Below are 72,089 nucleotides of genomic sequence, written 5' to 3' on the forward strand. Positions count from 1 at the left end.
GAGCGCAGCGCAGGCGCCGCGGACGCTTCCGGGCCCGCGAGTTCTGCCATCACTTTTTGTGGCGACCGTGGCGGGGCCTGTGACTGGAAACTTCTGGAAATGGTGGCGGCTATGAAGACTCTGTGTAGGGTATTCGTATTATTTTTGCCGGGCTGAGTGGACGAGTATAGGGGCTCGGACGGGGTAAAGAGATGCTCGACTGGGGGCAGAGGCCAGGGCGGCTGCCCCCCGCGGTCTCGGCGGCGGAGGGCCGGGCCCGAAGCCCTTGCTAGCGCCGCCGCGCGCCTGCGCGCCACGGTCGGGGCCGCACCTGCGCTGGAACTCGCCGGGGCGGCCGCGACGCGCGCGCTCGCTGCGCCAGGTGGGGCCCTGGGGCCCGTCCGAGCTGCACGTTCTCGGGCACCTGCCCCGGGGACCGCCCAGATTCCCTACTACGCTCGCTCCCATTTCTTTTTCTTTCACGCTTTGATTGTGCCTTTTTAAAAGATGAAAATTGTTACAACAACCGGGATTGAGGATTTTGGAGGTAACTGCTCAGGTGCTGAAGTGTGAGGAAAATTTGCTGTCTCGGCGTGCTAGCCGCGGGTGCTCCCATTTCCTTTAGAAGCTTTTTATTTACATCGAGGTTAATCTGAGACAATTTGTACAAGCCTTTAAGCAACGAAAGGGTTATATAATCTGAGGGAAACCATTTTATTCTAACCTCCTTCTGGGAGCCTTTTGTTTACATCGAGGTTAATGCTACTATTTATAAGAAGCTTTTGACCATTCCAGGGGTTATATAATTGGAGGGAAACCATCTCTCTCTTCGTTGGTTGTGGTCTCGAAATTCTTAAAGCACCCACGTGTGACTTAATGAGTGCAGTTACAAATTTGTCAACACAGAGACATTTCAGAAATGAAAGAAAACTAAATTCCAAGGTTACTATTTATAAAGCATAAAAGATCACTAGTTTTTCCTTTCCTTGGTCCCTGACTTTTCCCACCTGTAAACATGAGGTTCTGTGTTAATGAGAGCACTTTGTGGTTAGAGGTGGAATAGTGTTACATTTAATCTGGACATTTATAGCATGAAATACGGGGGGCGGGGGAACCCACTAAAAATTGAACCAGCTTTGACAGCTCCTTACAAGTCATTGAGTTGACTCTTTTAACTGTCACAGGAGTAGGTAAAATAGTATTGATGGCAATAACTATAGCACGAAGTGCCTCACTTCAACACTGAAAGTTAGCTAGTCTGCATTTGCTGAAATTTAGCCATAATTTATGACAGTACCTCCACTGAATACATGACTCGTTAGTTGTGATCGACACTACTGACTGCACTCAGTAGGACAACTGTAAAAGATAAGTTCATAAAACAAATTATAAAAAAATTTTAATGTTCGTAACATTATAAAACGTTATAAATCAGTCACAATTTGTTATCTGAAAGGTTCAGATGAAACTTAAGCAATTTTCATTAAAATTGAAAACAAAACACGGTATTAGATTCTTTGCCAGATCCATGAAGAAAAATGTGAAGGAAGAAAAAGGTCCCTTCCTTTCATTCTCTGACCTTGAATTGCCTGGTTAAAATGCCTTTTCAAAAAGCAGCTATATATAGATTCTTCACCAACTGAAAATGTGAGAAGTTGAATATTTTGTTGGCTTTTGCCATTAAGGAGCAATTAGATTTCCTCCTCCAAATATCCCTTATTTTTAAACAACAGAGTCAGGAACTGAGAAGAGGAAATGAAAGAATGAGAGATGGTTAAAAAAAAAAAAAAACAAACAAGCCCTCCTCTATCCCTACTTGTTTGAGAAATAGGCTGGAATATAGCTATCATCTCCAGCTCCCTATAACTGGGAAGAAAATTTTAATCACTGTGTTTATATACATTTTGAATCTTGGCAATGGAATTTCTCTACCAAAAATTTTTAAAAGCTAATGAGGAAACTCATTAAAACAAATTCTCTGTATAAAATTGATGATTTTAAAGGAAAATAGGCAAAAAAGATGAGTCAGGATGGATAATAAATTGTAGTACAACGTAATCTATGTCTGCGAACCACAGAATATGTATTGACAATGGTATAGCAATGTCTGTAATTATAACCTAAAATTTTCTAATTTTAAATATTAACTCTTTAAATTGATAACCAGTGTGTACCCTATATTTTTCACCCAGTATCTGAAATCTCCTCACTTTTTTAATGAAGAAAAAAAATTATCAAAGTGCAAGACATTCTTACAAAAGTCAAGAGTAGCATTAATTTAATGGAATACCTGTTTTTCCAGAACTTTAAATAAAGGCTTAACAGTTAATAAAGAGAAGATACTATTTTAACAAAGGGACAAAAGTAACTAGTCAAAGTAGTTGCCTATGGGGAAGAGGTCACTATTGTGGAATGGAGGCATTCTTATTGTTACCTTCTAGTGCCATTGACAAATTAGTTATTGTTTACCTACTCAAGTAAAAAATTTTTAAAAATATTCTTAAATAATGCCTTTAAGTATCATAATTACTAATGAATAGTCTGTCACAAAAGCAAGGCCAGTGACTTTGTAAATCCTACAAGTGGGTTAGTTTAGATTTATCCCTATATTAAAGTTGGCTATTAATTTTCAACTTTCAAAAATAATGTACTATAGTTTCTTGAACCAGTTATAATACATAAAAGGTTCTTTACTTCTAACCTGCAATATATATTCAGCTTAAGTGTTTGTATATCCCCTCACTGACCTTTCCAACAAGTGTACTTACTTTTTTTTGTTAAATCACTCATTAAAGGCACCACCTCAATTCCTTCCCCCTCCCAATTAATTTTTATATGCTTGCAGTGTGTCAGAATAGGCAAGGATAAAGTCAAAGTTTTTTTATCCTTAAAAGTGTTAAACAGTATACTTCTAGAGACAACTACCTTTTATCCTCCTTATACCTACAATCTGCTTGAGGTTTCACATACCAGATGGAAATACAGCAACAACTGTGTTCTGTAAATATAAAAACATTTAAAGGGAGCTTTATAGAAAGAGCATGTTAACTTAAGACTTGGCTATGGCTAAAATGAGAAAGCAAAATGTATTTGATAGAATTTGTCCTTTATAATAACCTAATATTACTGATAAAAGTGACCTAGTCTTGGAAATGGGTGACATTCAAGTAAATAGTTAACTTATTATGGAACAATGTCGTCATAGTAGAAGATAGCAAAAGACTTTAAAATGGAGCTTTGAAGAGTTAACATAGCACATACAGCTGCCAGTTACTAAGTTACCACTGTGTATAGAGAGCACAACAAACAAATAATTTAAAAGTTTATGTAGGTAGGTGATTCATATTTTATTTCTCCAATAATATATTTACAGTTGAATATAAATTAAAGGCCTGCTTGCACACCAAAGCCAGGTCCTTTGGGTGGTTCAGTCAAAGAGGTCAGACCCCCAGCTGGCTCACAAGAGAAGCGTCCACTCCTGAAAAGAAAAATTAGTAATATTGAATTGACTTAAAATCCGTACTTTTAAAAAATTACCATTTTTCACCTCACAACAGCCCAGTTAAGTAACTACTTTCCCCTCAAGAACTAGCACAATTTTCAATTCAAACATTTCAACTGCTGCAAGATAGTCTCTTCCTAATGTTAAATTTTATATTTTCATACATATAAAAACTCACCATAAATATAAAAGAAAAAAAAAAACACTAAGACTGGCTCCCATTTATTGAGAAGTGAGCACATGTTATTAGCTCATCTAATCTTTACAACAATGTCATAAGACAGGTAATTGGCGTTATTTTACAGATAGAGAACCCAAGGACTGAAGATTCAGCATCTGCATAAGTACCAGAGCTAAGAACTATGGCAAAAATAACCCAACACCAGAGAGCAGTTCTTAAAATTATGTTTTAGTAGTTAAACTAGTATACTACACATTTATTTCTTCTATATCTGACTTTTATTTAGATTAAGATCCCCTGTCACAGTGAACATAAAGGAATACAAACTTAAATGCTGTATTAGGATATAATACATAAATTGGATTCCCTGAGAAATCTGAAGATTTGGGAGGCTGTTCCTTAGAAGCAGTAAAGCAAAATCTATTTGTATTTATGTTCTAAAGGCTGTATTAGTAGTATTAATTTTTTAAAACACAAGTTCTGGACCAGGGTGACTGAGTATAGTAAAAAAGAAAACAAAGATAGTGATGTAGGAAAATACGAAGACAGGTACACACAGGTAGAACCCGTCTCTTTTATTCACCCCCACATATACCTCCCTCAGGTAATTGGTCAACCTCTGCCCTGTCTGAACTGTGCTGCTGGAGGTTAGCTCAGCACCTACTTCTATTTCATCCCTCTTATTCCTTGGCTTTGTTAATTTACCTTGTTCCGGCACCAGACTTTAGCCGAAGAATTTGTTCAGTTTCTTTTTACTCTCTCTGGCTTTACCCTTCATGTTTTTTCATAAAGGTATCTTAAATTGTGCAAAATTCTAGGGGGTGCAGATAATATCTGAGATGTAAACAATAAAGACAGGCTACAAAATATACAAAAAATATAGGCGGTTGCTGGAGGGCAACTATAGAGAATAAAGTCACTTTTTTTATAACTAAAAATTGGAGCAGTGGTGGATATATTTTAGCAATATTAAAATGATAAAGCACTAAACTTTGATAAAATAACTTTCTAAAACTAAGTATGAAGAATTCAAATTGGATTTAAAATTGTTTTAGTAATTCATATTAAAAATAACCTCTATTAGTAACTTGAAAGCAGGTTTAGAAGTTATTTTCAGTGCTTTAACTGAAAATAAGAACAATCTCAGCAGCACAAATACTTATTATCCAAATAAATAAAAAGTATCAGTCTTACCATCAGTTTAATGTTTTCTTCCTAGCTATTATTAAATTATTAAAATAATTTAAAAAGCAGTTTTGAACCACATAAAGATAGCAATCTTTTACTAATTTGGCCAGGATAGATTTGATAATGGTACTCAGAAGTTAGTTTCTAATAAACCAGTTTAATTTCTCTCATAACTCAGACTAACTTCTTTCAACTATGTGAGCAGAGAGCTTTATAGAAGTACTAAAAAAGAATTAGCCAGATTTGGTCATTTTAAGAATAGCTATAACTGCATTTTGGTTATTACTGCTATCATTCTAGTTTCTCTAATTATCTTATATAGCCAAAAAATATTTATTTGGGGAAGGGAAAGTAGTTATTTCCATATGCCAGGAAGACATTCTAGAATTACCATGCCCAAATACAAAGCTTTATGTATTGGTGGACATTCTATACTTATTGAAAATAATCTCTGCTTTTTAAAGAGGTGATAAGTAGAAAATACAAATAGGTTCAGAAAGCTGAAACCTAGGACCCAGTAAAAAAAAAAATCCTAGTATTTACAATTACTGATAAACAACATTCCTATTAAATTAGTAATTGAAAATGCTTAATTATGGACTTTGTTCCTATTTATTAATGTTAAATTATAATGATCTGCTATATTAAAAACAGCAACAAACTCTAATTTCACCCCTGGTGGTCTCATCCAGACTTACAGATTGAAATACCCTCTATATAGTATCGGACAAATCCCCCCGAATTCATTCTTCCAGCCCTAATCTATGCCCTAAATTTCAGGCTCATATTTACCTTTCAGCCTTCTACCATCATGGATGTGTAAGAGGCACTTTGAACTTAGCATGTCCAAAACCAAGTCACCTTTTCTTCCCTAAACTTGCTCTACTTCTTATCTTCTCCATTTAGTTAAAAGTACTGAGATGTTCAGACCAAAAAAGAAATCACTCATGATTCCTCTACCCCCCCAACATCCACCAAATTTTAAACTAGTCCCCACACAGCAACTAAGACATTATTTTTAACTAGATCATTCATATCTCCCTACTGAAAACATTCCAGTAACAGTTTCCTACTAGATTTGGCATTTAACCCAAATTACTTATCTGGTCTCCTACCTTTGCATCTGGCTTTTTCTGACCACTTTTCTCCTCAATCAACTCACTGCAACAATACTGTAATCTTCTGTTTTTTCTCCAGCATCTTAATACATCCTCTTTACCCTCCCTGGAATAGTGTTCCTCAGGTTCTTTATGTGGGTCCTCAAGTCATGGCTCAATGTCACCACTTCAGAAAGAAGTCTCTCCCCATATACCTACAATCATTCTCTATCTTTAACCCGGCTTTCTCTTCATAGCATTTATCACTCAGATATTACTGTAACATCTGAGGACTTTGCCTTCTTTGCAATTACTTGTATAACTTGAAATAGTGCCAGCATACTACAGGCACCCCAGAAATACTTGTGAAATAAATAATGAGGGAACATAATAAAACAGACAAACTCTGATAGATTAATGCTGGATAAATATTGTGATTGATAGGTCACAATATTCACAAGAAAGGAAGCAGGAAGTTTCGTCAAACATTAAAATTATGACTATAGAATTTTAAGAAAGGGACATCTAAAGGAACCCAGTGGATTTCATGTGGAAATAGGCACTTGAGATATTAAAACAAGGATCCCCAAATTGAAAGAATATACAGATTCAGTACAAATACACGAGTAACAGTAACTTATTTTTAAACATCTGAGTTTTATAAATTAGTTGAAGCTTGTAGAAAATATTACGAACTTTGTTTTGCCCCTAAAAATTTAAGTGTGGTCCCAAGAAGTGAGGAACTAGGAAGAGAATGCTGTACACCTCCTTAGAAAAACTATTCAAGTGTTGAAAGAAGTACATGTTTCTTAGAAAGGAAAGTTATAGTCAGTAGAGGCTAGCTTGCCTTTATAAACTAAAGTTATCCTGAATTGACCTCATTTTCTTATTAGGTAGGGTTAGTGATCTGCCAGTACACTGGGTACTTTTAGAGCACGGATGACCCACTCATACCCTCCCACTTAGTAATTCAATGTTAGGGAATTGTCATTTATACAAAAGGTAAGAAAATATATTTTTAAATGTTTAAATATAAAAAAATTAAATTTTTTTTTACACACTAGAGTATGTCATGAAAACCTATAAATATGTTGAAAGTGAAATTTTATATAACATAAGCAAAAAATATATAAAGGGATACAACTATATAAAAGCATGCAAACCCTTGCTAGTGTTAGGAAAGAATTTCAAATGAAGTGAACACACAGATATGGAATAGGGGTTTGTTTAGCAACAAAAGTTCAAGTTCATAATTGAAAGAAAACTAATTGGCATAACACAATTAAAGGATGAGAGCAGCCTGGATAAACAGTATTTAGGTTTAAACAGATCTAGGCATTAATTCTAAGTGCAATTAATGGCATAATGTATGCTGAATGTGAGTTGATGTAATTAGAACATGATACTCCAAGTATAATGTCTTGAACAAAGGATACAGTCCTACAATGATTCACACTGTTCAGCACATACCCCAAATACTGTGATTAGTTTAAATAACATATTTAGTCAAATCTACTGAGCAAATGAGGCAAAAACTGTCATAGAAAAACAATGAAAGAAGTGTGCATTTAAATCTGAGAAAAAGATACAAGGAAATACACTAGCCATCACTTGGGAAAGGTATGGAAATTATCTTGTACTTTTTCAAAAGGAAGAATTGGATCTGTTGGACCTCCCTGGTGGCGCAAGGTGTTAAGACACAACCTTATTAATTATGGGGCAATCCCCAGCGCTGCAGCTCAAGTTTGATCCCTGGCCGGGAAGACGGCCCACATGGCATAGCAGACCTCTCCTGGCTCGTCCGCTGCTCCCCTCAGCAGTGTGTTTCAGTAGGTCTGCCTATTCTGCTCCCCACTCTCTCTGTTGAATCCTCTCATCCCCCCTACACACACACCTCTGGCCTGTACCCCAGTTCTTGAATGCATGAATAAATAAATCTTAAAAAAAAAAAAAAAAGAATAGGATCTTTAGAAATTACAGTGAAACTGTGAGTCACTTTTTTTTTTTTTAAATAGAGGCATGTTTTTATTTATTTATTTGTTTGTTTGTTTTGTTTATACATGCACTGGGTACAGTCAGAAGCGCGGGAGGGTGAGAGAATTCACCAGAGCGCGGAGCAGAGCAGGCAGAAGGACCGAAGTACACTGCTGAGGGGAGCAGCGGGCGGCAGGAGAGGTCTGCGCGCCATGTGGGACCCTCCTCCGGTGGCCGGGGAGCAGCCGGGGATCAAACTGGCGCCACCGAGGCCGCGGGCAGCTTCGCAACCCAGCGCTCAACCGCTGCGCCACCGGGGAGGCCCCCTGTGAGTCACTTTTTATTGGCATGAGTTTTTAAACAATGGAATAGATTTCCATTTGTCAGTAAATTTCCCTTCTCTATAAATATTCAATTAGATATCTGATGATTATCTGATAGGTTTTTACAGGAAAAAAAATTGTTTTAGATGACAAGTTAGTTTAGGTATTATCTAATGCTCCTGCCAACTCCCAGAATCTAAGACATATTTTTTTGAAGTTTACCTGAAAGACTAATTTAGGTTCAGCCATTAAATTTTATTATATAAAAATAAAAGCATACCTTGGTCCAGGTTTTGGATTTTTGCCAGCCTTGAGCTCATCAATAATTTCCTCAATATCCTTAGGTGTCAGATCCTCCTAGAGAGAAAAAAAATTTAATAGTTATACTAAAGTTACTTCAAATACTGTGTGATTTCACTTATATGTGCACAATTAAAAAAAAAAAGAAAAACTAAATTAAATAATTGAGGTTTTGGTGGTTACAGAAGCATGGGGTGGAGTGTAGGCAAAATGGAAAAGGAGGGTTAAAAAGTACAAACTCCCACCCATGAAATAATCAATCTATGGGGATAAAATGTACAGCAGGAGGACTATGGCTAATAATGTTATACTGTATATTTGAAATTGATACATAAACTATTTAAAAAATGTATGTGATATGAGAAGTCATAATATATGCAAATACCAAATCATTACACTGTACGTCTGAAAGTAAAATATTACATGTTGATTATGCCTAAAATTTTTTAAAAGCAATAAAATTACTTCAGACTGTTAAAATCTCAGATCTAAGTGACCTGAGCTCCCAAAGTTTGTTTCTTTATTTGTAAACCTACTTAGGAGCATTTCTGAGGATTAAATGACAAAATATCTAAAACAGAACAGTGCCACACACATACTCAACAAATGCTGGGTTCCTGAAGAAAAGAGGTGCAAATAATAACCACCAACGGTAGTCACAGTAACTGAAAAATAGATGCCTAATATCTGCCCCTAACTTAAAGATCTAACACTAATTCTGACAGTTTTTGTAATGGTCTTGCCTATCCAATCACCTTTTCAACCAAAACAAGCTTTATATTTAGTAAACTGTACACCTGCGTAGAATTTTCGCCTCAAGAAAGAACTCTGCAATTTAAAGTTAGAAATACAATTAAAAGAGATACTTGTGTGTACACCTAACTGAACTCTAGGTTTAATCAAAAGTCAGTAACAACAGAATGGGCAAGATTACACTCAAAGATGTCTAAATATTTTACCCTTTTCCCCCCTCCAAAACTGTAAAACATTTAAGTTTTGTAAGATTTTGGTTCTATATTAGAAAAATCATGATTCAATACTGTAGCTCCAGTATCTAGCCACACAGGTCTTTAGTATTTCCTGAATGACTAAGCATGTATAAAAATAAAAGGCTGCTTTTAAACTGCTAGAGGATAATTGGTTTATGGTTACAGATACTCAGAACCTCCTATCTAGAAGGAATCTTTAGTCATCTAATGATTTTGTTCCCCTTCCAACTCTTTATTATGAAAATGTGAAAACTACACATGAATAACCACATTCCTACCATCTGAATTCATCAATTTTAAATTTTGCAATATTTGAATTATGCCCTTTTTTCTGGCTGTATCATTAAACAAGTTGCAGACATCATGATAGTTCATCTCTAATAATTCAACAGGCATCTCTGAAGAATAAGAACATTTCCTTATACACCTTAATGCTATTACCACTCCCATATAACACTAATTCATTAATAAAATCAAATGTCAAGTCCATATTCAAATATAGCCAATGATCCTCAAAATGCATCTCATGACTGTTATTTTCCTACGCAGAAGCCAGCCAAAGATTATGTGACTATTCATTTTACCTACTGGTCAAATAAGACCCATAAAAGTTAACTGTCTGGGTGCCAACGAGAACTGCCCCAATGAGCTTTGGAGTAAGTTGCATGGCTGCCTCAGGGTAGCATGAGTCCTGTATACTACACTGACTGGAACCTGGCATGGATGAACTTCCATGGGGTGGGCTTCCAGTATCACCCCACATTCTGAGTTCCAGGTGCCATGGCAACCAACTGGAAAATGCCCAGAACAGTGGGAGAGGAAGACATACACCAACAAAAGCCCAAACTACAGCACAGCAAACCCAAAACAAACAACGGGGAGAAAGAAAAATAAAAACTGCTAAGCAAGTCCGCAGGAAAACAATTCAAATCTCCAAAACCAAGTCATAAATACATGGAAGACATTTTCTTTCCATAACATACAGAATTCAAAATTGCCATAGTTAAGAAAATCAAAGAATGGGAATGATGCAAAGACAACCCAGACAAATAGTTCAGAGATATGCAAGAAAAATCAGAAAAGCAATGATTGCTATGAGAAAACATCAATGAAAATAACATAGAAATTGAAACTTTAAAAAAATAATGGAATTGGAAGATGTGCAGAGGTCAATGGAGATGAAAAATTCTGGAGAAAATGAAAGAAGAATAAATCGAAAGTAAGATCAAACCAGTAAACCTAAATATTTGAACAAGCAAAGAATGAAAACAGAAAGAGATACAAAGGGGAAAAAATGAAGAAGCACTTTAAGAATTATCTGACACCACAAGAAGAGAAAGGGATCTGATAATTTATTTAAATAAATAATGGAAGAAAACTTCCCAAACTTGAAGAAGGAACAGAACATACAAATAAAGGAAGCTAAAAATACCAGACTTCTCTGAATGCTTTGGGCAAGAAGAAAATGGAGAAACATTTTAAATGCTCCAAGATAAAAATTGCCAACCAATTGGAAAAAAGGAGAACAAAAAAAATCCAAAGCAAACAGAAGGAAATAATAAAAATTAGAACATAAATAAATGAAATAGAAATCAAAAAGACAGTTCAAAAGATAAAAGTTGGTTCTTCGAAAAAATAAAATAGACAAATCTCTCCCTAGGCTTATGAAGAAAATGAGGGAGAAAAGGAAAGAGAAGTTACAACACTGCAGATATTCATAGGATAATAAGAGATTACTGAATATTTATATGCAAACAAGTTCAACAACCTAGAAGAGAGGGACAGAGTCTTATAATTATACAGTCATCTATGACTGAACAGGGAAAAAACAGAAACCCCAAACAAACCAATCACAAGGAAGGAAATGAAAACAGTAATCAAAACTCTCCCTAAAAATAAAAGTTCAGGACCAGAGGTTTCACAAATGAGTTCTACCACTTTGAAATCTATCACGCTCATATTCTTTGAAAAAACTTACAAAGGAGCACTTCCAAACACATTTTAAGAGGTCAACATTATGCTAACACCAAAACCAAACAAACATAACACAAAGAAACTACAGATTAACCTCTGTAATGAACACAGATGGAAAAATCCTCAATAAAATCTTAGCCATCCAAATTCAACAAATGCATTAAAAGGATTACACATCACAATCAGTGGGATTTATACCATAAATACAAGAATGGTTCAATAACCAAAAACGAATTGATATAATTTACCATATTAACAAAATGGAGAGTAAAAACTGGATGATCATATCAACAGATGTTGATTAGAGTCAACAAAGAATCTGATAAGATTAAGCATCAATATTAATGATGAAAACCCTTGGAAAAATTGGGGATAAATGAATTACATATCTTAACATAATGAGCTAAAAAAAGAATCTAAGAAGCCATCCCAGTTATTTTACAAAAAAAATAAAAAAGAAAAAAAAAAGGAAAAAGAAAAGAAATGGAAGGATATTACCTGCTGCTCATGATTTGGAAGAATCAACAGTGTCAAAGTAACAATCCCACCCCCACATCAATTTACTGATTCAAATGTTGGTGAGGATATGGTGAAAAAGGAACTCTCCTACATTGCTAGTGGGACTGCAAACTGGTCCAACCACTTTGGAAAGCTGTCCAGAGGTTCCTCAGTCTACTAAAAATGGAGCTAACATTTGACCCAGCAATTCCACAATTAGGGATCTACCCAAAGGACACAAAAACACTGATTCAAAAGAACACCTGTACCCCTATGTTTATTGCAGCACTATTTATAATAGGTAAAACCTGGAAACAACCCACATGTCCAAAAATAGATGACTGGATTCAGTCATCTATTTTGAAGATGTTTTATATAAACACACAATGGAATATTACTCAGCAATCAAAAAAGATAAACTCATGCCATTCGCAGCAACATGGATGGAGCTTGATGGAATTATGCTCAGTGAAATAAGTCAGAAGGAAAAAGAAAAATATCAGATGGTTTCACTTATAGGAGGAACATAGGGGAACCAAATAAGACATCAGTGTAAAAAAAAAAAAATACAAAACAAAAACAGACAATTATAAACCAGAGACATCCTGCAGGACAGGAAGAGAGAGAGGGAATAGGGGGGAGGGAGGAGCACAGGAGACTGGTGATGGTGCACGGGAACACTGGTAATGGAAATTCCATGGGGACAACACGGGTGGAGAAGGGGAGGAAAGCAAATATTTAAAAATGAACAATGATGTAAAAAAGAAATAATGTTTGGGCCTCCCCAGTGGCGCAGCGGTTGAGCGCTGGGTTGCAAAGCTGCCCGCAACCTCTGCAGCGCTGGTTCGATCCCCAACCGCCGGCAAGGGTCCCACATGGCGCGCAGACCTCTCCTGCCACCCGCTGCTCCCCTCAGCAGTGTACTTCGTCAGTCTGCCTGTTCTGTTCCCCACTCTGGCTCTGGTGAATTCTCTCACCCTCCCGTGCTTCTGACTATACCCAGTGCTTATAGAAATAAGTCTTTTTTTAAAAAAAAATTTTTTAAAATTAAAAAAATAAAATTGTACATTTCCACTTCAGGCATCATGGCAGGCCAACTATCCTGACTGAAATTCCTGTTCTAACAACTAATAATGCTGAATAAAATAAAAACTTAAATTTCACCAATATGCTGACAAGAAAAAAGGTATCCAGAATCAATAAACTCAAGGAAAATCCAGAGAGACAGGCAAAATTAGCTTCAGCGTTTCATAACCCAGAGTAGCAAGAAACCAAGCCTCAAGTCAAAGATGACCTTTAAAGCCAAAGTTAAGACCTATAAAATGCTATTACCTCTATATAAGGGAAAACTAGAAATTAAACTGTCTCTCAAAAAAAGGAACCAAAAAACCAAACCAAAAAATTCCTAGTCTGGAATTTTACATATTGGGAGGAAAGAGGAAATATAAGAAGAGTTTTCTTTTGGGTCAATTGTATTTCCAGAAGCAAGACAGAAGCAAAACAAATCCCATCCTGAATAATTCCTCCTTTAATGCAGACTTCAAAGAATTTCTAGAAGCAAAATTTCTAAGACATATGAGCTAGAAAGATATTATGGCTGAAAAAATATGATTTAATTAGGGCAGGAAGCAAATTACAGTTAACTAAAAAACTTCACACACTTGCATTAAGAATAGTTCTTTTTTTTGGCGGGGGGCGGAAGGGGAGGGACTGGGGTCAGAATGGGGGGGTTGCAAATGTATGGGGAATATAAAAATAAAATTTATTATTTAAAAAAAAAAAAGAATAGTGATCAGTTCTTGTTCCACATTCAAGCTAGTGATAAAAAAATCCATGACCCTTTAACGTGTTAAAGAATATACTCTAACAAGAAAACAGAGCACTACAATCAGAGATGTTTTTGAAGCCAGATAAGTTACTGCAAAATTGATACAGAAAAAAAAAAAAAAAAAAAGAATAGTTCTTTTTAAAGTATGTCAAAAAAGAAATCAAAATGCAAATTTGAAAATATTTAAAACTACATAAAATACTACTTCTCAAAACTTGTGACATCCAGCTAAAGCAGTGCTTAGAAAGACTATGATGAGTGTGGCCACAAACATTTAAAAAGTTTAAGAATATGTATGGAAAGAATACACCCTAAATTTATGATAGTGATGTTATCTCTAGGAATCAAAGGAAAGAAAAATGATTCTAGGTGGGGGCACCACTCTATAACTAAACCTTACTTCTACAAATAGTACTGATAAAAATAATTACACCTGAAATAGATGTGGCAAACTGATGAATTAAGTCTTGGTGGTTATTTTCCATAAGTATATGTAAATTACGTTTTTCACATTTTATGAGTTTTAAAGATGTCATCATCTCCTGGAATTAAATGCAAAGATGTTTAAAGATAATTTTTTTAAAAAATTTCTGGATATTTAGTTTTCAAAAAAACTTCTAAATGAATAATTCAGAAACAAACACCTATAGGACAGGAAACTGATATTTAAAATATTTTAAATACAACATCACACAACTTTAAATTCTATTAAGTAAAATACTCACATAGTAGTTGTCATTTATTTGAACCATTGGTGCGTTTACACAGGCTCCTAAACATTCCACCTCTATAAGAGTGAAAAGTTTATCAGGTGTAGTCTCCCCAACTTTTATTCCTAAAAATATAAATAATTACTGTAAGGACCAACTTTAACAAGAACACAATAAAGAGACAAAAAGTATTCAAGAACATCAAATGTCTTAAAAATTCTGTGTTAGTCTATGGGGACTACACTAGGGGGAAGCAAATATTGTTTAAAAATGAAGAATGATATAAAAAAATTAATAAAAAAAATTCTGTTATCAAAGAGCACTCAAAGATTTAAATGAACTTGTTTCTTTTAAAACAATCAAATTTAAGAGGGCTCATTTCCAGTGTTTGTTGTTATACAGCAATGCATCAGACTGCATTGTTTTGATCACTATAATTAACCTACTAAATTCAATCACTATCAGTTTGGCTAATGTCCGAAATTATTACGATTATGAGGAAATTAGGTACCCTCATATCTTTAGGGAAGGCATTTGGGGAAAATATAGTAAAATCTGACCCTGCAATTCTATTACTTGTAAACAACCTCAGTATACAATAGAGAGATATGCAAAGATGCATATACATAAAAGTAACTGAGAATAACTTTTAATAGAAAATGATGTAGACATATATGCTATAGTCAAAATAAAGCACAAAACCCACACATTACATTAATGTCCTTAATAATTAAAACAATTGAAATGACATAAAATCTGAAACTAATATATCCATTTATTACTAGAATTTGTACCTTAGAAGCGTGGGTGGGGTTTTATTCAGACATCTGTTTTATGTATTTCAACATCGCCCAACTATTTTCACAACATGCGAGTAACTTTATATTCAGTTGAGACAACTTCATTTTTTTTTTGACATATAGCTATAAATACAACTATGGCATTTTTCTATGGAAAAGTGTCCTTTCATTTTATAAATGCCACTTAACATCTTATTTAAAATTTCCCTTTCTGAAGCACTCTTACTATTCTTACATCATTCTTGTTCCAAGGATCATTTGAAAAATATATGGACAATAGAGTTACTTCTTTGTGTATCACATACTTTCACAAAATAAGTACAACTTAATTTTTAAGACAGTGAAAACTCCTAGAAGCTTTTCAAATGTTGTTAATGATTTATAAGGTGAAAACTCAGCTTTGAGGCTGAGAACTAAAGAAGAATACAAAAAAATAAAAGGAAATAAAAATGAGTAAACAGTAAAAAAAAAAAGTATAGGTAAATATAAACCCAAAAGATAAAACAGCTGAAAATTTTATGAGGAATTAGATTAAATCTAGAAAGACAATTCTATTTTTCATAAAAGCTATAAATATAATGTATCCCATACCAAGTTTTTTCTGGATGGCCTCCAGTATGCTGTCAGAGTTTCGAAGCATGCAAGGTGTAGTAGTGCAGACCTGTATGTGATACTTTCCAACTGGTTTTCGGTTATACATTGTATAAAAAGTTGCTACTTCATATACTCTCATTGGAGGTACTTGTAAAACTTCTGCAACCTAAAACATTAGGAAATTTTTTAAATAACATAATTACAATGTGTACTGAGCTTTAGTTAAGTTGTAAAAAGCATAATTTCAATATTTCTTCAGTTTGATGAAAACTTCTTCAAAAGCAGAAACTACACCTGTATTTGATATATACCTTCAATTTTTACAGCTACCTTACATTCAAACAGCACAAAGCCCAGGTGTAATAGTTACACCACTTTCTTCCCCCCCTTTTACTTAACCCCTTGTCTTTGCAAAAGGATCATTTTCTTTTTAATTCAAGTCTTTCACTATGAAGAATTTCTTTGATCACTTCAACTCTTGTATTTTATAATTTTATTTCATGAATGGCAAAAATTCAGTGGCCAAATGCCAATAAATTAAACAATTATATTTTAAACCTTTCAGTGATTTTGCAAAACAGCCTTGATGGTGCCGGGGTACTGGTATACTGAGTGCACAGAGTATGGCCAAAGAAAAAAGGTTCAGAATAAAAGCTCACCTATTGGTGCTTATTTGTTTTCATATCTACATATTTATATATATAGATGTACACCAGATATGGATACACAGCTCTCCAGAAAAATCTAAATACTTCTTCTATTTCCCATTATAAATCTTTCTACAAAATCTGGATTCTTACAGTTATTTATAGAAAATAAGTGTTTTACTTATAGGGCTTTAGGAACAAGGGAATTACTGAGCACAACACCCTTGGTTAGGGCAAGCCTGTTAAGATGATTTTTTTAGCTCTTGCTAGGGTTGGTTCATATACAGTATATCATGACTATAATCCTGACTACAACTTTCTACAGTCATCTAATATCATTAATCTATCATTAAGATGAATCTGTTTTATGATTTAATATCTGGCATTCTCAAAAATTATGCATGTATTTGTGGCTGGTCATTAAAGAAAAGCTTGTTAAATGGTTTTTCAGACGACAAATATATTGAACTTTCTCATATCAGGAATTCTAAAGTAAACATATTTTCAAACGACAACTAATCACAGCTCACTTGTGAAAGATAAAAAAAAAGTGTTAATTAATTCATAATACCAAACCAGGCAGATACCTCTTAATCTAGGGAGTCCTCTCAAAATACACACAGTGGAATCCTACCTCTGAAATAATTGGATAAATCTAGAGTAAAGCCTCACTTTCTAATTCGAAATGATTTTCCAGACTACTGCCACATATCTTGCTATGCCTTACAGATGACTAAGGAACTAATAAACACATGAGCTTCTGAAACTTTTATTCTAAGGTTGGGCTTTTCGGGGGTGGGGGGGGGGCTTACAAAGAAGAGTAACATTAAAACAAAAGTCTCAGGGTCTCCCTGGTGGCACAGTGGGTTGAGCGCCCGTGCTGTGAAGCTGTCTGCTCGGGTTCGATTCCTGGCCGTCCAGGGAGAAACCCACAAGGCAAGCAGACCTTGCCTGTCTCGCCCGCTGCTACCCTCAGCAGTGTCCTTGGTCCATCTCCCTGTTCTGCTCCCTGCTCTGTTTCTGGTGAATTCTCTCACCGTCCCATGCCTCTGACTGTACCCCAGTTCTTGTATAAATAATTTTTTTTTAAAGGCTCAAATGTAAAGTAGAAAGGATATTATATTCTGTTTCCTCCCTCTCACACATACACATACAATTTTAAATAAAATATTTTAAAAATGTTCTCAAATTAGTTTCTCATTTTATTTTGCTCTGCTCAGCTTGCCATCATTAAAAATGTGAATTTTTGCTACAAAAAAGTACCTATCATTGGAAATGTACCAAAAATCATTATTTAGAATACTGGTAGCACATTATAAAAATCAGTGTAATATAGAAAACCCCAAAGTAATTATTGAAAAAATAGCCACTTGCTATGCTTACTTTAGCACAGTACCAACCAAACTTGCTTCATGATATTCTTCAGAGTCAAAAAAAAAATACTAAGGGCCCACAACAGTGCTAGGGTACTGCACTAGTGCAAATTAAAACAACAAACTAAATCTAGACGTTACATTTAATATTTCATGTAATAAACTGAGGACATTCATTTTTCCAAGAAAGATAATGTTCTAGCCTAATAGTTACAACCATCTAAAATGTAGAGAGAGGTAAGAATAAGACTGGTCAAACAGAAATACACTGAATTGGAAATGGGTTCCCCCCTACTCTATCACTTAGAAATCACAACATAATAATTACAAGAGATCTACCTAGTCCAAATTTTTTACTGCAGATAAGGAAATAAGTCCAAAGAAAAAGTTAGCTCTCTTAGCTCAAAGTCAAACACACTTTCCATTATATTACATTGACTATAAAGAGTATTATGAAGCAAATTTGGTTGGTGCTGTGCTTAGTAAACATAGCAAGTAGCTATTTTTTTCAATAACTATTTTGTGATTTTCTATGTTACTTACATTGATTTTTATATTATGCTACCAGTATTCTAAATAATGATTTTTTGGTACATTTCCAATTATTATTATTAAAATTAATGATTTTAATTATTAATCTAATTAATTTGTTTTAGCAGATCCTTTTCTCTATAACTCTAGTGGTACATTAATTTTCAGAACATCCTGACAGCAAAATTATATATATATTTTAGATCTTTCATCTTTATTATGGCCATTGCTCTCAAAAACGGGGTGAAAAGAAAACTCTTTCACCATAATGCTTTTACTATTTCCTGCAAGTTTAAAAATTCCACCTTCTAAGGTCTCTAGATTACTAAGGGAACCAACAAAAACACAATTAGAGGAAACAAATAAATGGTTCAGGGGCTTCAACCTTCTAGATTCTAACTAGACTATCAAATTAATGACATCAAAGAAATTTCTAGATAAGGTCAGTTTAGATACACAATTACTCCCTTTCCAATCTAAGACAAAAATGAATTCATTACCTTGTTCATAGCAGAGATGGGCAACCATCCATTCTGTCTTTGGGCTAAATCCAGAACTGGAAGCACAGCTGCTGCTTTATGTCCTTCTGGGTAGTTCTTTACAATTGCTTCTATCCTCTTTATCAAAGAAAAAGCATCTATTTTTATATATCTGGAAGATACTAAATATTTTTTAAATCTACTATATAATGTTAATGCTGTCATACCTTATAGTTTTCTGGTGTGAAATCAAATGGAGTATCTGGGTTATTCTCAGGAGTATCTCTGTGCTATATATCATAGGGGAAAAAAGTTGTCCAAAATGATTAAAACCCTCTTCAAAAGTATTAACTTTGTACATTTTCACATTACTAGATAGTTTAATCTCTTAAACTTTAATTCCAACATGATATATACTGGCCTATCTTTCCATCAAAAAAATAGCTAACATTATCAAACAACCAAAATTATTAAACACATTTAATGAGTATGATTACCAAAGCATTATGAAAAGGATTCAACATTTTAGAAAAGTTTTAAAAATCACCCTTAAAAGGGTAAGAGTGGTTATTTTTGGACCAAAAAACAAAAAAGTGTTAGCCAACTTGATAAGATAATAAGATCTTTTAAGGTAATTACCAAAACATTAGCAATTATTGGAAGCCTTATAAAGTTGACACAAAATTTTAATTGTGAATATAAGTACATTTTCCCAAAATAGATCATGTCAGGTTGTCAAAGTGACACACTATTTTAGCAAGGGTACAATAACCACCATATCTTCTCCATATAAATAGAAACTAGCCAGAAACAAGTAGCTTTATTTCTTCTCCATGAAAGAGTAGGCCCCTTTCAAAAACTGACAAATAGCATGTCAACAGGAAATCAAATGAGTCACACTGAGATTAACACTTACATTGAATAATGTTTTGTATGTATGGTGAACACAGAGCTGAATCCTTTAATATGTTAATAACCCTTGCTTTTTCAAGGACATGAAAAAATGGAATGAAAACAATCTTTGGGCAATGATCTCAAATATGTCTTTAAACAAAAAATGACAAAATATAAAACAGGAAACTGCTTATCAATAACATGGCTAACTCATTTATTAAGATTCAGCCTGGAAATAACTCAGCTTACAAAACTGTACCACAAACCCAAAATCATACAATTCTACTAAATTTCCTTTAAACAACATTAGATTAATCCCTGAAAACTGTAGCTAGTCACAGCTAAAGGGATATATTATCTTATCCTTTCTGAATTATACAACTAAGCTGGAATGTTCATTGACCACTGCCTGTAATTAAAGCCTGGAAACCAAAAGTATAAAGCCAACTGCCAGTGTATTCACTGTATACTAAAATACGTAAGTTTCAAAGTAGTGTCATTTGGGGATTCCCCAAGTTGCAGTCTCAGAAATATTCAATGAGCCAATATGACTGATTATTAAAAACCCAAAGTATAACTAGAAATCACATTAGTGCAAACAGCAATTTCACCAAAGAATAACCTAAATTCTTATTCCCAGAGTTGACCTGGTGCCAATTTAAACATGAGAGTTTCAACTAGAACCACGCAGCATCTTTTGAAATGTAGCTAATTCAAAAAGCTGTATCTAAATTTCCACAATGGCAAACATAAACCAAAGACGTGTTAGTGTCTATGATAGTATGGATTATTATAGCAGATTCACTAAATTTTCAAGTCTTCACTCAAAAGAAACCTAAGTAATTACTTACCACAAATAAGGCTCCTCCAGCTCCATTTTGCACAGCCGTCTTATGCACATTCCTTATATGTCGTCCCTAAAATTTTAAGAAAGTTCAGTAAATCACAAATCTTAAATAATTTTTCATAAGGAAATAAAGATTCACAATTACAAAAAATGGAATGAACTAAAAGATCTTAGGAGATATGGTCTGCTACCTACCCTGCCACATCTATTAAAGGAGTTAGAGAGTAATGGAAACCCTAAGGTTAAGATTAATTGTGTGCCCAAAGTCACACACAAAAGTCAATGGAAAAAACAGAACCAAACCCAGACATCAAGTACTGTATCCTTTCTACTATATACTGTTGGCATACATCTGGAGACTTAATGTACCATTAAGTTACTGCTTTTCACTTTTATCTGAATCAAGTTGAATGCCAGCCTTCTCTTAATGTGGACCTTTATAAATGTTTTTATTCTGTACAAATGAGTCATACAGCATTGTACAAATGAGTCAACTGTACCCCTCTTTTTAATTCTTTACTAAATTAGTTGAGAAACTTTAGACAAAAAAGTAGTTTCAGAAGCTATTTACGATGCTATGCAGAGTAACCATGCTCAACTGTTTTGGAAGGAATCCATTTGATTACCCTCTCCAATGCCCTGTTGGCCATCCCCCCCTCTTCTTTACTTATACTCCCTGAATAGTAATTCAACTATTGTTCACAAATCCTCCAATTTCTGAATTCTACCAAGCACAGATGTAGAACACTGGATTAAACCAAGCGTGGAACTGGCAGAGTTGAACAATTCAAAGATGGCAGACATAATAAAAAAGTTTAAGCAGTGATATAATATCACCATAGATTTAACTTCAGGTACAGAATGTGACACATATATAAAATACAGGAGTGATAAATACCAATTTTAGGGTAGTGGAGGGTGGAGGGGAGAGATAATACAATCAGGGAGCAGTATACAAGGGGACTTCAACTGTGTTGGTTTTCTTTCTTAGGGAGCAAGTAGATACAGTGTCTATTATCTTGTTTTGTTTGGGGGTTTTTATTAGTGTCTGAAATAAGTAACTTATTTAAAAAAGAATGCAACACATATTAAAGATACAGTTGTTACTAAACTTTTATCCAATGTCTTCCAAATTGTTCAGTTAATATATTAATTATAATAAACACAAAGTAACTTCCATATCCCTGATTTGTCTGTCTAGAACCTGGACTGAGAGAAACATAAAAACTAAGGCCATAATTCCCAAATACCATAAAAACATTCTCACCATAAAGCTTTAAAAATTTAACTGAAACTAAATTTATAAGATAGTCTCTTACATCACTTCAGCTGAGGTTTTTTTTTTTAAGTCAAAAAGTGATTTTTATTGAGTAACACAGTAAGTTACTTAATTCATGGGGAGATCAAAAGATTTCATAATAAAGCAAGGAAGGGTTAATTTAAGAGTAGGAAAAGTACCCAATCCTTTCTTCTCTTCACTCTGAATCTTAACACTTTTATTTTTTTTTTTCCTGACTTTTTAATCCATGCCCCCACTTCAAGGTAGGTTGTCATCAGTGCTCCATTCTGTCCTAAATTCTTTCTACACAAGTTTCATATTAGATATTGTATCCATTCTGAACTCTATGCTGACTCATGAATTTCCTACACATTTTATCACAAAAATTAACAGCCGGAAGAAATCATAAATGCATATAAATCAATGAAAAAGTATGTAAACATGAAGAAAAACTTCACAGAACTCAGTTAATAAACTGACTTGTAATTAAAAAGAAAAAGCAATGTATAATGAGATAACATTTCCAGCTATCAAATAAGTAAAAAATTTTTAAAAGAGAATATTCAATTATGTTAAGACTATGAAGTAGATATGTGTATACATTACTTAAAACTGATACAACTTTTGATGAAAGCAAAGTAGATATGGTGTATGGGCAGACTATAATTTAACCTAGTAATTCTACTATAAGAAATTTATCCTAAAGAATAGTATAAAACATGGATAAAGGCTTATATACTAATATGTTCTCTGTAGTCTTTCTTATACGATAGCAAAACATAAGCAACCAAAAAGCTTAATATGGGGAATTTTTCATTAACTATAAATAATTCTAACAAAAATCACTATATAGCTATCAAAAATTACTATTTCCTAAAAATAGTGACACAGAAAGCAGTACTTGTGCCACAATCACAAATGAAAAAATAGACATAAGACCTGAAACCATAAAATACATAGAAGGAAATATGGCGAAACACTACGGGATTTGCACATCAAAGACATCTTTACAGACACATCACCCAAAGCAGTGATAGTGAAGACAAAGATAAACAGCTGGGACTACATCAAATTAAAGAGCTTCTGCACAGCAAAAGAGACAATAACAAAAACAAAGAGAAACCCCACCAACTGGGAGAACATTTTTGCACCCAACACTAATGATAAAGGACTGATCACAAAAATCTGCAAAGAGCTGATGAGACTCAGCAACAACAAAGAAAATAATCCAGTCAAAAAATGGGCAGAAGAGCTAAAAAGAAACTTCTCTGAAGAGGAAATGCAAATGGCCAACAGACATATGAAAAAATGTTCAACATCACTTGTAATCAGGGAAATGCAAATCAAAACTATCATGAGATACCATCTCACACCAGTGAGAATGGCACATATTAAAAAAACTAGCAACAACAAATGTTGGCGAGGGTGTGGAGAAAAAGGAACTCTTCTGCACTGTTGGTGGGAGTGCAAACTGGTCCAACCACTATGGAGAGCTGTGTGGAGATTTCTGGACCTACTAAACATAGAGCTTCCATATGATCCAGCAATTCCACTCCTAGGTATTTACCCAAAGGACACAGAAACATCAATTCCAAAGAGCACCTGCACCCCTATGTTTATAGCAGCACTGTTTACAATAGCTAAGCTTTGGAAACAACCCAAATGCCCAAAAACAGATGACTGGATCAAGAAGATGTGGTACATATATACCATGGAATATTACTCAGCATTCAAAAAAGATAAACACATGCAATTTGCAGCAACATGGATGGCGCTGGAAGGGATCATGCTCAGCGAAATAAGCCAAAAAGAAAAAGAAAAATACCGGATGGTCTCACTCATAGCAGGAATCTAGAAAACTTAAATAAGGGACCAGGAAAATGAATATAAGAAAGTGAAAATCAAAATCAACAAAAAACTATGAACCAGAGACACTTTTTGGGGGGTGGGGGGCGGGAGGGGAAGGATTGGGGTCAGAATGGGGCGTTTGCAATTGTATGGGGGAATATAAAAATAAAATTTAATATTTAAAAAAAAAAACCAACAAAAAAAAAAAAAGAAAAAATATCAGGGTTAAAATCTCTAAGTTAAAACAGTTTCAATTTTAGAAGTCAGTATTTGATCCCTATCTCACTAATTCAGGATCTCCAGGTACCTTTACTTAAAATAAAGCAACATAATCTTGAAAACTGGCCTTTCAGCCTATGTATTAGAAAATATTGGAAAATCTATTCTGAGAACTCTCTGGCTAACCTATAACCCTGGATATACACATGAGTTTACAGGACACTTCTATTCAAACAAAGCATTTTAAAGTCCAAATTGCTGGCCACAAACTACTGATTGAGAATGTCAGGAAAATGCCCTAAGTTATAAAAAAGAGCATTTCATTCAGATTGTTTTTATCAAGATGTGGATTTAGATAACCACTCTACCACTTACTAACATGTGACCTTACACAAGACATTTTTCTGTAAATCTCAATTCCTGCACCTGTGAAGTAGATTTTCACTTGAAATGTTTTGAGATTTGAATAATACAGTTTCCCTGAAAGTACTATATAACCTATTATATCATTATCATCTGCACAGCTGACATGGTGGTTAAATTTACATTTAGTAACTAAGAAATGCAGAATTTAAACAACTATATTTTAAGAAGTAAACAGATTTTTTTTTTTTAAGATTTATTTATTTATTTATACAAGCACTGGGTACAGTCAGAGGCGCGGGAGGGTGAGAGAATTCACCAGAGCCAGAGCGGGGAGCAGAGCAGGCAGAAGAACCAAAGTACACTGCTGAGGGGAGCAGCGGGCGGCAGGGGAGGTCTGCGCGCCATGTGGGACCCTCCTCCTGTGGCCGGGGAGCAGCCGGGGTTTGAACCGGAGCTGCAGAGGCTGCGGGCAGCTTCGTAACCCAGCGCTCAACTGCTGCGCCACCGGGGAGGCCCCTAAACAGATTTTTTTTAATTGTGTTTTGTTAGTTGACTAACGAGTCACTGTCATACGGTCACAAAAGAACAAATTACTGAATTTCTGACATTTGCACAAAACAATTTTTTATTATTTATATCTGTACTATGTCAATTTTCTAATAAAACATACATTAAATGATTGAAAAATACCATCTCTTTCCCCCACTGAAATCTTTACTTAAACTAAAAGAAAATGGGTAAGGAGTAGTGCTGGTGGGCAATTAATTTTCCACTTGCCTCAGGTTTCCACACATCTTTAGAGGCACTAGGCACTAGCAGTTTTTGTTCCAATTTTTTTCCGGGATTTTTGCAGAGAATGTCTCCACCTAGGGAATAGGTTGAGCAAGTTTTCTTGCAATCAGGATTGGTTTCCTCAGATGCAATGCACATTATTCACCTAGGCTCTCACTTCCATGGAATTGGAACAAGAAGTTTACGCTGCCTGCTGTACCCTGAGTAATAAAGTCCTCTGTCTCTGACCAAGGCATCTCAGTCGGCATCCATGAAACTCAGACAGGTAATTTGTTGGCTTGCAAGTAGGGTAAAACCTCAGACCCTTTATAATTCTTGAAAAGGTAAACTAAGTAAGATAAAATAAGCCAGTCTCATGCCCTACTGATTTTTCAAAATACAGAAAATATGTAATTATTACAAGCAGGAATACAATGAACACAGACAGAGATATCTAAAGAAACCTGTAACAGTGGTTGTCTCTAGAGAGGGGGATCAACGATACAGCATGGGAAGGAAATTTACTCTTAATATATACAATATATAGTAATATTTATCATAATCTATATTCTGCCTCTATTCATTACTGTAATATATAGTTTAGCTTCCCACTGTGTTTCTGGTAAGTCCTCTCACCCCCACACCTCTGGCCTGCACTGCACTCCAGTTCTTGCATAAATAAATAAATCTTACAAATACCCTATCTGCAGAGACAATACAACAAAGTGGCTAAAAGTCTCTTAACCAGTTTCATTTGTAAAACTGGAAGAAAAGCATATACTTTACAGGGTCGTTGTGAGGATTAAGAGCTATTTCATGTAAAGTGTCTAATGTGCTGCCTGGCACAGGTTAAGTACTTTATCAGCATTAACTATCACTAGCTATTATCTTTAGAGAAACTATGTGCCAGGCACAAAGCTTTTTACACATTACTTAATTCTTACATGCAAAGTGTGTATTATTTCCAGAAACGTAGAAATTTAAACAATCATGAAAATTTCTCAAGGTTACATCACTAATTAGTAGCAGGACTCAGATCATAGAGCTAATGATGACAAATTATTAGCTATTTGAATGGAACTATTTGATGATATCAAAGCTCTAGAACAGTAGATTTAGAAAATCAAGATTAGGAAAACCAGGTACACATATATAAGGAAACAGATCAGAAATGGAAAGGTTTGCCTCCTGTGGTTCACAATGTTCTTAGATAGAAAAGGATGCTTGTTTTTTTTTTAAATAAATGTCACTTTTCTGTTCCTACAGAAAATCTAAATATATATATATATGGAGATAGATATATATATATATACACACACATATATATATATTAGCATAACATTTGAGCAACTTAATTTCAACATGGGATGGTGGTGTCTTCAAAATAACAGGAATAGAACTAATTTATAAAATGAAAGAAGTAAGCAAAATAAAGAGGGTAAACTGACAAATATTAGCTCTTATTTTTTTTAAAGTTAGTCATCTACTGCAAGTTAGCATGTGCCATTTTCAAGCTGCACTTATATGTATTTATCTTTTAGGAACCTAACCTATCTTACATTCATTATAATTATCCACGTCAGATACGTTATATAAAGAAATAAATTAAAAGAGTGAAAGTTTGAATTAACATCTTTACACTCCCCAATGGACCATTTGAATCCATTTTCACTTTGGAATAAAGAGGCATCTGAGGACTAATTGGTCTTAGAATGATGCGAAATGGTAACTTAAAGGAGCTGTACTGATTCTAAAAGTAACCTGAGTCTCACTCTTTAGTCTTTCACTAGAGTCTAATTTTTCATTAAAATTTGAAATGTCTGGGCCTCCCCGGTGGCGCAGCGGTTGAGCGCTGGGTTGCGAAGCTGCCCGCAGCCTCTGCGGCGCCAGTTCGATCCCCGGCTGCTCCCCGGCCACTGGAGGAGGGTCCCACATGGCGCGCAGACCTCTCCTGCCGCCCGCTGCTCCCCTCAGCAGTGTACTTCGGTCCTTCTGCCTGCTCTGCTCCCCGCTCTGGCTCTGGTGAATTCTCTCACCCTCCCGCGCTTCTGACTGTACCCAGTGCATGTATAAACAAAAAAACAAACAAACAAACCAGCAAACAAATAAAAAAAAAAAATTGAAATGTCTGCACTACAATAAACTCCAACTGAATAAAGAATTCCAATCAAAAATTCACCTAACTTTTTTTAAATAAACAAGAACATAATCTGTTATACAGTACAGATATAAAAGTGGGTTTCAATTCTAGCTCTTCTCCCCGGCTGCCCCTTGAGTGTTTCAGAAAGAAAGGAAATTCACAGCAAGCAAACAGTGTAGTGTTTCTGTGGATTCAAGTATTGCGTTAAGTACATCAACATTTTTTTTGCTCCTCAAACATCTATGGCTATTTATTATATCCATTTTACTTTTAAAGGACATTGAGGCTCAGTGACAGTAATTTGCCCCATGTCATACAATAGTGATAAGGATGAATTCTGAGCCCAGGTGTTTTGAACTTAAATCCTCTGCTTTCTACTAGCCTTTCTCTTTTATAATTATTTGCAATTGTCCATTTCATATCAGGGTTGCCCTGTAACAACTGCAAAAGCACACAGTGACAAAAATTGAAAATTTATGTTCTTCCACCCATACCCTATCAAATCTTTTCAAAGGCCTTTTTTTTTTAATTGTCCTGTTGCTCAAATATTAATAGTATCCAAGTCTGCTCACCATTCATTACCAGATATCTATACTATAAAAGGCCACAACCAGGCAGGGGAACTGAAAGGACGAGGAAACTGAAAACAAAACTGACAGGTTCAGTAATTAGGTCAGAAAGACTAAGGTCTAAAGGGCTAAGGTTAGGCAACTAAAAAACAGTTTCCTCCTTTATTAGCAACAAATACTGGCAAGGAGCATAACCTTTTAGTGTACTCCAAACATTTACAGATTAAATCAACAAACCAAATAAACAAAATGCTCCTGAACGACTCTTGGGTCAATAAAGAAATATAAGAAATAAAAATTTATCTAGAGACCAATAAAATGGGGAGACAAGCTACCAGACCATACAGGGTTCCCTAAAAGCAACACTATGTGGGATGTTTATAGCAACACAAGCTCACATTTAAAAAAGAAAGATCCCAACTGACAATCTAAACTCTTGAGATGGGCCTGGAAGCCCTACCCTCAAGGCAACAGCCATCCAGTAGATAGGCACCCAAGTGTGGCTGCAGGAACCCCCAGGAGCCCCTGAAGCCCTGGTAGGAGCTCTGGAAGTCCCGCCTACCCTCAGCAGCAGTCCAGCTGACAGGAGCTGAGGAGTAAACCACAGGAAGCCCCACTCCTGCCTCTGCCCACCAGCCACAGCAGCCCAGGTACTGGGCAGATACATTCACACCCCAGTAAGAAAGCTCAGAAGTCATGGCAAGAGCAGTATGGTGAACCTATGTCTAGACCTAACCGAAAGCAGACAGTGAGAGAAAAAAATATTTGATTTTAGCCAAAAGACTGAGAAGCAATACCAAGGAGAAAGAAAAATAAATTCTGCAATTGAAGAAACTAGAAAAAGAACCTATGTCAAAAACCAGAAGAAACAACAGAGCAGAAATAAATGAAACAGAAAACAAAGACTGTTCAAAAAAAATCAATGAAAGCAGGAATTGGTTTTGAAAAAAATAAGCAACACTGACAAGCCACTAGCTAGGATTATGAACAGAGAAAACTCAAATTAATAAAACTAGAAATGAAAGGCAAAATTGCAACAGATAAGGCAGAAATACACAGGTTCAGAAGAACCTACTATATAAGTCTTTATGCAAACAAATTAGATAACCTACAGAAATGGACAAATATTTAGAGTCATATAATGAGCCAAGATGAAATAGCTTAAACAGTCTACTCCAGGTACTGAAATTGAAAAAGCAATAAAATGTCTCCTTAAAAACAAAAGTTCAGGACTAGATAGATGGCTTCTCCAGTGAAATCTACAACACCTTCAAAGATGTAATACCTATGACACTCAATCGTTTAAAATAAATCAGAGGAAGGAAAACTCAATACATCCTATGAGGGCAACATTACTCTGATCCCAAAACTAAACAAAGATAGTATGAAAAGAGAAAACTGTAGACTAATATCTAAATAGGAACTATAGGAAACTAGTATCTAACTTTCCTTAGATGTAAAAATCCTCATCAAACTAGCAAACCATATACAGCAACACAGCAAAAGAATCATCCATTATAATCAGGTAAGCTTTACCCTAGTGATACAAGGCTGGTTCAACAAACACAAATCAATGTCATCCAACAGATCAAAATAAAAGGAAAACCATAGCTTCCCTGGTGGTGCAAGGGGTTAAGCACAGCACTATGAATCAATCTGCAGCCTCTGCAGCATGTGTTCGCTCCCCGGCCAGGGGAGCTACCCACATGGTGCAGCAGACCTCTCCTGACTCGCTTGCTGCTCCTCTCAGCAGTGTACTTCGGTCAATCTGCCTGTTCGTTCCCCACTCTGTCTCTGGTCAATCCTCTTACCCCCCACATCTCTGGTCTGTACCCAGCTCTTGTATGCATAAATAAGTAAATCTTTAAAAAAATAATGAAGAAAAACCATATAATCATCTCAACAGATGTGGAAAAAGCATTTAACAAGATCCAACATCCATTTATGATAAAAACTCTCCACAAAATGGTAATACATGGAACTTCTCTAAACATTATAAAAGTGGTATATAAGAACTCACAATCAGTATCATACTCAATGGTGAAAAGCTGAAAGCATTCCTGCTAACATCAGAGGCAAGAATGGGATGTCCAGTATCACCACTATTATTCAATATAGTTTTGGAAGTTCTGGTTGAAGCAATTAGGCAAGAAAAAGACGAAAAGTAATCCAAATGGGAAAAGAAGTGAAACTGTCACTATTCACAGATTACATGTTAATATACTTAGTAAAGTCAAAGGACTCTACCAAAAAACTTCTAGAAATAACAAATGAACACAGTAGAATGGCAGGATACAAAATTAATACACAAAATCAGTGACACTTCTATGTGTAAAAATTGCATCAGAAGAAAGGGAACTAAGGAATACAGTACCATTTACAATCGTGCCAGTAATTAAACTTAATTAAGTTTAATTTGGGAGTAAACTTAATGAAGGAGGTGAAGGACCTGTAATATAAAGATACATTACAGGACATCTACCACAAAGATGTACTTGGGGGTTCAACCCCAATGGCAAGGGAAACAAAAGAAAAAAAAAAAGTGAGACTACATCAAACTTAAAACTTTTTGTACCTCAAAAGAAACCATCACAAAAATGAAAAGGCATCCTACAAAATGGGAAAAAATATCTGAATAGCAGACATCTGACAAGAGGTTAATCTCCAAAATTTACAAAGTTCTTACACAATCCAACAACAAGGAAACACCACAATCAAAAAAACAGGCAAAGGTTGGGGCCTTAATGATAGCTAAGTGTCATGGTGGTTAACTCCAGAGGTTAATAAGTGTCAGCACTATAAAGCTATCCACAGCCACTGCAGCACAAGTTTGATCCCTGGCCAAGGAGCAACCCCCACTGCGCAGCAGACCTCTCCTGTCTCACCCACTGCTCTCCTTAGCAGTGTATTTCAATCTGCCTGTTCTGTTCCCCTCTGTCTCTGGTGAATCATCTCAACCCCCCACACCTCTGGCCTGCACCCCAGCTCTTGTATGCATAAATAAATCAATCTTTAAAAATAAATAAAATCTTAAAAAGGTAAACTGTCTAAAATGCTAAGGAAGAAAAAGGTTCAACAATGGGTCTCAACCTCAAAATATGAGGCAACCCTAAATAATTAAGAGTTGATTGTTAAGAGAATTTATTTTCAAAAGTTGAAATGATTTTCAGAACTTTCAGCTGAAAGAATTAACCAGTAAAACTTAAGCAGAATTTTTTTAAGTTTAACTTAAGAATCAAATAAACACAAATGCCATATAAATTTAAGCTGCTTTATTTTCTAGTCCTAAGAACCAAAACTAAGTGTACACACACACACACGTGTTAAAATTTAATATTTGGTTAAAATTTAATAAACCCTTAGCCAGGAGAAGTCTAAATATATGTATTTTTAAGGCAAACCAGGTGATTATTTTGATCAAGCTTAGAAATTATTGCTTTAGAGCTTACAGTATCTATATCACGCTTCAATTTCTGGATTTTATGAACCATCTTCAAAATACTAGTGAGTCTAAGAACGAGGAATGTTAGGCAGTTTTTCCAACCCAGGATCTATGGAAGTCCTCAGGGATATTAAAGAATATTTAAGTCAGAGATAATAGGAAACTTCTTTCTCCATATTGAAAAATATTAAGAACATGTACTGTATATCACTAACATTGTTATCAGTGGTATTTTGTAAAGTGTAATTTTTTTTCATGGTACTACCACGATACTCCCTTAGAAATGAAACATCAGCTTTAAATATCAACTATTTTGTAACTGATCTCCACTGAAGTGATTTATTCTTCACTTTCCCTTTTTGAGCCTTAGATAGCTAAATTTTTATAAAGAGTCTAACTTCATCCAGAATCTGAAACACTCAATGGATTTTAGTTAGCATTTTCTACCTTCATTATGCTATTCTTTTTTTCTTTTTAAAGATTTATTTATTTATTTTATACAAGAACCAGGGTACAGGCCAGATGCGCTGGAGGGTGAGAGGATTCACCAGAGACAGAGTGGGGAACAGAACAGGCAGAAATACACTGCTGAGCAGCGGGTGAGACAGGAGAGGTCTGCCGCGCCATGTGGGACCCTCGCTGGGATCAAGGGGCGCTGCAGAGGCTGCGCAGAGCTTCACAGCGCGGTGCTCAACCGCCTGCGCCACCAGGGGAGAACCCATTATGCTATTCTTAAGGTGAAGAGTAGTAAAAATTGTGTGCAGTATTCCATATACATTATAAATCCTGTGTACAGGGTAAAATTATCTCCTGCTATATTTCCAACAGTCTACTGATGATTTTAAAATGTTTTTATTTTATGAAACATTAAACTGGTGTTAATCATGACAAAATCCAGAACAAAAAGCCTACTGAGAGGGAGAAGATGCTTGCATAGCATACATCCGATAATGGGTTAATAGCCAAGGTATCTAAAGAACTCACGCAACTCAACAACAAAACAACTACCCAATTTAAAAAATAGGCAGAAGATCTGAATAGAAACTTCTCCAAACAGGACAAACAGATGGCCAACAGGCACATGAAAAAATGCTCATTATCACATGCAATTAGGGAAATGGAGATCAAAAACACAGTAAGCTATCATCTCACACATGTGAGAATAGCTTACATCAAATACACTAACAAGTGTTGGTGAGGGTGTGGAGAAAAAAGAACCCTTACACAGTTGGTGGGAATGTAAGTTGGTGCAACCATTTTGGAAAACAGCATGTAGCATTCTCAAAAAACTGCAAACAGAATTACTGTATGATCCAGCAATATCACTTTTGAGCATGTGTCCAAGAATACGAAAAGTTATGTGCACCACAACGCTTACTGCAGCATTATTTACAATAGTTTAGATATGGAAACAACCTAAGTGTCCACTGTTAGATGACTGGATAAAGATAATGTGGTATAGATACACGACAGAATACTATTCAGCTATTTTAAAAATTGTTGTTTGTAGAAATATGGAAGGACTTTAAAGGATTATGCAAAATGAAACAAGTCAGAAGAAAGAAAAATATTAGATAATTTCACCTATATGTGCAAGATAAGTAAAGCAGATGAACAAACAAAACAGTAAAGGAATAAATATTGACAGCAGAAATGAGGTGGTGGGAGAAAGAAACAAGGACAGGAGAGGGCTAATGCATGATATTGGGTGTTTTGTTTTTAAATAAAGTAAAAAATTAAATTAAAAAAAAAAAGAATGACAAGATCTCTTCTATAGGTTGCAAATCATAACCCAGAATTTTATAAGGAAATTTTTCAAATTTCCCCTTTACTACCCTGACAAAAATCAAACTTTTCCCACTAAACCACCAGTTATATAATTCTGCAGTTTAATCCCAAACAGTTCTACTCTACAGAAAGAATTCATAGATTTGTCATGTACTTCTATGAATAGGTAGGTTCTACACCTCTCATTTCAGAAATCAAGTGAGGTTGATATTATAACTGATCCCCAAGGAACCTATTAACACTTCTTTATCGAGGGAAATGTCATTTTGTGCTTATATTTTGCTTCCTGTCTTTGTGTCAATCTGGTATTCTGACAACTTTTTAAATTATGCCTCTAAAATAGATCGAACAAAATAGTTCTTTTAATCCCATGGTAATTCAACATTAGATGGTTACTCAAGATAATGACATTTAAATCAAGGTAAGAAAAGCATTGCAGGGTTCTCTCACCTACTAATTTAGTCAGTCACCAAGTCCCATTCTCCCTAAACAACTTTTAAATTGCTTTTCCTGCTACACTGTGATTATTCCCAGTTCAAACTCTTCTCATTTCTCTCCCAGATTGCTGCAGTAGCGCTTTTCCCTGCCTTCCATTCTCACCCTTTTCCACATCTCTAAAGATTCTGCCCTAAAATTACAAAGACAGGAGGGGAGAAGAGGTAGTGTGGGAATCAATTTGATTATGCTCCTCACCTACTTAAAATTGTTCACCACCTACAAAATAAACCTAAACTTTGTGGTGACATACCAAGGCATTTGTGAACTTTTCCAACCTCATCTTCCATACCAGTTATTTGTTCTCCACCCTGCCACTTTCAAACTTCACTGTCCTTGTACATGTAACTATCAGTCTCAACACTCACTCTCACCTCCCTCTCATCCATCATGTCTGAATTTAACTTTCTCTTACCCATCTCTAAACCAGTCTCTAGTTTTGCCTAAGCTAAGTGAAATCATTTCCCTAGTACTCTCCTCACAATGTCAAATCCTTCTTCAATAGTATCTATTAAATTTTCACCATACATATCAATTTCCCTCAATAAACCCGTGCAACTTCAGAAAGATAGGTCAAAAACAAACACACAAAACCCAAAACAAAAACCACAGCAACTTGTAAACAAGCCCAGGTCTACTTAATCTTCAGCATGTAACAGTGACTCTTCAGCTGTCTCACTTACAAAATGAGATAGCACCCAGCAAAGTATCCCACACATAAAGTCACTTTCCCAACAAGGCAAAAAGGAAAATGCATTTAAACATAGTTAAGTCTTAATCCTTGATGAAAGAAATGTCCTACAGTTCATTTATAATGTGCTACCTGACCTTGACTTAAAAGTGGTTAGTCAAGTTTCCCCAGTGGCAAACCTGACTGGTAATGGTGAATGAACCTATAACTTTTTATTCAGTGTACTGGTCTGGTACTAAATAGTGCCCAAAGAAAAGGGTGCTTCAAGTACTTTCATCATGGAAATGGAGGATAAGCTCCCATCTCTAAAATGAAGATCTGAATCTGTAGTACGAAAAAGTGGTCTACAGAACCTCACTGAATAGAGCTGAAAGTTAGTTCACTTTCTTCTAAACTCCTGATGGCTGTGAGGGGCAGAACAATGGCACCCTCCAAAATACTTACATGCTAATCCTGGAAAGCTGTGAATGTGTATATACCAACAGGGAATTAATGACAGATAAAAGGTAGCTAATAAGTTGGACTTAAAAGGGAGATTATTCTGGGTGTCAGGACATGGGAGAGTAAAGAGAGAAATCCCAGGAAAGGAAGAGTTAGAGAGGAGAAGCCCCACATTCTGTGACTGACTTCAAACCATGCATGCACATGGGGCAGACTCCAAGCACCTTAGCTAAAATAACTAAACCAATATGCGAGCTTCTGCCAAAAGGCAACTGGATTGCAGTTTAAACTCCATTAACTGTGTGCAACAACACACCCTTTGGAAGAATTAACAAAATCTAGAATCTCTACAACATATTCTTCACAATGTTCAACGTACAATCCAAAATTATTTAACATGCAAAAAATAAAAAAGGGAAACACAAGCTATTTTCAGGGGAAAAGGCAGTTATTGGAGATTACCAAACAACCGTTTCAAAGCAGTTACAGCCATGTTTAAGGGCATAAAGGATAATAATGCCATGAATGGATAAAAAAAAATAACTAAGAAAAAAACATGAAAATACACTCTTTGAAAATGCCACCACAACCCTCTCACGACTAAACTAAGTAGAAGCTTGAGAGCAAGGCATGATGAATTGTAAAGTGGTAACAAAAAGTCAAGGGCAATTAATGAAGGAGAGAAAGGACTAAGCCTATTCTGAGTAATTTTCCATAAATCACATTTTTTGGGCAATTTTTAACAATCACTTCAAAGACAAGTAAAATGAGGCACAAAGACAGAAAAGTCACTAAACTAGTTATTTCCAGGTACTTCTAGAGATAGTACTAAGCTATGGATTTTTTTTAAAAGATTTATTTATTTATGCATACAAGAGCTGGCATACAGGCCAGAGGCCTGGGAGGTGAGAGGATTCACCAGAGACAGAGACAGAGACAACAGAACAGGCAGGTTGACCGAAGTACACTGGTGAGGGGAGCAGTGGGCGAGTCAGGAGAGGTCTGCTGCACCATATGGGTTGCTCCCTGGCTGGCAGGGGAATCAAACTCATGCTGCAGAGGCTGCCAATTGCTTCACAAGGTTGCGTCTTAACCCCTTGAGCCACCAGGGAAGCCCTGGATGATTTTTTTTTTTTTTAAGCAAAGAGGAGCTGGGGGGAAGAAAAAACCAGCCTGTGGTTGCAGAAACTGCTACCTAATAAAGCAGAAATTATAACAAAATAAGCAATTTATTTGAAAATGTAAATTGGTTTCTCTTTTAGGAAAAGAACTTTAGTAGGACCTCATCACTCAGACTTGTCCTGATTTTTGCTGGCTCATTCTGTTATCCTCACTATTTGTCAAAGATTAAAGAAGGGCCTGCTTATGTTAGAGAACATTCTTACGATGGAATGCTAAGCAACACTTAAAATGAGAGTTGTTGAAATGTTTTCTGACAAAGGAAGATAATCCAAATGTGTTACATGGGGGAAAAAAACAATCTACTAAACAGTGCAAAAAATACCATCTGATTTTTATAAAGTAAACAGAATTCTGTAAGGTTAATTGCAGATATCAAAATGTCATCATTTTTGGTAATTTCCAGGTTGATCAGATTACAGGTGACTTTTTTTTTAGCTTATTTGCTGTCCTCTAAAGTATGCTTTTCCAACAATGTAGTACCTGTACATAAAAAGTTAAACGTATTCAGCAACTCAACAAATACTTAGTGAGCACATACTACATACCACATGGTATTTATATAAAAAAAGAAACAAACAAAAGGGGAGGGGAACGAAAGGTATTACAACAGGGGCAGAAGAGCACAGGGACTATGGTAATGGTTCATGGGTAACTTGATGGGGATTTTATGGAGACTACACCTTAGAGGAGAAAGCAAACTAGACAAAAATGAATAATGATGTAAAAATATATAGAGAGAAATAAACAGGAAAAAAACAAATTACCGAAACTATCATAAAATTTGATTAAAATTTTCTTCCACTACCTGAAGTTATTGTTCCTTTTCACTGTTAAAACTGCCCTTCAATTTACACTTTTAATACCTTGCCTCAAAAACAAAAGAGAAAAAAAAAACTATCTGTACGCACTACTACCCTTTCTACCCTGCCTCAATCTTATTTGTCTAGCTTTTGGCTCCAAACAGTCTCACCCTGTGATCTATCCAATACAAAAATGTGACCACATTTCTCTGCTCCTCTAAATCCCTTCAGTAACCCCTTGCTGCTTCTAAGAAAAATTTAAATTCTTTAGCATGGTATGAAAGAATCTGTAAAATCTAGTCTTTTACCCATCTCTCTTATTTCATTTTTGAATTTACCTTACCTCCAATAATACAGACCAAAACCATTGCCTGAGGCTTCTCATAAACACCAAAGCTTTATCTTGCAAACTTTTCTTAAATTGTTCATTCCACCTAGGACACCCTCTCCCCTCTCCATCCGACCTAACTCCCAATCTGTTACTAACTTCTCCAGGAGGAAAAAAAAAACAAAACCTTCAAACCAAATTGGATGACCGTACAATGTTATTTCTAACACTGCACTTACACATTGTATCATATTTACCTTAAAGTTTCTCTTACATGAGACTATCAAGTCCAAAAGAACAAGGTCTGTCTAAAACTGTTATCTGTAAGAGAGGGAAATAATAGCAACAACCTGATAAATGAGATTTAGAATATAAATATTTCACACAATGCATGGTACATATAGTCACAACTGTTAACTATCATTATTATTATCCACATTGTTACCTGGAGTCTAGCAGTGAATGGCCCACAGCAAGATCTCAAATGTTTACTGAAAGAATAAACTTTGCAAACTCTAAAATTTCCATATATGAGAAAAATAACATACCACGGTCACAAAGCTAGAAAAATTGATAAAGCCACCATCCAAACTCAGGTCTAACTCTACAGCCTTGAACTCATTTTATCCTACTATGCACTATCCCCCCCCCCCCCTCTTCTGATGATACTGACTGAACCTTTCCATTTTCACTACGGGGAGGTTGGGGGGGAGACAAAGGAGGGTCAAGGGGGGGCAAATATAATTTCTTTGCAATGAATGCCCTGTTGCTTGTTCTGATGTCATTTCTGGAACCTGCATGTTAAAATTAACTTGAACAAGTGTTTGAATCTCTCTGAAATTCAATCTCCTTGCCTACAGTGAGATGTACTTAGATCTCGAAGCCATTCTAAAATCCTTCCATACCTGTGCAGGAGCAGTTTTTGTGGTGCTATTCTTGCAGAGTTAATTTGATTAAAAAAATTTTTTTCCGATATGCAAAACACAACTGCAGTAAACGAAACGCGGGTCACCCTTCTTTTGACCCAAGAAAACGCTCAGTAGCTTTCACCAGGCAAGTTAGAGCCTACAATTCCAGATTCCTCCCCAGTACACTGCAACCTGAGAGCAACAAGGTCACGAAGCTTAACAAGCAAGCTGCCTGGGTCGGGAACCCAGGTCTTAGAAACAGACTTGGCCAAACCCGCACAGGCTAGTTCCGCGCTAGAACCAAACAGCGAAAACCAGACCTCCCCTCGCCCAGATTAGGCGTAACATCCCCAGTCCCGGGAGGAGCCCACGCACCGACCGCAGTTAACCTGCCGACCCTCCCTCGGGCACCGTCTACCTGGAGCTACCGCGGCCTCCCGGAGGAGGAGGCGAAGGCCGCAGTGTCCTTGCTGCCTTCTGAAGGCCAGTCCCGAACCCCGGGCCCTCGTGAGCCACAACCAGCGGAGCCCCAGAGAGAGGGAGAAGGCCGGTGGCAGGCCCCGGAGTCATACCGAGCCGTCTTACCCACTGGGCGGTGAGGCCAGCCGCCCGAGCCCGGAGCGCCGCGGCGGAGAACATGGCGGCCCAAACTGTCGGCCTTTCCCGGCGTTGCCAGGCGAGAATCCCGAGCGAGTGGGGACGCACGGCGTGCGCGCCCCCGAGCCCAGGCCGGGTTTGTTCGGGGCTGCGCGCCGCTCTCTACGTGAGGCAGCGGAGAAACACCGCGGCTGCGGGGGCCCGGTAGGCGGACTCTCGCGAGAGGCGCGGGCAACGCGGGCACCGGCCCTGAAGGCCCGGCCTCGGCCTGCGGCCTGGGGGCCCGTCCTGGCAAGGGAACGCACCGGGCACCGTTTGGGCTTCCTGGGGCTTGAGTTGCGGGCCTGGGTTAAGAGGATGGGCTTTGCTCCAGGAGAGTCTTAGGAGGATTTACTTCCTTTTATTGTGGTTACCGTCTTTTGAAAATTCTGTTGCGCCCCCTGACAAATCCTGTATCACAAACGAAGGAATGAAGGGAGAGCGCGCTGCCGCGCAGTGAGCTGGGCACGGGCACCAAAGAGCGTGGTTCCCATTCGGTTGCTTTACAGGTTGGTGCCGACTATCTAGGGGGAAAAGATGTGCGTGGAATTTGCTTCAGAACAATGCACTGTGAGAAAAAGATGAAATAGGATTGACCTGGAGTGGTAACTGTTGACGCCGCATGGTAGTTTCCAAGTCACTTCCTTCATAATATTTGTTTGGTCATCTCTGGAAACTAACAAGTATTTATTCTGTAGCAGCTATAATATGCGCGGCGCTGTTTCCTGCTGTGGAGAGTTTACCAGGCACTTACTGCCCTTTACTTCTTTACTTCACTGCCTTTTCGTGTGTGTCATGTTGTTCTACAACAATGTCCTGTGCCCAGTCCCTTCCTTTTGCCCATTTTCTTTGTGAATAATTTCTGGAACTTTCATAGCAGCACTTTTATTTTTTTAATTTATCCCTCATTAGCTTAAGAACTCTGAAATATTCCATTGGAACTCCTTATGTAAGGTCACGGAAGACTACACCAGCTTTGAAGCTAGGAGTAGATACTGAATGCCTTGGTTTCCATTCCTTTGCTTTATTTTTTATATTAGTGTTTCTTGTAAATCGGCTTTAGTGTTTCTCCTTAAAAGGAAAAAAAATTCTGATCTTCAATATATTGATTTAAATTATCTCATTATAAAGTTACCTAAATAATATAACCTGTTCTTACACAAATTTAAATTAAATATAAACTTACAAATGGATGATACTAACTGTAATTAAATGGATTCTTTAAATCTGGTATGTATACTTTTACTGGATTCTAAGTGCCTTCTCTAACCTCTCACTCAAGATTATTGCTCATAAATATGCCTGCCTCCACTTTCCTTACCACCAGATTACAACTTTCATGGATGTGGAAACCTGCCTTTCTGAACTGATCAGTTAAACAACTTGCACTGTATTTGATATACGGAAGGCATTCAATATTTGTTGACTGAAAATCTTGCACCTGGGGCAAATATTTGCCATCTCTAAAAGGGTTGTACATCTCTGGTTGGATTTATACTTCTATGTATCAGGGAGAGCACTTTTCACCACAACAGAAGATCTAATTAAAGTTAGGATCTATTATCTCAAGTGAATGGAATTCCAGATGTAAAGGAGCTCCAGGATTAGATAATTCAATTGCTCAAGTATGTACTCAAAAACTTGAGTGCCAAACAACAACAACAACAACAACAACAAAAAAATCTTGAGTGCCTTGCATCTATGTACTCCATCATACTCAGCTGTGACTTCTATTATGGTCACAAATTGCCTGAAGCATCTCCAGATATCCTATGCAGATGACAATTTTCCAAGAGAGAAAAATTTCTCCCCTCTCCAGCAGACTTCTTTGTCTCAGAATACCTGTCATGGTAATTAAGACAACAGACTCTAGAATCAGACTTCTGGTTGAAATTCTGTATGACTTCAGGCAAATTAGATTCTCCTGGCTTCTGTTTAGTAATATTACCCTCTTCATAGCTTTATTATGGGAATGAAATGAGTGATATCTGTAAAGTTTTATTCTGAGGATTGATATAATAGTAATGAGAGAATCACGTTGCAGTCATAGTAGGTTTATCTTCATCTTTACTCAGTAAAAAGCTTATAATGAAGAGTAGTAAATAAGAAAGCACTAGATTTACTTTCTTGTTGAATAATGAGGTTTAATAATCTTAAACTTTTAAAAGTTCCTAGCATCTAGTAAATGCTTAGTTAGCTGAGGGTCTTCCACAGTAAAGTAGCATCCTTTGGAGTTCAATCCATAGAAAAAGTGTGTATCTCATTGGTGTCCAATAGTAAGCAAGAATGTACCAGGTTTCCTCATTTCTGTTATCTAAGAGCAGATACAAAGGGTGAAAAAAGTAATGTTTAAAATATTATAGATCAGGGCCTCCTCTGGTGGCTCAGCGGTTGAGCACTGGGCTGCAAAGCTGCCCACAGCCTCTGCAGCGCTGGTTTGATCCCCGGCTACCGGTGAGGGTCCCACATGGCACGCAGACCTCTCTTGCCGCCCGCTGCTCCCCTCAGCAGTGTATTTCTTCGTCAGCCTGCCTGTTCTGTTCCCTGCTCTGTCTCTGGTGAATTCTCTCACCCTCCCGCGCTTCTGACTGTACCCAGTGCTTGTATAAATAAATAAATCTTTAAAAAAATAAAATAAAATATTATAGATCAGGAATCACATTCTCAAAGATGGTGCAGAAGGTAAAATGTTCTTAGTTCAATTGTTTTTCAACTGCTAGTGTGACATCACTCTGTTCACCAGTCCAAAAGATTGTTAATATTCAGAGAGACATTGACTTACTTCTGACCCAAATAATTCTTAAGTAAAAAATGTCAGGATTAACATCTCTGACACCAGGTAATGAGTCATCTCATTTATAAGTAATCTAATGTACAATCAACTATTCTTCCCAGAGTCCTTAGGACAGAATTGTGTGTGCTGTCTGGAAAATCCCTGTTCTTCCTTCTCTTCCTAAAGACTTTATTGAAATTGGTTTGATTACATACATGAGTGAGCTTTGTGTCTGTCTGGTTAGTTATTCGACTATTCTGATTTAGTGCTACTATAAACCTATGAAGTTGGCCTTAACTAAACTGGTCAACCCTTTAATTAAAAAATGTTTATTTTTTTGGGAGGGGACTGAGAACTAGGGGAACTGGAATAAAGTTGAGGGAGTGACCAAATGTGGGAACTCTGGCTCTGCCATTTCTGTGATTTCCTCTCTATTTAAACCATCACAAATAGATATTATTGAGGACATGATGTAATGAAAACCATGAGCTTTCTCATACAAGTGACTTGGATGTGAATCCTGACCTCATCACTTACTAGATTCTGGGAAACTTAACAATTTCTGAAGTAACATTAGAATATGAAATTCCATTTATGGAATGGTCCTGATACACGGCTTTTCCATTCTATCAGTGGAAAGCTTTAGTTGAGTATCCTAAATAACAATGATCTCCTAGGTCAGATTCTACTCATTAAAGCCGCATCAGGCACATTATTGTGTCCTCTGTCTCTCACATGCCGGCTCTGACAATTTCCACCAATCTGCCTCTTAAGTTTTCTAATGAATAACATCAAGTGCAGGTTTGGTCCTGCTTTGAAGGTATAACAACTAAGAGCCAGTTGTTATAAAATTAAAACAAAGGAAGGAAAAAGGAGGATAAAGTTATGGCTGGATGAATAAAGGGGCGGTGGTGAGGGGAAGTAGGACATTTTCAAGTCGGATATTTGAGGATGCAAAGAGGATGACAGTGGCACCACCCTGAAGTATTAGAATTGTTTCATGTCCTTTCACACTGAGCTTAGGGGGGATCTAAAGGTCAGGGGTAATTTCTTTTCTTTTGTTTATATGGAGAAATTATTTTGTAAATATATTTATTTATATATATATATTTTACATCATTGTTCATTTTTGATGAACATTTTGTGTTTGATTTCTCCTCTCAGGTGTAGTCCCCATAAAATTCCCACCACCAAGTCACCCGTGTGCCATCACCATAATCCCTTATACTCTTCCCTCCCCTGTTTTGATATTTCTCCCTCCCCCTCCTCTGCTGAAAGTCTCTGATTTATAGTTTGCCTGTTTGTTTTTTCCCCCTGCCGTGAATAATTTCTTTAATTCCAAATTCTTCTCAAATTTGTCTTGGATCTGTGGGACTGAAAGGGGAAATGAAAATCAAAACATCCAGTAAGTTGACTATATAGTTGTCAAGAACATGTGTTTTTAAAAAAAATTAAGCTGAGTATTACAGAAACCATCCTCAGATTCAGGTTACTTCTCTAACATAGTGTTGAATCATAGTGGCTTCTATGACTAAAGTGAAATTTTCTCTAAGAATTGACCGATGCTTTCCTCTCAAGTAATCAAAGTAATAAACAGCAATAAATGTGATTTTTGCCTAACAGATTGGTGACATTTTAAGATAACTCATCTCTAGTGTTTGTGAGTGGAACAACAATCTCTCATCCTAATGGTAGTTAGGATTGGTCTCTTTAGAGGTAATTTGGCAGTATGTGTTCATTTTCTTAATATACATACCCTTTTACCCAGCAACTTTATTTCTGTGAATATACCCTAAGGGGCAGAAAAGTGTACTAAGATGCATATACAAATAAGTTCATCACAGTGTTATTTGTAATACTGAAAACCAGGACATCCGTAAATGATTGTCATCAATAGAAAATTGACAAAGTAAACTATAGTTCAATCACACAAGATTATTTGAAAATAATAAGATCAGTATTTTCAGAAAGGAAGATGACCATGATATGTTAAATTTAATTTTTGAAATTTTACAAAATATCATGACCACACTCTCTGTGTACCTAGAAAAAACATATGAAAAGGTGCACATCAAAATGTTAATAGTTCTCTGAGTGATAGGATTTTTTTTAAAGATTTATTTATTTATTTATATAAGCACTGGGTACAGTGAGAAGCACGGGAGGGTGAGAGAATTCACCCGAGCCAGAGCAGGGAACAGAACAGGCAGACCGACGAAATACACTGCTGAGGGGAGCAGCGGGCGCAGCAGGAGAGGTCTGTGCGCCATGTGGGACCCTCACCTGGTGGCCGGGGATCGAACCGGCGCTGCAGAGGCTGAGGGCAGCTTCGCAACCCAGCGCTCAACCACTGAGCCACCAGGGAGGCCCTGAGTGACAGGATTAAAGGCAATTTTCATTTTTTTTCTTTACACATTTTTCATGAATTGTTTGAATTTATTTCAAGTATATGTGTTATTATTATTACAAGAAAAAATAAAGTTGTGCTCACTTTGAGAAACAGAATAAAAAGGAAAGGGCCTCCCCAGTGGCACAAGGGTTAAGATACAACATATGAAGCTATCCGCAGCCACTGAAGCACAAGTTCGATCCCTGGCCAGGGAGCTAGCCACATGGTGCAGCAGACTTCTCCCAACTCACCCACTGCTCCCCTCAGCAGTGCATTGTTCTGTTCCCCACTATCTCTCTGGTGACTCGTCTCACCCCCCATACCTCTGGCCTATACCCCAGTTCTTGTATTCATAAATAAGTAAATATTTTTTTAAAAAAAAAGAATAAAAAGGAAAAAAGTGAAACATTTAGTAATTCTCTTCTACACTCACTTCTTTTTAGTCAATGAAAACCTTTTCAAAGTGCACTTCTTTTTAATGTTATTAATTTCCATTCAGGTTGCAGTTTAGGGCATTGATGAGTATGCGCTATGAAGAGGGAAATGGAACATCAACTCTTTGGAAATCTTTAATTCTAGGCAGAAGAATCAGCCCTGGATTCCCTCGTATATGGCTGACTGATCCTTAAAACCCTTGGGAATATCTGAATTCATTGATCACTTATGGAAAGAATGATATAAATTTTCTTATTACTTACATAAAATATTCCTTGACTTAAAAAAAAGGAACAAGTTCATTTGCTTCTTATACTTAGGTGGTGTTGTATAGGTAGCTTGAATTGCACAATGAAAAGATGACTGGAGCAAGATAAAACTGGTCAGAAAAGGCCCTCATTAAGGACTGTACAAATACATGTTCAGCCCTTATTACGTGTAGACAATAGAACACTGGATATACAAAGACAAATAACCCGAGTCCCTTCTTTGTGAGAACTTTCACTGCGGGGAAACTATTATAATACAGGGTATTTGGGCAAAATGAAGTGGGAACTGAGAGGAAGGGGTGCTGAGTCTTGTTGGGGGAGTCAGTGTCAGACTAACAAATGAAGGCTGCGTTAAAAAAAAAAAAAAGGGTTTCTTGAGGACAAAATTTCACTTGAGAGAAGTGAAAGATAAGCATTAGAAGAGAACAGCTAAAAAGTCAAGGTGGTAACCTCCTACACTGACCTTAATAAGAAAGATTAGAAAGAACATCTCCTCCTTCCTCCGGGACCCACATCCTATGGGGTAATTTCAGTGCATAGCACTGAAGGCATGTGATGTTGGTGCTGGACTTCATCATCCCATAGAGAAGTAAGATGCTTTTGGCAGGGATTTGTACATTACTGTGTTTTTAAGTGTTGTGTGTTAATGTCCAGAGGACAGTGATATAAATTTTAAGCCAGCTAAGAAAGAGCAATGGTATTGAGGCAATTGAAGGACAGGAATTTTTGTATAAATTCTGAGATTGCCTAGTTGTTGAGTCATGGTATAAGCATTTTAGAACAGAAGAGACTAGAGAAGATTTGGTCCAATCTCCTCACTTTGCAGATTAAAAAAAAAAAATTACTGAGATTGCCAAGATGTTAACAACTGCCTCCTTATAACATTCTGTATAAGTGCACTTTAGTGTATCTTTATTAAACTTAGTGGGAAGCTTCATTTTGTTTAGCTGGATAGTAGAGAAATGATGCTCTGTTTCCTAACTCTAGCTCACGCGTTTCTTGTGTTTATATAGTAAAGGTCAAAAGCTGACTAAGAACTGATGAGTCCTTTCCTTTTGCATCATTTTTCAACTTTTCAAAGGACTTAAAATAAACTATAATTTTCCATTATTTACTTGAGGGATTTATTTGTAGAATTTGTAGCTCTTGGGAACCCCCCTGTCATTCTTATGAAGTACACAATCTGATTCTTACTCATCTATAAGCATCTAAAGAATGCTGGTATTAATATACATGGTTTGAATCACCCAAAACATAATTAGAAGACTGAACTGGCCAGTAACATTTGTGACTTTCCACAAATATTTTACATGTATGGAAGCAGGAAATCACTCTTTCTTGAGATAGAAAGAGGGGTTTGGGGTTGGGGGATGAAAGAGAGAGGGTCAGAGAGAGAGAAGAAGAGAATGTATATTAGTTCTGAGATCCAGTATCAATTTCTTTGACCAAATGAACTTCCTTTTTTAACCAGCATTTCATCTGAGGTAAGTGATGACATATTCTTAAACCCCACTGCAACCCTAGACTTCTAAGGGCCTACAAAAATTTATAGTTTGATGTTGTGTAGATGTTGTAGTAATTTTCCTGTAAATTCATTATTCAGAATTATAATTCAAAATCTCTGTGAGGTGCTTCTCTAGTCAATCTAGTGAACATCTAGTCAATCTCTCTAGATAAACCTAGATTAAATTTTTTTTTTAAGATTGATTTATTTATGCATACAAGAGTTGGGATACAGGCCAAAGGTGCGGGGTGGGGTGTTGGGGAGGGGGTGAGAAGATTCACCAGAGACAGAGTCAGGAACAGAACAGGCAGACTGACTGAAATACACTGCTGAGGGGAGCAGCAGGCGAAACAGGTGAGGTCTGCCTCGCCATGTGGGGTGCTCCCTGGCTGCTCGGGGATCGAATTTGTGCTGCAGAGGCTGTGAATTGCTTCATAGTGCTTAACCCCCTGTGCCACCAGGGAGGCCCCAAGATAAACCTAGGTTTAATTTCTACTTGCCCCATGCCTATGCTTCTAAAGACTCATTTTGACTGTGACTGAAAGTGAAGATTTTGCTGGATACAGGCTCTACTTGTCCACATTATGCGTTTTCTCAGATTACCATTTTTTTAATTTTTATTTTTTAAGATAACAATCAGACCGCCTGAAATACACTGCTGAGGGAGCAGCGGGCAAGTCAGGAGAGGTCTGCCTCGCCATGTGGGTTTCTCCCTGGCCGGCCGGGGATCGAACTCGTGCTGCAGAGGCTGCGGATTGCTTCATAGTGTGGTGCTTAACACCTTGCGCCACCAGGGAGGCCCAGATTACAATTTTTAAAGGTTTTCAGTGATGAAGACACCACAGCCAACATGGGAAACAACTTGTTGACATTCATTTAATCAAATATTTAGTACTACTGAAAGCTGAAATAGTAAACTTTCCTTTTCAATGACCATATTCTAAATGGGCATAATTTATAATTTATATAATTATAATTTATAATGCAGGGAGAGAAAATTCCTAGGAGGGACAGACTTTGTCATTTACTAAACCATTTCTCAATATATTCACCATCTGCCAAGTTCCTTTCATGTGTCAGGGAAGGGGCATTAAGTGTTAAAAATGTCAAGATAAATGATGCAGCCTACACTTAAAGACCTCACAGTCTAGCTCTTAGTGCATGGTGGTGTTCTTAGGTCAACCATTTGTCAACCAAAGAGAATGGAATATATGACCCCAAACTCTCCTATTATATGATCTCCTCTCTTAAAATAATGTACTTATTGCTGTGATGCAATTTTCCAACAGTCCTGTTGCAAACAACAATCACTGGTGAGCACCTACTATAACCAGATGGTAAAGACATGGTGGCTAACAGACTTAGAAGATGACCTCAGTGACCCCACTTCTTTGTGTTCGTGGCCTCATGTAACCTGGTATGAGCTGGTCTTGTGACTTGCTCCTAAGACTATGGCAAAGGTGATGGGATGTCATTTCTATGAATAGGTTTGAAAAGACTATGATTTATGTCTCTACTGTCTTCCTAGCTTGTATGCTTTGGTGAAGCAAACTGCTGTATTGGAGAGTCTCACCTGGCTAGGAACTAAAGGTAACCTCTAGCTAGCAGCACTCTAGGAAGTGAGACCCTCAGTTTATAGTTTCTGAACAACTTAATCCTGCTAACAGCCATGGGGCCATGGATGCAGATCCTTCTCTAATCCGACCTTTGTGAGACTTGAGCCTTGACAGACATCTCTATTTCAGCCTGTGAATGACTCTGAGAAAGAACCCAGCTAAGCTTTGCCCACATTCCTGACTCAAAGAAACTGAGACAAATAAATGTATCTCATTTTAAGGTGTTAAGTTTTGGGTTAATTTATTATGCAGCAACAGATAAGTAATATGGAAATTACTCTTATTCTTAAGGAGTTAATAGTATAGCTGGAGTAAGAACTCTTACTACAATACAATGTTAAAAGTTGTGCCTTCAAAAGGAAAAAAAAAAGGCAGTGTAATCTAGAGGCACTTGGCAGAGGTTTAAATCAGACTGAATTCAATGATTCTGGCATTTTAATTGTAGTCTCAAGCTAACTTGATTTCTGTTCTTATCATTTTCCAGTCAGAAAAGCTCTTGAGCCACTTTATCTACATTCTTACCTGGTATTTCAATTGGTACATTCTATAATTTCCAATTATAATACATCTTCCTTGAGGATAGGATGTTCTTTCATAGCACTTTCATATGAGGGAGGGCTCACTTAGTGAATGATGAATTATATTCTCACAGTTAAAAAAAAAAAACACAGGAAAGAACTCTGAATTTTAAAAACAAAACAAAACAAAACCCGAGACCTCTGAAATACCTGAGAATTGTGGAGCGTGTATTAAAGATAACAGTTCGTGAAGCATTGCTAAAGCAGTCCTCTGTTGAACTCTGATGCACAGTTCATGAGCCAAATGTAAGAAACCTGGGAAGACTTACACAAGTAATAGTCACTGTGACACTGCATGCTTAGCCCAGAAACTCTCCAGAATTACTAAAGCAATGGCTTTAGTGTTATTTTTCACTGATTGTGCTCTGCTTGTACCCTCTAAATATTCACCAATCACAGTTATGCCAGAGCAACCTACTGCACAACTCTCTTCTCCTCTTTAGGTCTTTGACCTGAAGTGTAGGTACAACTCTCAGCCAATGACCATATGAATGTGAAAGAAAATCCCCAGGCTTCTTTGCCTTCAGTGGTATGACTCTGAGCTATGATCTTCGCTGTGACCCACCACTCCCCAGTATCCCTGAAACTCAGGAACCCACAAAGGTAACCCTCTCAATAAGTCTTCCTTGGATTACCCCTAAAATAAACTCTGCGGACTCAAATCTTCACCTTAATGTTGACTTCAGGGGAAATCCAAATTAAGACTCTAGTCAACAAATAAAGATAGAAGACTTAAGTCAGAGTCTTTTTGATCTAGTGCCGCTGAAGCTGTCTCGCTCAGGGGCCACAGAGAAGAACGAGGCTTGGCTTGGAGAAGTGAGATCCCATGGAAAAGTTGGGAGGCACAGGACTTGTAAACCAACTTGCTGATTAGGGCGTGGTAAACTCTTGGACCTTAGATCTAGCTCCAAGTGCCAAGAGAAAATGAACCTCTAGTATCGTAGCCTAAGGGTGTGGCAACTAGAGATTGCAGTTTGTGTCAGCAGTTGACCCTAGAGATCTAACCTGTAGGAATCCAGTACCCAATCAGAACAGGAGAGCCTGGTGACAGGACGGGGAATTTGGAATGTGTTGGTTATATAGGCAGCCAGGCGGTGATAGAGAACATTGACAGCAGAGAGCTAGACTCAGGCACTCTGTTCTGGTGGGGGGAGCTTTCTTTCTCTGAAGATGAGCCATTGGACGGAAGGAGGACCCCAGTTCTAGAGAGATTGGTATTAATTCATGTGAAACAACACATGGACTCAAGTACCAGGAACAAAGAAGAAGCTGAGTCTGAGACCAGTACTGTAAAGACAGTGATTCAGTGTGTGGGCTTTGGAACCTGAGAATCTTGGGCTTGAAGCATAGCTTCCCACCTCCAGAGAGGTGACTTTCAGAAAATCACATAGCTTTTTGAACTCAATCCCCTCATCATTAGACTGAAGAGAATGGTTTTTCCCTCAACAAGTTGTGATAGGATCTTAATGATAAAATGTAAAGTGGGAGTGCAAGGGAAGTGTGTCATTGCTATGACTGAGCAAGCAGGGATGGCTCTGAGAGGCCCACTTCCGCTGGAGCCAGAACTTGCTTCAAAGGCAGAAAGATGGTAATGAGGGTGTTCTAAGAAACATGAGCAGTAGGTCCTCTCATATCCTTTGTTAGTCATGTTGCTTCCCTGTACCAGGCAGCTACTTTTGTTGAAAATAATACATTTCAGGCAGAAGAAAGAGGAAGCAGCATGACTAAACCTATGTCTGGGGATATTAGGCGACAGAGACATCCTGAGCAATGGCATGTGTGCACATGTGTCCTTGTTGGTGGAGGGGTGGGGGAGGTAAGGGAGAAAAGCAAAGAAGGAGTGGTCTTCAGTTTGTCAATTATACGCTCTCTGCTGGGGACTTAGCACCACATCCAGGGTGATAAGTAGAGTCAGATGCTTCCTGTTTAAGATCTGACTGGCCTGAGATACTGCCTGAAGTTAGTGGCCAAGAGGGCTAAATTTTGCTTCAGTACTGGGGAGAGAAAGACTGGATGGAGAAGCAGTGCACTAGGAAGTGCTTAAATCACATTTCAGTGCTGAGACGCTCAATCTGTCAAGAGTGGAGCATCTGGGGCTGTGATGATCCTCCAGGGCAGGGTGAGGCAGAGTGTTGAACTCCTGCTCAGGCTCAGCTACTTATATTTGAAATGGACACTGGCCGTCATGTAGGGGTGTCAGTCCCTGCTGATTATCATCCCTGCTCCGGGGATGGTCAAATAGCGCTGTGAGCACATATTTATGGGGACCTCAGGTAGTAATCAATATACAGGATTTGTGGAAATTTCTTTTTCTAAGACTTACTTATCAGGTTTAATTTGTATTTGGCCTGTTAGAAAGGAGGGGGATAGTAGAACTCTCCAGAGAAATGTAGAAATTGAATCAAGTTCAACAAAAAGGATCTGTCAGGTGTCTCTGACAGAAAACCGACATTTAACTGTTACCCAGTGGAAGTAGAAGTCACGACTCTGTAAAAGCAATATAAACTCTGTGGTGGCTTTGGTTTTGTAGTTCCTGCTTACCAAAGAATTAATAGCTTAGTCAACTGCAGTCTTTATAGACGAGGAAGTCAGATCCTAAATCTTCATCAGAAGCTACTAACTAAAGTTGTCAGATCCCTTCCAACATAGATCCCCAACCTCATGGCCAGATGTGACAGAGGAATGGAGATGGAAAGAAGACCTTTAGAAATTCTGCAGCGAAAACATGCTCTTTCTTCATAACGTATGCTCCTAATGCTGAGAAAAACTGTGAGCTTTGGGTATTTTAAGATGGTTACAGGTAGTCTTTTTTGGGGTAGTGGTGGGAGGGATATTTTCAGACCAACTTGATAAATCCAATATCCAATCTGACTTCTTCTTCAGATACTTTCAGTTTCATCTCTAAATATAATTTTTGGGCAGAGAGCTGGTTTTTCTCTGCAGTGCTATGAGTGTCTATTTCAGCAAATCTGTTAGCATCATGTGGTGTCTGTGCGTGAGTTGGGCTGTCATGTGGGCACTCTTTAAGTGACACGCTTACATTCATGTTGGGCATCCCATAGTGGTTTTCACATTGTGATTTAAATATAAATTGAGACCGGAGCACCGCCCCATCTCATTATGGCTAAAACGCAGGCCCACCCAAAGGCCTTCCCTGAAGGCTCTCCCTTCGCAGCTGGGGCACCCTGACTCAGGCCAACTGCTCAGGATCTGCGCCCAGAGGGAATATGAGTCTAACTTCATTGCGTTTAGGTTTTGCAATATGTATTCTATGTATTTTTAATAATAGTAGATATACTATTGAGATAAAATTCAGGTTCATTTTGCTTTCTCTCCTCAAATATCTTCCTCTACTTTTCTTCCCAGAGACCACCCCTGGTAATATCCTTCCAATACATGATTCTATTTAATATGTGCACACATATCTGCTGTCAATATAGAAAATGTTTTCTAAATTTAAACCAATTTGTATTGCACTGTATATTTCTCCAACATGTTTTTTTTTCCCCTTGAATGGTATGTTTTTCTAATCTATGTTAATCATGTTAATATAAATAGAATGAGTTCATTTTTAAACTATTTTTATATTCTTAAGAATATAAACTTTCTTCTTCTTTTTCCTACTGATGAATTTGAAGTTTATTTCCAATTTTTTGTATTTGTATGCTATGCATATATTTGTAGGTTTCTCTTCAGGCAGACTCTCTATCCCAGTTGGAATTTAAATTTTTAGCTTTACTGGATGTTGTTAACTTGATATTAAAATAGTTGTACTAATCTTCATTCCCACTGATAGATATGAAAGTTCCTATTTTCTATATCCTTTCCAGTACCTCATACAGTCAAGTTAAATGTTTTGTGGACAATCTGATGGATATGAAATGGTCTAATTTAATCTGTATTAAATTAATTTTGTGCATTTTGATAATTTTCACTTCCTTTGATTAAATTTTGTTGCCCATTAAAAAAATAGAGGTTTTGTTTTGGTTTGTTGCTTATTAATTTCAATTCCTTTTATACCTTACACAATTTGTTATACATGCTACAAGTATCTTCTCCTAGTCTGTGGCTTGTTTTTTAACCCAATTTTTAAATTAAACTTTTAATTTTTATGCCGTTTAAAAATCACAGTGTGATAACATATTTGTAGTCTTGTGAACCTGTACCCCCTAAAACATGTAGGTTATAGAGACATATATATGTTATATATATCATGTATGTTATAGATCAATGTTACCTCAATTAAACACAATTTAAAAGAGAAATAAAAATTATAGACACCGAAAAGCTCTATGTTTTCCCTAGCCACTTGCTACCTTAATTCTCAGGGAGCACTTGCTGCTAAATTCAAATTCAAAACAACTATTGCCTTATTTTAAGAAATTCTGCTTAACTTGAAGTCATGAAAATAATCTATATATATTTTCCTCTAATACTGAAAAATTTTTGCTTCACATATTTTTGTCCTATTCTTTCTGCAACTTATTTCTGAATAGAGTATTAAGTAAGGATCTAATTTTATCTATTTATATGTCGTAGGCAATTCTTCCAATACTGCAGTTTTTATAATAGAGGTAACTTTCTGATTAGATAAACAATTCATTATCATTGTTAAAATTAAAATAATTATTAAAATATGAAAAAATAAATTAAAGGCCACTTGTAATCCTATTACCTTAAGGCAGTTACAACTGATACTCTCAACGTCATTACTTTATAATTCATCTTTGCCCCACATGTTAAGTCATACAAGTAAAAAGAATAAAAAGGAGAATTGTGGGGAAAGTAATGTTTTCCTGGGGCTGGTCAGTTCTGTGGTTCGAGGAAGTATGAAGACTAAGAACTGTAAACTTATGAAACTGAGGCTTCAGTTCCCTTTGAATCACTTAAGCATGCCAAGTTCATCTTGTTAAATATTTTCAAGTTAATACCACGTACTTCTAGCATATAGTTTATACTCAAATTTTGTCACAAAAGCATACAAGGAAGAACCAGAGATAATTCCTAGAAAAGCACGGTCTAACTTTGCTAGAAAGTGAAGCAAGGACTACCTGCCTCACTCATTTTGGAAGCTTTATGGGAAGAGGTAATTTATTTCACTGCCATGGAGAAACAGATGATCCTACCTTTCCCCTGCTATTCTTCATGAAATTTGTATGTAAGTTCATCCATGGGTACACTAAAAATGCATATGACTTTTGAATTTAAAAAATCATTGATCCCATATATAGACCATGTTTATCAGTTTGTAGGATGAAAGTGCTATTTTCTGTCATTATGTCTAATTTTGATAAACACTGATAAATTTCTTAGATTTATGTCTCTAGCCTACAATATATACAACATGGAACTTTGCAAGTGTATTTAATGGTTACTCATTTCTATTCCAAAGTACAGTGTAGAGTTCATTTATGAATTGCAGTGGTGTATGAAGCAATTTCAAAGAACTATATAAGGATTAAGGCCCCATTCCCAAATACAGTCATGTAGAAAGGTTAAAAAATAAGATAGTTCTGTTTTGCCTGTCTCAGCTCTGCATTTCCTCTTTTGTCACAGTCCGAAACCCAATTTTCAAAAAAGAAAACAGCAATCAAAAGTGTAGTCAGGGTGCTAACAGGGCTGAACTCTCAATGCTTGAGATTTATTACTTTGTGTAAACCTGGGTGAGTCAGAAGGACTTCTTCTCCAGGCAGGTGCAGTAGGCAGACACTGAAAAGCTCTATGTTTTCCGCGTCCACTTGCCAACTTGCTACCTTAATTCTTAGGGAGCACTTGCTGCTGAATCCAAATTTCATGCCGGCTGCTAAGCTGTTCTACTGGCCTAACCTTTGGTTGTGGAAAGTTGATTTTCTTGTGGACATTCCCAAGGAGAAAAGAGGAAACTACCTATATGTAGATTTATGAGACAAGTTCAAGGGGTTTGTAGTGGGCAAAAATTTCCTGTGTGCTCGTGTGTGTGTGTGTGTGTGTGTGTGTCATTTGAAAGACACCATGGTTTTCAACCAGCTTAATGCTGTTGCTGCAGTCATTTTACCTGATCTCTTTTTTAAAAACAGGCAAAAGACAAAGCTGAGTGCATATGTTCATGCAAACCACTCTGCCATCTAAGCAGAACTAACATTGTTAGAAGAGAATGCAAATTGTAATTTTAAAGAAAAATCCATAAGCCAGCAGTTTCTTTTAACCACAGTGGTTTTTTCCCCCTCCTGCTCATTCTGCTGAAGCAGCAGCAACTTTTTGCTCTAATTTGCTGTTTTTCCCATAAGAATTATGCATTTAAGGACATTTTGTTTCATGCGTGTTAAATGTACACATTCACCTGGATTTTAAGATTCTAAAGATATGGACACCTCCCTTCTCTCTTTTTTATTTTAAAAAATTTTTAATTGTCTTACATCATTGTTCATTTTTGTCCAGTAATTAGCTTCTTACCTCTGGTGTGGACCCCCATAGTTCTCCCGCCAACATAGTACCTGTGAACCATCATCATATTCCCTTGTGTTCTTCCCTCTCCTGTTTTGACCCCCTGCCCCTCCCTTGCTGTATGCCTCTGATCTGTGGTTGGCTTGCTAGTTTTGTCTTTTTTTTTTTTTAAGATTTATTTATTTATGCATACAAGAACTGGGGTATAGGCCAGAGGTGTGGGGGTGAGAGGATTCACCAGAGACAGAGTGGGGAATAGAACAGGCATGCTGACTAAAATACACTGTTGAGGGTAGCATTGGGCAAGACAGGAGAGGTCTGCTGCACCATGTGGGTAGTTCGCTGGCCAGCAGGGGATCAAACTCGTGTTGCAGAGGCTACAGATAGCCTCACAGTGCTGTGCTTAACCCCTTGTGCCACCAGGGAGGCCATAGTTTTGCCTTTTTTCTTGATCTTTTTTTTTTTTGGTTTCTCTATGGCCTATGCATAAGTAAAACCATTCACTATGTTTTTCCTTCTGACTTATTTTGCTGAGCATAATCCCTTCCTGTTCCATACATGTTGCTGCAAATGGCATGAGTTTGTCTTTTTGAAGGCCAAGTAATATTCCGTTGTGTAAATATTCCACAACTTTTTGATCCATTTGTTTGTTTTGGGGCATTTGGGTTGTTTCCATATCCAAGGTATTGTAAACATTGCTGCAATAAACATAAGAGGGCAGGTTTCCTTTCGAAAGGAACCACCTCTTTTCTTCTATAGGATCCAACATGGTATTCTATTCCAAATACTCATTTTTATGTGTGAACTGAGTATGTGATCGAACAAATGCATGAATAAACAACTATTTCCAATCTCCCATTTTCTAAACTTAAAAGTGCAAACCGTTTAGAATTGGGATCCCTTTCAATCATAGAGAGGAATCTGTGGCAATGCAGAAATAAAAAGAAACCAATAGAATCCAGTAGAATGAGGTGGGAAGTAAAGAGTTCACCAATTTCATAGTGAAGGTGGTTTAGATTATGTACGTGAATGTATGTGGTAAGGTGTGTGTGTGCGTATAATATGTATTATATACTTAATTACACAATTAGGTAAGTATTAGGTAATTTTTATCAAGTAACTAGGTAATTATTAGGTAAGTATTCATACATCTATATATTATACACACATAATACATGTATGTACACATGTATTTTATGTGTGGACATGTGTTAATGTTTTATATATTTATATATCCACACATTATATATAAAAACACATATGTATGCTTTTAAGAATTTGCAACAGAGTTCCTCTTAGAGAACTATTTTTATTTAGAAAAAATATCTTGATTATCCAATTTTTAAAAAAGTCTTATTTATTTATGCATGCTAGAACTAGTCTACAGGCCAGAGATGTGGGGGGTGAGAGGATTCACCAGAGACAGAGTGGGGAACAGAACAGGAGGATTGACTGAAATATACTGCTGAGGGGAGCAGTGGGAGAGACAGGAGAGGTCTGTTGTGCCATATGTCACCTCCCTGGCCACCTGGGTGTTGCAGTGGCTGCGGATAGCATCATAGTGCCACCAGGGAGGCCCTGATTATCCATTTGTGGTGGCAATAAGTCCCTGGCAGGGCCTTAGATGAACGAATACAAGGAAGTAGAGTCATAGCTAAATCAATCTGAATCTAAACAACAGGTTTTAGGAGTGGGGATAAAACAGTCAAGAGAATAGAAGGGAGAAAGATTACAGAGAGAGAAATAAGATTCCACAAACTCTGTTTGGAAGTCATTTTGGGGGGAAACAAAGAAAAGAGACTGAATTCCAGGACTCAGTTGACCAGAGCAGAGAAAAGACAACAGTGGAAGGGAACCCCAAGAGACACGTGAGTCAACAGGGCAGGAATTTGAAACTAGAAGTGACTATGAGTCTGTAAGATTCATTAGTAAAGCTGGGAAATGGTTCGACTTCTCGTGGGGTTTGGGAAGAAGTCTCGAGAAAATTTTAGTTAACTCAGAAATTGCTGTTACCTCAACTTTTGTCTCTGGATACCTTAAAAGGCTTAGGGTAAGTGATTCAGAAACCCTCTCTTCCTTCCAACAAACCAGTCTCTTGTATGATCTTAAAACCCAGAATTATAAAACAAAACAAAAGAAAGAAAGTAAATAAAGCCTCTTTCAGTCGTTTTAATAATAGATATTTTAACTGGGAAGACTGAGCTAACTCCAGTTCCAATTCAGGTGCCAAATCTGAGCAGGTACAACACCAGACAGAACAACCCGTTTCAAATCTGTGCCCAAAAGGTTACCCCGTGAGGCAGCAAGGTCAGGACACCAATGGACAACCTGAAAATATGGCAGGTTGGTCAAAATGCTCATAACCTGACAGTGAGTTATTTTTTCTCCCCCCCCCAGGGCTTAATATATTAGGTAATACATTAATACAAAAAGATAATTTTTGTACTTGAAAGATATAGGTGGTTATTGTGCATGTTTTATTAATTAGGGGACTGCAATATAAGCTTGCTCAGCACCAGCTGAGCAGGATTCTGGGTGAGGAATAACAATTTCCTCTGGTTGGTCTGGGTTCACTGGACACCATTGTCTTCACGTACAATGGGTTTATTGCGAAATGGTTACAAAAGCACTTTTAGAAAGAGTTCAGTGTGTGTGTTTTGTTTTGTTTTTTTTAAGATTTTATTTATTTATACAAGCACTGGGTACAGTGAGAAGTGCGGGAGAATGAGAGGATTCACCAGAGCCAGAGCTGGGAACAGAACAGGCAGACTGACAAAACACACTGCTGAGGGGAGCAGAGGGAGCGGCAGGAGAGGTCTTTCGCGCCATGTGGGACTCTCGCCTGCTGCCGGGAATCCAACCCATGCTGCAGAGGCTGCTCAACCACTGTGCCACCTGGGGAGGCCCTCAGTGTGTTTTTCTATCTCTGTGAAAATGTGGGTGAATCTATAGGAGTGGTGGCAGAGTCCCCTGGAAGGAGCAAGAAGGATATTAACATTGGCTGTCTTCTTACTATGAGCCTACCAGGATTCCTTACCTACTGCATCTGCACTTTCCAAAAGATAAAGCTGCAGGGACAACCTTTTGGGAGTGATGTAATGACCTCTTAAAAGAATTATTAAGTTCTATAACTTAATAGGAAGGGTTTACAATGGTATGCATTTGTCAGAGGCAACAGATGGTACACTTAAGATTGGGTATTTCATTCTTTTAAAATGATCTCTAAAAAAAAAAAAAAGAACCATAGAGACATTGAATTTTTTTTAGTAATATAGATGCTAGAGTGCTTAATTGTGAGATGTTCTTATTTTTTTTGTGTGGGACCCTCGCCGGCGGCTGGGGAACAAACCAGTGCTGCAGAGGCCCAGCGCTCAACCGCTGCGCCACCAGGGGAGGCCCTGAGATGTTCTTATGTCTAACACTTACTTTGAAATGCATCCAAGAACAAAAATGAATAGATGGATGGACAGAGGGCTGGTTAGAGGGCTAGATATGTGATAAAGCAGCTGTTGCAAAATGTGAATTATAGAATCTAGGTGGTAGATACATGGGTGTTCATTGTGTGATTTTGCCAACTTTTCTGTATGTTTTAAGGTTTTCATAATTAATTAAGCATGAAAAAGAAAGTGTTCTGACAGCTCATATTAATTTGGTTCCTTCAGAAAACCCAGACATCTGAGTGCTTTGGAATAAATGACAGTCAGGACAGCGTTTTAGGCCCTTTTGAAGATAAAGAGGCATAGCAGCTACTTAGAGTTGAAACGTCATTTCTAACATGTAGTGCATTTCTCTTTCAAGCACTGTAAAATGCTTTCCAGGGCACATATTGGGGCCCTCAATTAGGTCCTCTCAGAAGAGGCCACTTCCATTCAGGAAGTACGTTCCTGCCGGCAGGCCGGGTGCTGTGCTCTCTGACCGTCCTGTGGCTCCATTTCATGGATTTAATACTATCCCTAGGCTGACATCTCCCAAACCAGCAGCTCTGTCTAGCCTGACCTTCTCTTCTCCTCCCCTCCCTTCCCCTCCCTTCCCCTCCCCTTCCCTCTCCTCCCCTCCCCTCCCCTTCCCTCCCCTCCCCTCCCCTCCCCACCCTTCCCCTCCTCTCCTCTCTTCTCTTCTCTTTTTTCTTTTCTTTTCCTTTCATTTTTTACATCATTGTTCATTTTTAAACAATATTTACTTCCCCCACCCCCTCCAGTGTAGTCCCCATAGAATTTCCTTCACCAATGCACCCGGGCACCATCACCTCTGTCCCCTGTGCTCCTCTCTCCCTCCCTCTGATCCCTCTCCCTTCTCCCCTTTTCAACTTGGATTCAACTCCAAGTGTCTCCTTTATGACTCCACTTGAATGTCCTGAGGCATCTCATCTCCACCATGACAGCTGAGCTTCCAACACAGCCTTGCCCAGTACCAGGCCTGCTCCTCTTCTCTCCCATCTTAGCAGAGGACACCCCCACAATCTTCTCCCTTACTTTCACATGCTGAAGGCCCCAAACAGGGTGTTTCCTCTTTCCCTTTACTCCCTGCCTCTGAGCTGGCCCCACCTTGACTCTCACACATTACAATCTAGGCAAAACATAAAAACATAATTTGATTATGCCTCTTCTCCACTTAAAACTCACCAATGAGTCAATCACTATTGTTAGGATAAAATATAAAATGGTTAATATGGATACCAAGGTCTTTGTTCCGAGGCTCCTGCCTGCCATTCTCCCCTCTCCTACCATGTCCCCTTCGCTCACAGCTGTATCTAGAGGAGAGGCAGTTTGGAAGGTAATGGGCAATGTCACAAATCAAATGGCATCAGGATTCAGTATCAATAGTGCCTGGAGCATCCACCCAACAGGTGTTCCAAAGCATCCACTCAACACTGGGTCTAAGAGTGAGACAGGCACAGGCTGCCTGTTTCCTGGATTCTTCCTCCTCCTTTTCTCCCTCACATGCAGGTGAAGAAAAAGCAAGAAATAGCATCCCAATACTTTCAGTGTCTTCTAAAACGACTTCCTCTTCCTCTCCTGCATATAGGGATCATTTGCAGACACAATCTTCAAACCCAAAAAAAATGAAAGACAAATAGCCTGAACTCAGATCTCAGTGGTTGGTGCTTCCTTGGCTGTGTAACTCACTGACTGTGACCTTGCGTGGAGAACTTTACGTCAGAGAACCTTGATGTGCTCTACCAGTCTCAAGTGGCTATTAGGAGTATAAAAGAGCTAATGTTAGGGCAGGTGCTTTTTATGCCATAAACTTAAGGACTGCATGGATGTGACTTACTGTACAGCCAAAAGGATAGTAAAATATACCTTGATTTTGCTGTTTTTAACTAAAGGCGCTACTAGCCATTGACTTACAAATTGTTTTTACAGGAAGAATAATGAACAACTTGATATTCTTTCCACTTTAAGAAGGATAGCTAATTATAGATATCCTGAACATGGTAGAAATGACCTAAATTCAGAAATATTTTCAAATCAACAATTCATAGTCAAGATTAACCTACACAGCACTTAAATTATGTGACTATTCTTTAAGTGACTGTTTAGTAATACCTTCCTGGTTATGACATGCTAAAAGCTATGTTTTTTCCTCATAGTTGTTATATACTATTTTCATTAAAAAAATCCTGATTTTCTTAATATGTACCTATAAAACTCAAATGAAATACAAATATAAGAAGTAGCAAGAAAATAGCATGCATAACTATCTTGTACTACAAAATATTATAAAAATAAGCAAATATAATAGTAAATATAATAAGTCCTCCAAACAGGCATTTAAAAATCTCTTATACATGTGATTGGTTCAAAAGTCTATTTCCAAAAACATTGTAGAGTGTACATTTTTGTTCATGATACATTTCCAGTTTGTCAGATATTAATTGTTTCAGGGAAAATGACTTGCTTATGTCTATTAGAGAAGGCCATGCTTTTCAATTAAGCAACAAGGTTGGAAGTGTCCATTAAGTATTTCCAGTGAGTTTACAATATGTAGAACTACTAAGAAATATACAAATTGTTAGCAATTCTGTATAGACACTAGGAAATGATGCGAGGAAACATAGTATTTCTTAAATATTACATGGAATGGGGCAAGAAATAAAACCTTACTAGTATATGCTAGTTTTTCAGATTGTTAGTAAATGCAGACATAGTAGCTTCGCAGGGCCATTCATCTGTACTGCCACAAGGAAATTGCCAAGAATAATACTACTAATTTTAAATGCTGGCCCGTCAGCCAGAATGAAGCTGAAATACAGTAACATTGCAAGAAAAGGCAGAAACATGCTAGGAACATTGATTAAACTTTCAGGTTAAATTCATGTGACTTATTACTGGGTAACCCTGGGTTTCTAAATTCCCTTGCAGCCTACATAAACATAAACAGAAGCAGTAAGAAGAGCTACTCCTGTTTTATATCGCCATCTAGTGTTTAATGATATCCATGCTCTTTTGTGAATTTGTTTCACAGAGCAACTAGCCCTAATTACCAAATGAGCTGGTGAATATTATTGCAGGCAAAGAAGATGAACTAACCTTTGGGCTCAGTGTTCTTTGCATTTTAAAGTGTCTAGATAGTAAAGCAAATCTTGTATTTCATCATCTTTGATCAGCCTGTAGGAAAAATTAAGTAGCATTAGAAGAGCATCTTTTCAATTATTAAAAATGCATAAGGGTTTTAATATTTCTACTGAGTTGCCACTGGTTATTAATTTTTTAAATAGATTTTTTTTCTCCTCGTACTCTTATCTTGTCCCACCTACTTTACAAGTCTTCAATACCACCTTTAACTACACTGTTGTGTAATATAAAGCAAAAACAAAACAAACAGTCCAAGTTCTTCTAATGCATTTCTAATGGCAGTAGCAATACACAAGTGGATCCTGACATCTATACAGTGGATTGTGACCAGCATTTATTTATGTTTTTTTAAAGATTTATTTATTTATTTATACAAGCACTGGGTACAGTCAGAAGCACGGGAGGGTGAGAGAATTCACCAGAGCCAGAGCGGGGAGCAGAGCAGGCAGAAGGACCTAAGTACACTGCTGAGGGGAGCAGCGGGCGGCAGGAGAGGTCTGCGCGCCATGTGGGACCCTCCTCTGGTGGCCAGGGAGCAGCCGGGGATCGAACCGGCACTGCAGAGGCTGCGGGCATCTTCGCAACCCAGCGCTCAACTGCTGCGCCACCAGGGAGGCCCGTGACCAGTATTTAAAAAGAAAAATCTGGGCCTCCCAAGTGACGCAGGGGATTAAGATGCAACCTATGAAGCTATATGCAGTCACTGCAGCACGTGTTCGATTCCTGGCTGGCCAGGGAGCTACCCACATGGCGCAGCAGACCTCTCCTGACTTGCCCACTGCTCCCCTCAGCAATGTATTTCAGCAGATCCACCTGTTCTGCTTCCCACCCTGTCTCTGGTAAATCCTCTCACCCCCCCCCACCTCTGGCCTGTACCCCAGTTCTTGTATGTATAAATAAAGAAATCTTTAAAAAAAGAAGAAAAATCTATTATTTATTTTTTTCAGCAGTTTTTATAATTGTTTTCCACTTCAGGATTTGACTTATGTGAGATGTCTAAGATAGTTAAGCTTGGAAGTAGGAGTAGTAAAGCAGTGTCTAGGGCCTGCGGGAAGGGAGAGGTGGAAGTGATGTTCAACGTGTATAAAATTTCAGTTATATACAAAATGAATAAGTCTTAGAAATGGGCTTTACCACATGGTGTCTATAGTTAGCCACACTGTATTGTGTACATAAGATTTGTTAAGAGGGTCGATTTCATGTTAAGTGTTCTTACCACACACACAAAAGGATCATTAAGGAAGACTATGAATAAAAAAATACAAAGAAAGAAAAGGAAAGAAAGAGGGAAAGACTAGACTAGAATCCAAAATGTCAGAGTTCTATGTGTAGAGAAAGTATAATCTTGTGAAACTTCAGTTACACATGTGTGTATTTGTGTGTACTGGAGCATGGTAGAAAGGACTTTTCATTTTGTGGGTCAAGTTCAAAAAAGTTGAAAAGCCTCTGCTCTATTGTTCTCAAAAACTTAATCTATAGCTAAGATCCATGTTAATTTTAAATGAATTAAGTTTATTATATATAAACAAGCTTCTATAATTCCAAAAAAGGCAGTTTGAAATGCCCAGAGGCAGTAAATGTGATAGAATTTGAGGCACATAAATGGGAACTGTGCTTGCACACCTCAACCATTTTTCTCTTTAGAGGAAGACCTGATATGGAAGCTGTAGCATGGTGAGGAGCAACTTCTGGAGCAGGACAAACCTGGTTTGTAATTCAGATACATAAACTTGTTAACTGTATATTGGTTTTTCTGAATCTTAGCATTCTGATCTTGAAAAGGAAGCCAGTAATTCTCTCTCTTTTTTAAAAGATCTATTTATTTATGCATACAAGAGCGGGGGTACAGGCCAGAGATGCGGGGGGTGAGAGGATCCACCAGAGATAGAGTGGGGAACAGAACAGGCAGATTGACTGAAATACACTGCTGAGGGGAGCAGCAGGCGATTCAGGGGAGGTCTGCTGTGCCATGTGAGTTGCTCCCTGGCTGGCTGGGGATCGAACTCGTGCTGCAGAGGCTGCGATCTGCCTCATAGAGCGGTGCTCAACCCCTTGTGCCACCAGGGAGGTCTGAAGACAGTAATTCTTATTGCATGAAGTTGTGAGAAGCAAATGGCTAATACAGACTATGTGTCCATTACATGGTAGGAATGTACTAAGTAGCTGCCAAAAAATGCACAGGGCATGCCCTGTGGCGCAGTGATTGAGCGCTGAGCTGCAAAGCTGCCCGCTGCCTCTGCAGCGCCGGTTAGATCCCTGGCCACCGGCGAGGGTCCCACATGGCGCGCAGACCTCTCCTGCCGCGCCCACTGCCCCCCTCAGCAGTGTCTTCTGTCCATCTACCTGCTCTGCTCCCCACTCTGGCTCTGGTGAATTCTGTCACCCTCCCATGCTTCTGACTGTACCCAGTGCTTGTATAAATAAATAAATCTTAAAAAAAAAATGCAAGACTCACCAATTCACTGACACCATTTACAATAGTTCTTCTCTTCCTTTATGGCCCATGATTTCTACATCGTAGGATCGCAAATATTCTGAAAAGAATTAGAAACCTATGATTGGGCTTGAACCCAATTCAGATTTTTTCCCTTCTTCAGAGCACTCTGGTAAGAGCCTTAACTCTAGATTCTCTTACTCTGTTATCAACGATCTTTAATTCATTATAAATTTTATTGTGCTTTCCTTGCTTGTTATCTGTAACAGGGGTTGCTCATGATTTTCCTTCTCAAAGTGGGATGACATCCTGGGGATTTACTTCCCAGACATAATGACAACATTTTTTGTGAACAGAGCAGGTCCCAGGAGAAGAGTGAGAACCCAGCTCCACTTTTTAAAATTGAGGTATTATTGACATAAAACATTAAGGTAACTTCAAGTGCATAACCTAATGATTCCATGCTTGTATGTATCACAAATTGTTCACCGCTATGATTCAAATTCATATTCTTTCCTATGTATAATTATGATATTTTTGCTTATAATGAGGTCTTTTAAGATCTCTTTTAGCAACTGTTAAATATACAATAAGGTATTGTTTACTATAGCCACCAGACTGTACATTACATCCCCAGGAATTACCTTTTTTTTATAATTAGAAGTTTGTACCTTTTGACCCTTTCAACCCATTTCACCCAATCCACCAACTTCTCCCCTGTTTCTATGAATCCAATTCCATTTTCATTCAGCTTGGTATCTCCTTAGTCCCTTTCTGCTTCTTTTATATTTTTCCCCAAATTGCTGCAGCCATATCTGAGAGGAAACTGAATCGACAAACTATTGCTAAAAATAACATTTTTCTTGCCTCTTCAAGTGAGTGTCCTGATGAAGAAATAAGATATGCAAGCTTGAAAACAATGGTGCTATACAAACATCATATGTTGTTTTACATTCTGAATCAACTCAACAGTAATGGGGTGATGGAATAATGTTTGGATAGCAGTCATGTAGTGAGACTGCTTAGAGCTGCCACTAACCAGCTGTGTGTGAGCTTAGAATAATTATCGTACTGTTGGATAACTTTTCCTCATCTTCAATTTGTGGAAATTAGTTCATTTTATTCACAAAGTTCTTTAAGAATCAAAATATGTAATGCACATAGAACACATAGATGGTGCTCAGCCATCACAGAAATTGTGACAACGGTATAGCAAAGACTGAGATGTGAAAAACACCTTTCACTACCATGACAATCCTGGTTAGAGTTCAGACTGGAGGACAGTCCTTTTGTGGGGAAGATGTGTAACCCACAGATGAATCCTCAGAGAGAGGCAGGGAAGGAGAGTGGGTTGGCATAGCTGGTCACCCGGGTTGTTGGGGCCTGGGCACCTCTGGGTTCAGTGTCATTTCTGTTATGCAAATGAGCTGAGAACTAGAACTAGAACTGACTGGAAACTGACTTAGTGGTGGGTCTACTTGGGGCTTGAGCTTTCAAACAGGAAGTAGCAGGTGCTGTTGGAAGATCTTGACAAGGCAGATGGGTTCCCCCAATGGTGGCACCTGCCACTGGTCATCAAGACCTTGTAGTCCCAGAAACCAGCTGAACAGTGTAGCACAAGAACCCAAGACTTGTCTAAGGACATACCAATCAGAATGACTTAGTGATGAATATTTTGGACAAACTGAAAAAGATGAAAGACACAGTCAGTCAATTCAGGCTAAAGTTAGCTTGATTTGAATGGAAACTGGGTGAGATAGAGAAGGGCATGTCCTGCAGGATCCGCTATTTTCAGGCAGCTGCTGAGACAAAGGAAAGCTTAGTCTTGGGTAAGATGGACAATGGGGTGGGAAGGAATAGCACAAGGAGGCAGGTTCTGAACGGTGCTGAGAATTTTGCCACTGTGCTCATGAGCTATGTCAGCTTGAATCATCCTTAAATCATCTTTCACCAGCATTTGATTCTAACCATATTGAATGGGGCTTACCCTAGAATAAGACCAACAGAGGTAGGAGAGGAGACATTCTTAACCTTTCTTCAAAGACAAGGATCAAGTATTGCCAGTATATTCTACTAATCAGTAATCCTAGTGATTCCTGTAAGAGCTGCACTTTTGCTCACTGCTTTGTTATCCCTTTTCAACTTCCCTGACTAGTTTGCAAGGTGGAGAATGCTTGGTTGGATCAGCCAGTCTCAGGATACCTTAGCTAAAATGCTAACCATCTCTGAGTCTGAGGTTTTTGCCTTTGTGCCTACATGTGTTGTCATGTAGACTGAGTGATGGAGTGGATATAGAACATTTGGCATGTAGTCAGCAGTTAATAAATTATTAGTATTAGTTAGTTTTTAAAACATTTTTAAAAAGATTTATTTTTTATTTATACAATAGCTGGGGTACAGGCCAGAGGCGCGGGAGGGTGAGAGGATTCACCAGAGACAGAGTGGGGAGTACAACAGGCAGACAGAAAGCACTGCTGAGGGGAGCAGCGGGCGTGGCAGGAGAGGTCTGCCGCACCATGTGGGAATCTCCCTGGCCGGCTGGGAATCGAACCAGCGCTGCAGAGTCTGTGGACAGCTTCACAGCGTTGCGCTCAACCAGCTGCATCACTGGGGAGGTCCAGTTAGTTAGTTTTTTTAGGTATGTTTTAAGGAGATTTTTTTGTCTTGGAATTCCTGCATCCCATGGGAAGAACAAGGTAGCCAGAGGAGGGGTGAGTGGAAGAGGCACACAGGCAAATCTCCCTGCTCTTTAAGAAAAGAAGCTCAAAGTTGTCTTCTAGAGAAAAAATAATCAGAGGTAGAAAGACATGTTTTTACTTGAAAAGTGAGAATTTATGTCACCTAAATTTCCCTGTTCAGAAATAAAAAACCAAAAAAACCACCATAGCCCAATAACCAACAACAAAAACAGTCAAACCTTTAAGAATGGAAGGCAAAGGAGGAAGAAGGAGGAGGGAGATACCAAGGGGAGAATGGTGAGAAAAGTTACTTTGAGACCCTGAACCTATAGGAGCAGTTTCCACTTTGATGGCTTATTTGAGCAAATGTTGCTTAAAGTAGAGGAAACAACCAGGAAATTCAGAAAAATAGGGCAAATAGGATGAGTGAGAGAACCACACAGACCACGGGCTGCAGAGGTATGTGCAGATGAAGGCAGTTCCACGAAAAGTACAGGCTCTAAAAAGGCATGTAGATACCTGCAGTTACAATTTTGTGAAACGTGTCCCCACATTAATAATAATTAGAGGACATTTTGACATAATTATATTGTTCAGTCAAGATTTAAAGGTACTTAAACCCAGGATGGAAAGTTTACAAAACACTATGAAATAATTTAAAATAATTTTAACTCATTTCAGATGACTTTGTATTGTTTATTAAACTCCTGTGCTATCCATTATGACATAAATGTTCCCTCACCAAGTTTTTACCTAGAAAGGCAACAACTGACACATTGATAATCACAAATAGAGACACGCAGGCTGTCAGTGGGACTTCTCTGCAGGTCTTGGGCAGCCGGGGATCGAACCGGCGCTGCAGAGGCTGCGGGCAGCTTCGCAACCCAGCGCTCAACCACTGCGCCACTGGGGAGGCCCAGGTCCTGGATTTTAAAATGATTCCCATCTGGGTGTCCCAAATCTAGCCTACTTTATAAACCTGTAATACTCTACATTTCTACAAATGTGGCACTAGACCCACCATATTACAAATTCCTCTTGACTTGCTTCTTTTTCCCTTGGACGACAAGCTGAAAAGGTAGATGGCAAATACTTATTGAGTTGATGAATTCAATAGCAATTTATTGGTTGCTTGCTCAGTGTATGGTAAATACTTTTCTAAGCACTGGGGATGTAGCAATGAACATAAGGGCAAAAGGTATCCCTGATTGTTGATCATTTGTTTTAGTGGAAGGAAAGTAAATGTCTGTAGTCAAATGGGGATAAGTTCTACTAACAAAAATGAAGTGAAGAGGGGTGGGGAGTTCTAGGGTAAGGGGAGAGCGGAGGCCTGAACAGGAGCAGAGGTGAGCCCTCTGGACACGGGAGGCGCTCCAGGCTGAGGGCACAGCCCTGCACACTGGGTATGTTCTGGGAGCTGGCAAGAGACCAGAATGACTGGAATGGAGACAATTAGAGAGAGTAGATAGAGATAGATCAGAGAGTTTGCAGATTGTATAGGACCTAGCTAGTAGTCCCCATAAGGAATTGATCTTTTATTCAGAATGAGTTGGGAGTTAATGGGAAGTTTTGAATAGAGACTTAAGATGATCTTGCTTTTTCATATTAAAAGGATCACTTTGGCTGTGGGAGTGAAAATTGACATAAGAAATAAAGAGCCAAGCAGCAAATACATCAGGCTATTGTAATGGTCCAGGCAAGAAATAGTGATGGCTTCACATTAGAGCGAGAGATAGGTCAGGGTCTGGATTCACAGAGTAGGCTGTGATAGGGCAGGAGAGAGGAAGCAGGCATGACTCCAGGCAACTGGGAAGGTGGAGCTGCCTTGGGCTGTTGAGCAGAGCTTTGGTGTGTGAAGACCACAAGTTTGGTTTTAGACATATTAAATTAGACATATCTGTCTTTTTTATGTTGAACTCTCCATCAATTGGAGTGCAGGTGGTTCTTTTGCAGTATTACCATCTGACAGAAACTGAGAGCTTCTCTAATAGTCCAAAAGGAACCGAAACCATGGGAGGGGCTGGAGAGGAGTTATTCATGAATTTTGTTTAAAAACATAGTGAGGCAGATTTACATCCCACAATACATTTTCCTTCAGCAACAGATACAACAAAAGATCTTCAACAGTCAGCCCAGGGCCATTAGTGCTCAGGGTGCAGGAACTTGGATTAAGGTAAATGTGAAGGAAACTTGGAAATATCAGACATACCTGCATGTACTTGCTGAGTGTTCTAGGTCTTATGCTGATCTGTCTCCTGATACAGAGCAGTTTCTCTAGTCAGTCACACAGGCCATTGTGTGGGTCACAAGGGGGCAGCTTGTTTGTTGCCTGTCAAGTGCTGGGCTCTTATCCCTGAGCTCCTCTCCTCCTCTCCTATAAGGCAAATCCACAGTACCAGGCATTATCTGGGGCCATCACCCCATCCCTGCACCATGTGGGTGAAAGGGAAGTGAACATAAATATGTTGATGCTGTTTGCTGTACTGCTAGTGATAAAGTCATTTGTCTCAGACCCAGAAGACTTGTGTCTTCTGCCAGCACCCACGAAACAGTGACAAGATGACTTCTTAGTGTAAAATGGATAAAATTTCAGAACTTTCACATTTCTTGATAGTTTTAAGCTGTCTCAAAGGAGTTCTGGGTAGTTTGGGATGAAACAGAAAGGAACCGGCAGAAGCCCCAGTAGAGATGCACTTTATTTTCTTCTGGGAACTTGGCTTCAGAATGAAGTAGTTGATGTGGCAAAATGAAGAAAACTGACTCCATGGAGCTGAAAGACTTAGGCTAATTTCCAATTGATGTTCCTTTACTCAACACACAGTGACAAATGTGAGTCCTTTTGATGCCCCCTTAGGATTGAGCAAAGGGTGCGGACAGGCAGAAGGATCATTTTGAGGGCAAAGGTGGTGGAAAATGGCTGCTGAAAACAAAAGGAATCCTAGACCACTTTTGCCTTTGTGTCCAGGTAATCAGGACACAAATTATGAAGGACCTTTACTTTTAAAAGTATATTTATTTACGTTTTTTAAAAAGATAAATATTTAAGACTGGTTAGGTTACCCATTCACATCACTGTTCTGGAAGCCACCTCTTTCCTCTGTGAAATCAATATTCAGAGAAAGCCCATTGTCAGACACCCAGGGCAAGTGCTGGGGGGCATACAAAGTCCAAGAAGAGTTATTGATTGTCTAAGAGACCTCCAGAAAGGGAGGGGGCATCATTTCAGTAAGTTTCAACCTTTTAAAAGTGCATAGTACTAATTTAATAATGTACTGAATTCATGCAATATTGCAAATCTTTATATTATTTGCAGTGTAATTCCTCTTCTTGCTATTGGATTTCATCTTCGTGAGCTGCCATCACTGATGAAAATAAGAAAGTGTGATGTTGGGTGTCTGGCTACAGCAACACGAACAGCACATGGATTAACAGCTAGCACAGCGATTGGTTTGAATGAGGTATAGTGAAATCTCATTTTGTCACCAGTGACTTGATAAATGGCTTATCCAAAGCTCCCAATAGCTTCTGCCAACCCCTCTGACACAGCAAAATTTGTTCTTAGAAGGATAAAGGAGGCAGCTGGAATGGTACATTGTGATGAATTGTTGGCACAAATAAGTTGATGTTGATCTAATCTGTGCGTGTGTTCTTTTTCCCTAAGAAAGTAGGAAATAATTGGATCCCTTTAATGCCTCTAACTCTACTTTCATCCCCAATAAATGAGAAAATGGAAATGTAGAGTTGCCAGAAGCCACTTTGATAAAGGTAGGAAACTGACTTCTATACATATATGGTACTTTTATTTTAGTGTGTTGGCTGAGTACTTAAACAAAAATCTTTATCTCCTCCCTTATAAAGTAGTCAGCCTCTTTACAACTTGCAAAATTTCTTATATTCCAGGTGTTTATATAACTGGAGGCAGAATTTCTCAAACTGAAATCAAGATAACTGACATCCAAAGTAGATTCTAGATATTTCCATCATTTCTTTGCTTTCATGTCATACAACAAAAAAATACAATAATCATAAGCAGTCTCTGAGTCACAACTCCTATAATAGAATTGGTGAATTAATGGAAGTTTCCATGTCATTTAAAAAATGAACACTAATACACATGCTTATTGTTTCTACAGCAGGGATTTTGTGCGTAATCACTATCTGCCTGAATCCAAAGATAGAAAGATAATTACTTTCTTCCCCAGGGGATGGTCTGTTAAGAAAAACATTTTGGATTTTGTTGTGGTAAAACAGCATTAGGGTTAGAAAGGAAAGGAATACCTCTTTTCCAGTGTTTTGGGAAGGGATGGACTGAAAGCTTGAAGCAGCATTTGGGCTCAGGATTTTTGAGTAGATAATTTTTCCCGGCTCTCTGAGCCCTCTCTGTGGGTCCTAGACCTTCCCTAGGTTCTGGGACTGGGCAACCTAGCAGGGCTATATTTCAGACAACCTGGATGGCAAAGCATCAGCTTTCTATCGAGAGGACTCTATCTGTGCATCATCTGCTCCTGGACACTGGGTCTTCTAATTGCAGCCCCCTGCGCACACTGAACACTGGAAATGGGCTGGTTTGAATTGAGGTGTGTTGTAAGGTAAAGCCCATTCTGGTTTTCCAAGACTTAGGTGGACAAAAAGGCTATAAACCATCTCACTCATTTTTACAATGATGGCATGTCAAAATGATTAATTTTTTTGCTATATTGAGTTACATAAAATATATATTTTATTTTATTATACATATTTTATTATACATGAAATATATATTTTATTAAAGTTGACTTCACCTGATTTTTTTCACTTTTAAAAATGTGGCCAGTAGAAAATTTCTAATAGATATACTTGTATTGGTAAGCACTGCTTTAGAAATTCAGACCAATGGGATGAATGCATGTCAGAAAAGGGAGGAGTACTGAAGAAAGAAAGAAATGTGTTTCCTTTTCTCCCTTCTCTAGATCTAGAGGGATTTAGTGAAGAAAAAAAATCTCAGAATTTTAGAGCTAGGAAGGTCATTAGAATTGATGTAGTCTGATTGCTCTCAAACCAGAGAACTTAGGGGTCTTGGAAAATAATTCATAGATGTAGAGAGGTCTTTGAACTGGACCTGGCCTGAAAAGCAATATCAGAATTGAAGAAAGCTGATTTGTAGATTAAGAAGCCAACCTTAATGCTGTTAGAAAAGAAAGGAGGCCACTGGGCACTAGGGCAGTGAAGGATTTTACCATGGGCCTGTGTGTGCTCTCTTCAAGAGGGATCACATGACTTCAGGGTGCGCAGCTAGTTAGTGGGGAACCAGATATAGGAACCAGGTCCTCCCCAGACACAGTTTACTCTCTGATAGCTATGGAAATGCTTTTATTATTATTTTTTAAATAACAGGGAGAGATACATTCCACTCTTTTATGTCCAAAAACATGTCAGTTTATTGGAAAGTGGTATTGGAGGAAATACAAATATCAAGTTTAGTTTACTTTCACTCAACTGCTATGAAATGGTCATAATTTCCATTTTTTCCTTGCCACCTTGACAAACTTTCTAAAAATTAATTTTGATATTTTTCTCTCTGCACCCATGTACGATCCAAGGGAATATATTTCTTTTCTAGATTCCTCTCTTCAAATTCACAAAATTCCCTGTAAAGATACAGACCCCCTACCAACCTGTAGGGTAAATGGTTTTTCAGGCTTGTGTGCCCTCCCGCCATTAGGATTGCCTTGCCTATGGGGCACCTGCAGTTGTTACATTGTTGCAAACTGACTCATTTACCTTGGTGTTCATGGGAAGAGGGGAGGGAGAGGGGAGGGAGA

At 37.8% G+C, this 72,089-nt stretch overlaps 1 protein-coding gene across 2 annotated transcripts; it reads right to left on the reverse strand.

Annotated features, from left to right (window-relative positions):
- Positions 1 to 3,363: 3,363 nt before the first annotated feature.
- NDUFV2 (NADH:ubiquinone oxidoreductase core subunit V2) lies at positions 3,364 to 38,614 on the reverse strand (the record flags this gene model as incomplete). Of its 2 annotated transcripts, none has more annotated exons than XM_084252142.1 (8): positions 3,364 to 3,457; positions 8,525 to 8,601; positions 14,559 to 14,668; positions 15,935 to 16,103; positions 18,989 to 19,105; positions 19,195 to 19,257; positions 20,713 to 20,778; positions 38,561 to 38,614. In XM_084252142.1, the coding sequence occupies 8 exons, from the start codon at positions 38,612 to 38,614 to the stop codon at positions 3,364 to 3,366; spliced, it is 750 nt and encodes a 249-aa protein (XP_084108268.1). The 2 variants fall into 2 exon arrangements, with proteins under 2 accessions (XP_084108268.1, XP_084108269.1); XM_084252143.1 differs by having other exon boundaries at positions 38,546 to 38,614.
- Positions 38,615 to 72,089: the final 33,475 nt, after the last annotated feature.

Source organism: Talpa europaea, assembly GCF_964194135.1.
Source record: "Talpa europaea genome assembly, chromosome: 13".
Classification (NCBI taxonomy): domain Eukaryota; kingdom Metazoa; phylum Chordata; class Mammalia; order Eulipotyphla; family Talpidae; genus Talpa; species Talpa europaea.